At 35.9% G+C, this 72,089-nt stretch overlaps 3 long non-coding RNA genes across 11 annotated transcripts; all 3 read right to left on the bottom strand.

The window, feature by feature from the left end:
- Window positions 1-30,275: 30,275 nt before the first annotated feature.
- Window positions 30,276-33,940, bottom strand: LOC132636004 (uncharacterized). 5 transcript variants are annotated; one of them, XR_009580911.1, is made up of 4 exons: window positions 33,438-33,940; window positions 33,059-33,085; window positions 31,678-32,181; window positions 30,276-30,664 (listed from the first exon to the last, which is right to left on the bottom strand). It is a non-coding gene; the product is annotated as an uncharacterized LOC132636004 (long non-coding RNA). The 5 variants fall into 5 exon arrangements; XR_009580907.1 differs by having other exon boundaries at window positions 31,678-32,017; window positions 33,438-33,938; XR_009580905.1 differs by having other exon boundaries at window positions 31,922-32,181; window positions 33,438-33,937.
- A 4,072-nt stretch (window positions 33,941-38,012) lies between these two features.
- On the bottom strand, window positions 38,013-46,200 carry LOC132635986 (uncharacterized). Of its 5 annotated transcripts, none has more exons than XR_009580891.1 (6): window positions 46,141-46,200; window positions 45,338-45,392; window positions 44,991-45,050; window positions 43,536-43,603; window positions 41,684-41,785; window positions 38,013-38,564 (listed from the first exon to the last, which is right to left on the bottom strand). It is a non-coding gene; the product is annotated as an uncharacterized LOC132635986 (long non-coding RNA). The 5 variants fall into 5 exon arrangements; XR_009580894.1 differs by lacking the exon at window positions 46,141-46,200 and adding an exon at window positions 41,962-42,052 and having other exon boundaries at window positions 45,338-46,063; XR_009580893.1 differs by lacking the exon at window positions 46,141-46,200 and having other exon boundaries at window positions 43,536-44,798; window positions 45,338-46,063.
- LOC132636000 (uncharacterized) lies at window positions 38,717-41,416 on the bottom strand. Its single transcript, XR_009580899.1, has 3 exons — window positions 40,978-41,416; window positions 39,933-40,056; window positions 38,717-39,213 (listed from the first exon to the last, which is right to left on the bottom strand). It is a non-coding gene; the product is annotated as an uncharacterized LOC132636000 (long non-coding RNA).
- Window positions 46,201-72,089: the final 25,889 nt, after the last annotated feature.

The following is a 72,089-nucleotide window of genomic DNA, read 5'->3' as shown; positions in this document are numbered from 1 at the left end:
ATAACATAGTACTCTGACCCGGCAACACTCCAGGGAAAATGGAGCTTGCCAACTTCGCTGGAACATCTTCTATCATAGCTTCTACTCATCTGGGTGTACCTGCGCGGCATGAAACGCAGCCCCCGAAGAAAGGGGGTCAGTACGAGCAATGTACTGAGTATGTAAGGCATGAATAATGACATAGTAAGGGATGTAATTATGAATAACAACAGAATGGAAATATAGAGCATATCATGAGGTAAAAGAGTAACCTGTACATCTGAGTGCCTCTTAGGGCGGATGTCATGCATGCTTAGCTTTCTTTGAAAAACATTTCTTGTTCATATATATATAGAAAATAGAACATATCATGTTGCCGAGGCGTCGGCAGCCGATCCATTTAACCACATATGTCCCGCGTCCGGGATGATATCATGTCATATACGGATACATGTACCGTGTGCATATCCCAGCGTCTATAGCGCTCTGGCCCTTTTTCCCATCTTCCCCATATACATATACATATGGCATATACATATATCATATAAGCAGCATGCAGGAGAGCCCAATGAAAGTCATGTATCTATCAGAGTGACGTAAGGTCGGTAACCTCCGATTATATTATGGAATAATCATCATTGCTTTGTCTCACCTTGAAGGAACAATTATTATAAGATGAGACTAGCAACGAATAACAGCGTTAAGTGAACATAGAATAAGATCATAACCACGTTGCGAGTCAATCCGAGTTAGTATAAGAAAGTTATGGACATTGTCCCTTACAAAATACCTTTAAACATAAAATCATTTTCATCGTAGCCATCATAGAAATATTTTCATCCTTGACATCATCATTATCATTGTAAAACATATCCGTCGTTGTTGTCATAAGAGCTTACAAAATCATAAACCTCTCTTTTGGGAGAATACGGGCACTTTGGAAAAACATTTACGCGTTATCGAGAAGAGAATCAGGCCTTGGAATCCTAAACATCTAACTTTTAAAAACAAGGAAGATATGAAAACATTTATGAAGTCATAACATCGGAATCATGCCTTTGAAAGAAAGGGACGAGCCTTAACATACCTGCTCCACGTCCTATTAGCTACGCTTAATTGTCCAAGCTCGCTATCGCTAGTCTACATTCAAGAAGATTGACACAATCATTAGACTCATCATCATATACTTGTCTTAATCCTTCAAATAAATTCACTTATGATCTGCCGGAATTTCGGCAGCATCTCCCCTGTAAATATACCATCCCCGAGAATCTAACTCGGCCCAAATCATCAATCAACAATCCGAGAATTTAACTCGGCCAAACTATCAACAACAATACCAACAATCGTGCCAACAACATCAACCATCAATTTAAGACGCATTCTAACATTAACAACCTTTTTCCTTCTTTCAAATTCAATCACAACAACCCAACTTACAATCTTCCAACACATGTCTCATTTCCAAATTCATGAATTATATTTACAACCCATACATTATCAAATTTATTCTTACAACTATAAGAAACCACACTAACGTCACATTAACTTCTTCAATCATGCACAAAAAATTTCAAATTCATTTCAAGCCACCAAACCTTCATTTTACATCATGGAATCCACAACACAACAATCAAACTACTAAATAAAATTAATTCATCACTTCTACACAACAAAATACATACACGGCCAACACCAACACATACACGGCCATAACACAACTTTCATATTTTCATGAATTTCATCCATTTCTTCACTCTACAACATATAAAAGAGGATCAAACCTTACTTTTTCCACTTAGTTCTTCAACTTGGCTAGAGTTGTGCCTTGCAAGAATGAATGGTTTTCTTTTTCCAACAACCACTCCATGTTAATTAGGGCCTTCAACTTGCTTGGAATACTAGAAGAAAAATATTTTTCTTGATCAACTTCCATGCCTTCAAATTTGGCCATGGTGGCCGAATGCTTCTCCATTTTCTTTCTTCTTGAAGTTTCATGAACTTGTGAGGGGATATTGTGTCTTATTATTTTCTCCACCACTCATCTATATTTATAATTAAGTCCCTCAAATAAGAATATAGACACATGGCCTTTTCTCCATTTTTCTTGAAGTTTCTTTAAATTAAAATAAAGATGACTAATGTCTTGCCTTATAAGCTTTGGTCTATAATTATTGACCAAGCCTTGGGTGGGACCCACTCCCCCACCACACGGCCACAAGTGGTCCTTCAAGAATTTTCAAGACTTCTTATGAAATTCCCATTTTGCCCCTAGCCTTCCGCAATATTACCATGAGCCATTTTGTGAATTTTCCTCTTTACCTTAGACCTTTCTCAATATTTCCATACAACTAATGTTCATAAATAATATTCATAACCAACTTGTACATTAAAATAATTTTGGAAGATGGTCATTCCCTTAACTTACCACGACTACCTTGAAATATCCGAACGTACAAAATACGGGATATAACATGGAAATTCTTTCCTTATCTATGTCTTATTTTGATATCCCGAGACATATTCAGACATTGATGTATTATTGATATTTCCAGACTCGTAGATGTTAGTTAGTTGCTCTTGTATGACTAGACAGATTTTTAGGGTGGTTGTTGTAATTCCGCATATTCTATCTATTATTACGTTAGACTTACGTATTCTATTTTCTCCACATTTTTATTTATTATTTCTTGTTATTTGAGATTATTGGGATAAGGGTTCACCTACCGAGGTGGGAAAGGTAGGTGCCTGCGCGACTTAGCTAGATGGGGTCGTGACAAGTTGGTATCTAAGCCCTAGGTTACCCGATCTATAATACAAGAGTGTGTCTAGTAGAGTCTCGTGGATTGGTACGATGAGCTCCGTACTTATCTGCGAGAGGATATAGGACATTTAGGAAATTTCACTTTCTTTCATTCTTTGGTGCTACTTTATTCTAATTGGTATCCGGAACAATCGAATTAGTATCTGACTTTTATCTCTTCTCTCACAGTTGGTGAGGATTCGAGCTACTATAGCTCGAGATCAGGCGCCAGAGCCCGCAGCTGCGGCTGGCACCCGAGGGCGAGCGACACCCAGAAGGCACGGCAGAGCTAGAGGCCGCGGCGCTACCACAGCCAGAGGCAGGGCTCCTGCGGTAGAACAGTGGCGCGAGAGATCTCCGTTTCCAGAGCCTCAGGATCAGTAGGTTTGAGATCAGGCAGCCGAGGATGATGTGGCCCCAACACAGACACAGCCCGAGATTACTCCTAATCAGACTATGCGGGATACTATGGCCCGTACTCTACTCCATCTACATGTCCAGCAGGCTGCCGTTGGTGTTACTACTCCGGGCAGAGGTTCGCAGACCAGAGTTGGGGCGCAGAGACCTACTCAAGTAGCATATCCCGTTGTAGCTATGGCTTAATGTATTGATGTAGTGCCAGCCCCGGAGGATGACTTAGACCCGTGGCGGACCCTGTTATGACCTTGACTGATCAGGACCTAGTTAGGAGGTTTAGGAAGTTGGAGCCGCCGAGGTTCTCGGGTACTTTTAGAGAGGACGCTTATGAGTTCATCTTGGATATGCATGAGTTGCTACATAGGATGGGGATCGTAGATTCCCATGGAGTTTACTATGTATCCTACCAGTTTTGGGGCGACACGAAGACTTGGTGGAGGTATTTTGTTGCTTGCAGACCTGAGGGTTCTCCTGACTTGGACTCAGTTCTACCGGGCCTTCCTCGAGAAGTATGTGCCACGAGCTATGAAGGAGGCGCGTAAGGAGGAGTTTCTATAGCTACAACAGAGAGGATTTTCTGTGGAGGCCTATGTGACTCGTTATCTGTATCGGGCCCGTTATTCAGTTCCATTGATTTCTACCGAGCCTGACAGGATTAGGTGCTTTGTTTGTGGGCTCATCGCTTCTCTTCAGATTCCTTACCTTCAGATGGAGGCTATGGGGTCCTCCTTTCAGTCCATAGTTGAGCATGCTTCTTTGGTTGAGGCTGCTAAGGCCCATGCATTTGGAGGGAGTGGTGAGAAGAAGCAGCGTCATATTGGGATTTCTGGTGGTTCTAGTTCGAGGGGCGCTGGTCAATCTTCTAGGCCGTATCAGCCATATTCCGGCCGCCCTGTACATTCAACTTTGCAAGCTCCCTCCAGTGAGCCATCTAGGCAGAGATCTCCTGAGAGCTCATTTTCTTTACCAGTAGATAGGGTTGTTCCAGCCGAGTCCTCAGTTTCAGTTTATCAGTCTCCGGCCTCCAAGGGCTACTTTGTGTGTAGAGAGATTGGTCGCATTGCTAGGAGGTGTCCCCGATCTAAGCAGGATCATCAGCCCCAGAGGACTCCGAGATCGTCAGGTAGTCGAGGTGGTGCTTCTCAAAAGGGCGGTGCTCAGTCAGGCCGCAATGGTTCTCAGGTTTCTAAAAGTGGATCCCAGGTTGGTAGAGGTAGATCCCAGAGTTCGAGAGGTAGATCTCAGGCAGGACATGGTAGGGCCCAGTTTTACTCATTCCCTGATAGACCCGAGACAGAGGCCTCAATACTGTTATCTCAGGTATTGTTTCTGTCCGACATAGAGTAGCTTCCGTGTTATTTGATCCTGGATCCACTTATTCGTATGTGTCTACATATCATGCTATTGATTGGGATTTTTCTTGTGATAGCATAGCTATACTTGTACATGTGTCTACTCCAGTTGGAGATTCTATTGTTAATCGAGTTTATCGGTCATGTTTGGTTACTTTTATGGAGTATGACACTTGGGTAGATTTGATGACTCTTGATATGGTGGACTTTGATATTATCTTGGGTATGACTTGTCTCTCTCCTTATCATGCGATTTTGGACTATCGTACCAAGACAGTCACCGTAGCCATGCTGGGCATTCCTAGACTTGAGTGGAGGGGTACTCCTAGTCCCGCTCTAAAGAAGATCATTTCCTTTCTTCAGGTGAAGAAATTTGTCAACAAGGGGTGTTTAGCTTATCTGGCTCATTTGCGTGACAGTACTATTGCATCTCCACTCTTAGAGTCCATTCCTATTGTGAGCGAGTTTGCGGAGGTATTCCTGACCGATTTGCCGGGTATGCCACCCGATCGCAACATTGACTTCTGTATTGACTTGGATCCGAGCACTTGCCCTATTTCTATTCTGCCATATCGGATGGCACCGGTCGAGTTGAGAGAGATTAAGGAGCAGTTGCAGGATTTATTAAGCAAAGGGTTCATTAGAACGAGTGTCTCCTTTTAGGGCGCTCCTCTATCGTTTGTGAAGAAGAATGATGGATCTATGAGGATGTGTATTGATTATCGCCAGCTGAACAAGGTCACTATTCGGAACAAGTGTCCTATGCCTCATCTGATGATTTATTTGACCAGCTTCCGGGTGCTTCAGTGTTTTCGATGATTGACTTGCATTCAGGCTACCACCAGTTGAGGATTAGGGCTGAGGATATTTCGATGACAGCCTTTCGGACGAGATATGGACATTATGAGTTTCTAGTGATGTCATTTGGGCTTACAAATGTCCCGGCTGCATTTATGACTTTGATGAATGGCATCTTTAAGCCATTCCTTGATTCCTTTGTGATTGTGTTTATTGATGATATATTGGTGTATTCTAAGAGTAGAGAGGAGCATGAGAGCCATCTTCGCACTGTTCTTGGGTTGTTGAAGAAGAATAGCTTGTTTACTAAGTTTTTGAAGTGCGAGTTTTGGTTAGAGTGTGGCGTTCTTAGGCCACATTGTATCTAATTAAGACTGTGAGAGATTCGGCGAGGCCCACTACTGTGACCGAGATCCGTAGTTTTGTGGGTTTGGCCAGCTACTACCACCGATTTGTGAAGGGTTTTGCTTTTACTGCTTCATCTTTGACCAGATTAACTCAGAAGGATATTCCCTTCCAGTGGTCCGATGATTGTGAGGAGAGATTTCAAAAGCTCAAGACTCTTTTGACTTCAACCCTGATTCTAGCATTACCCGTAGATGGTAAGGATTTCGCAGTCTATTATGATGCATCCTGTATGGGTTTGAGTGCTGTGTTGATACAGGAGGGTAGAGTTATAGCCTATGCTTCCCGTCAGTTGAATATCCATGAGAAGAACTGCCCTACCCGTGATTTGGAGTTGTTAGCCGTGGTCTTTGCTTTGAAGATTTGGAGGCATTACTTGTATGGTGTCCATTGTGAGGTTTTCACTAATCACCATAGCCTTCAGTATGTGTTTACCCAGAGAAATCTTAATTCCAGGAAGCGCCGATGGATCGAGCTCCTGAAGGAATATGACATCTCTATTCTTTATCATCCAGGGAAAGCCAATGTTGTTGCTGATGCCTTGAGTCGCAAGGCAGTGAGTATGGGGAGTTTAGCTCGTTTGATTGTTTCTGAGCCTCCGTTGGCCATGGAGGTTCAAACTCTGGCCAATAGTTTTGTCCGTCTTGATATTTCATCCCCATAGAGAGTTTTGGCATGTGTTGAGGTGAGATCATCCTTATTAGATCAGATCAGGACTCATCAGTTTAAGGATGCTCAGTTGAGCAAAATTCGAGATATAGTTCTTAGGGGTGAGGCCAAGGAGGCCATGATTGATTCGGAGGGCACTGTGAGGATTAAGGAGCGCGTGTGCGTTCCTCGTGTTGGTGATTTGATTCAGTTAATATGGACTGAGGATCATAGCTCTCGATATTCCATTCATCCGGGGGCGACTAAGATATATCGTGATTTGAGGCGGCACTATTGGTGGCGTCGGATGAAGAGGGATATAGCCGATTTCGTGGCTAAGTGTGGTAATTGTCAGCAAGTTAAGTATGAGCACCAGCGACCCGGTGGTGTACTTCAGAGAATGCCCATTCCCAAGTGGAATTGGGAGAGGATTGCTATGGATTTTGTTGTGGGTCTCCTAAAGACCCTGGGTAAGTTTGACTCGATTTGGGTGATAGTTGATCAATTGACTAAGTCTGCTCATTTCATTCCGGTTCCGATTTCCTATATCGCGGAGAAGTTAGCCAAGCTGTACATTCGTGATGTTATGAGATTGCATAGGGATCCTATTTCTATCGTATCTGATCGGGGTACTATCTTCACTTCCCATTTCTGGAAGGCTTTTCATGAGGAGTTGGGTACCCGATTGGATCTCAGTATAGCTTTCCACCCCCAGACCGTTGGGCAGTCCGAGCGGACTATTTAGGTGCTCGAGGATGTTGAGAGCTTGCGTTATTGATGTTGGCGGTCATTGGGATCAGCACTTACCGTTGGTAGAGTTTGCGTACAACAACAGTTATCACTCGAGTATCGACATGGCTCTTTTTGAGGCTTTGTATGGTAGGATATGTAGATCTCTGGTTGGTTGGTTTGATTCTTTTAATGTTCGACCTTGAGGTACGGATCTATTGAGCCAAGCTTTTGGCAGCTCAAAGTCGACAGAAGATGTATGCGGACTGGAAGGTCTGAGATTTAGAGTTCGTTGTTGGTGACCATGTTCTATTGAAGATTTCACCCATGAAGGGTGTTATGAGGTTAGAAGATTTCACCCATGAAAGGTGTTATGAGGTTTGGGAAGAGAGGCACGTTGAGTCTGAGGTATATTGTGCCATTTGAGATTCTTGACCGTGTGAGCGATGTTGCTTAAAAGTTGGCCTTGCCGCCAGGCTTGGCTGGAGTTCATCCGGTTTTTCATGTGTCTATGCTGAAGAAGTACCATGCCGATGTTACTTATATTGTTCGTTAGGATTCGATATTCCTTGGTGAGAATTTGACTTATGAGGAAGAGCCTATTGCGATTTTGGATAGGCAGGTTCGAAAGTTGAGATCCAAGGAGATTTCTTCTCTGAAGTTGCAATGGAAGCATCATCTAATTGAGGAGGCTACCTGGGAGACTGAGTCCGATATGCGTAGCCGATATCCCCAGTTGTTCGCTGATTCAGGTACTTCTCCGTTCTTTTCCCTTCTTCGCTCGAGGATGAGCAATGGTTCAATTAGTATCTGATGTAACGACCCGCTTGGTCGTTATAGTCTTTTCGGCACTTTTGACTCGAGGGGACCGTTGACACCCTACCTGAGGTGTTCGGGATTGATTTTGGTCACTTTTTGGGAAAAAATAGCTTTAAGCGAAAAAGAGTGGACTCAAAGTTGACTTTTGGGTAAATGGACCTTTTTCAAAAATTTGTCGGTTCCAAGAGGTTCAGATGGTCATTTAGAACTTATGTGGATATCTGGTTCGGTTCCCAATGCACTCGGGTGCATTTTGGGACTTGGGTTGGGAAGTTGGAATTGAGGTATTGGGGTTTACTCGGTCAACGAGACCTTTGTTGGTAATTTCGAGGCCATGAGTGCATTCGTAGCTTATTTTTATGTATGTATGTGTATGTGGTTTGTGAGCCGATGGCCTCGGGAGTTAGTAGGAAATTCGGGTTGAGTTGTGAAAACTTGGAATCTTTTTTAGTGTCTGGTGCCCACTTTGGCGGCAATGGTATCGCTATACCGGTCACCCTGCCGCTAAAGCGGCCTGTGCCATTTGGGCATGACCGGTGTAGCGGTCATGGGACTACTGGAGCGTCTCCACTGGAGCGGTAATCTCATCGCAGAAGCGGGTGACGGGCAATTAGTTCATTAAATGAAGTGTTAAAAGCCCTTAATCCCACATTTACTACTATTCTGAAATCTAAGCTATTGGGAGCAAATCTAGAGTATTCTTGGATAAAAGTCCTTCTAATCCTTTTGCTATTTCATTATCCCTAATCATCTTAGAATCCCTTTATCTTGATAGTTTAATAAGTGATTGAAGATTGAAGTGGGTTTAATGAATATTCTTTCTAGGCGTCTAAATCATGATTTTTTGGTTGGGTTAGCTTCTTTAAGCATTGAATTGATGATTAGAATCCTTTATGTCATAACTTCTTCCTAATTAGAGGCTAATTTGTGGGATTGGGAGTTAAGGTTTATACGCAAATTTGGGGGTTTTGCCTAGAATCCGAAATTGAGTGAATTGTTGATTATTCTAGCTTGCTATTGATGGGAATTAATCACCTAGAGGTTTAATTTCATGTTGGGACCTTTAGATTCCTAATTTCACCCTTCTAGTTCATAAACCCTATTCTATAGTTTGGGGATTTGGGTCTTAAATAGAAGTAGGGTTTGTTTTGATGTTCTTCTTGATTCTAATTCCATGATTCAAATATGCTTGCACTTTCTTGATCTCGAGGCTCAAAGGAAAGGGAAGGCTAAGGTGTGATTGTTGGTGATATTGTTATTCGGCCTTCCAGTTAGGTTACGGTTTACCCTATGGTGAGACTTCATTTAGCGAAGCATATATTTAGACGATATTATCGGAGAAAGCATGTAAACCTTCGGGTATAAAGTTGGGTTAGATATTGTCTTAGGTTAGGCCTTGTTGTGTGATTGGGGTTAGCCACCCCGTTGTGTTGTGCCTTATCTTGTTCTATTGTTGTTGGCTTGATGCCACGTGGAGATAGTAGATATTGGAGACTATTGATAATTCTTTTTCATGATATTGTGGTATCTTACTTGTTGACATTTGATACGAGGATAGTATTCTATATGGCTTGTGTAGCCCTTTTCATGATATTGTAGTATCTTACTTGTTGACGTTTGATACGAGGATAGTGATCTATATGGCTTGTGTAGCCTTTTCATGATATTGTTGGCGTACCCATGCTTGGTACTTGTGATATTGATCTGATTATTGACATTGAACACATACGCACGCATTCTCATCCTTTATAATATACTGTTGACACACTGATGATACTTAAGGAAACACTGTGATGAGTTGGGCTCAGTTGGATGAGAGTGATCTGAGGACCGATATCCGATGGTTGTCCTGGAATCAAGGTTGTGCATAACGATTGCCGAGGTTTTTGTCTAAATCATGAGGTAACGGTTGCCGAGGTTTGTGCCGGAGCCGTGAGGTACATGGACTCCGCGGGTCCCCCATGGGTTGTGCTACCAAGACGTCGATATTTCCGTCCGGAGTACATGTGTTCACAGGATTGCATTGCATATACATTTCATACATTATTGCATTGCATTGCACTGCACTTGGCTTCTGTTGCGATGTACTTATGATATACGAATTCGGACTGAGTATTTGAGACTTAACACAATTGGGTTTAGATGCTATAACCTAGGTGATGATGTATACTCGACTTCTGGCTTGTGTTTGGCTTATACCTTGATTTATTACCTATTTATCTTGCTTTATTGACTTGATATGTGTTAGCTAAACTTAGTCAGCCTATGATACTTACCAGTACTTGTTGTTTATACTGACCTGCACTTGCTACATTCTTTTATGAATGCAGAGTCCCAGGTAGGGTCGACCTCTGTTTCTTGTGGCTGATTGTGCGAGGGTTGCTGCTAAGACTCTTACAGGGTGAGCACGAGGACGTCCGCTGCCTTGGAGATTCTTTCCTTATGCTATGTCTTATTTTGATATTCCGAGACATATTCAGACATTGATGTATTATTGATATTTCCAGACTCGTAGATGTTAGTTAGTTGCTCTTGTATGACTAGACAGATTTTTGGGGTGGTTGTTGTAATTCCGCATATTCTATCTATTATTATGTCAGACTTACGTATCCTATTTCTTCTGCATTTTTATTTATTATTTCTTGTTATTTGAGATTGTTAGAATAAAGGTTCACTTACCGAGGTGGGAAAGGTAGGTGCTCGTGCGACTTAGCTAGATAGGATGGTGACATCTACGATCTTATACACAAAGTATGAGTGAGAGGTGCTAGGAGTTAGTTAGGGCTAGACAATCCTATAAATATCTCACTTTCCACCATTATAAGACGCATATTGATATTAAAAAATCACTGTTTATCTAGTGCTCATTTCTACTATTTGCTATCAATCAGCCCGGATCAATCAATAAGAAATACTGCCTCTTTTTATTAATTTCTTGATTATTTACTTTATTATCATTCTTACGTTATTTCCATTATCTTTACATTATCAAAGGATCAACTGAGTTTGGTTTAATCCTATTGCTTATGGCCTTAATCTCGCAAATTTGATTGTTCGACCTAATAACCAAATTTTAGGTTAAACAGTCTTTATTAGAGTTTTGTAATTTTTTTTGTAACCAAACCTTATAGTTGGTTTTCATTTTTCATAGAGTGTGATAAGAGCATCTATCGAAGATCATCCTAAGATGATAATCTCAAATCGGATGATTTTATGTCTGAATGTTTCTTACTTGTTCCTATTAATCCAAAAACAATCCTTATCACTTTGACAAGATTCAAACATTTTTTTTTTATATAAAGCAACACTAAATGGCTTAGTGGCTTTTATTTATTACTATACTTTCTAAAAAGAGTTCATTACATTACATGTACAAAAACCCAAACAACGACAAAACCCAACAACCAAAAATCTAAAGAATACTCTAGATCTGCACATTCTCCATCATCATCTTCTTCTCCAAGTGCATCTCTAGCTGGTCTTGCTCTAGATGGAGCTCCAACTTCTTTGAATCTTCGATTTCAGGTTAGTGGGCATTTCAATTTCATATCTTTTTCGATCTTGTGAGCTATTGACGATTTATGATGATTTCCCCCAAAAATAAGCTCTTGTTTCTTGTTCCTTCTTAAATTATTGGTATTGACCTTCACTTGTGTTGTTGAGCTAAGCTCGATCCATTTCTGCTAGTGATAGTCTTCTCCTTTATTGATTGTTTGAAATTTCTAGAATCCTCCTGAACAGGTGTTTTAATCTGTGAAAAAATGAGCTTGCTGATCTTGTTTAAGTAGCATTTTCTTAGCCCGTGATTGACCCCATATTGTTGTCCCTCTAAGCTCTCGCCAGAGACATGGTTAACAATCACAAAGAGTATATCTCTAGGCTGTCAAATGAACTAAATAGACCAAGATTTTCACACTCTACTTTTCCAGATTAGGTAAGCCCCAACTAGAAACTCATACTAGTAATAATAATGAGCTGAAACCTTACTGTTATATCCCGTATTTTTGCGTGTTCGGGAAAATTCGAAATAATCTTGATTTGTAAGGAATAAGGTCATATGTTGATTTGAATTAATCTATGTGGGTGTTGTTCATGAAAAATATTGGTGTGGAAGTGTTGAGGAAGGCCAAGGGCAACAATTGGAATTTCGGGAATTACAAAATGAGAATTATAATCAATTGGGCTCAAAAACTAAAAGATGAAAATGAGGCCCAACAAGAGAAGGGGTGGCCGGCCATCACCATGGCCCAAGCCCACCAATTAATAAAATTTTTCCATGTGCTAATTAATTATAAAGGGATCACTTATCCCTTAGAAGTTTCATGAAACTAACAATGAGAAAAACAAGAACAATAAGAGCTCAAGAACAAAGGCCATTCGGCCATGAGCTCTCTATTTTCACCCCTCAAAATTTTGATCCAAAAATTATTGTCTTGTGGTTTTCCCACTAAATTGAGTGTCCTCTACAACTTGGTGCAATTGTTTGGGAGAATAGAGCACTTGTTCCATCAATCTCACACTTGGGCTAAGTGAAGAAGACTAAGGAAAAAGGTAAGAATTCATCCCTTTTATTTGTGTTATGAAGTCTTGTTTGTGTTGTAGTATGTGGGAATGAGTTGATTGTATGGAAAAATGGAAGATTTCAAAGTGGGTATGGAATATAGTGTATAGCCGTGAGTGTATATATGTGGTATACATATATGAGTTGAATTTTATGTTATATTCTAATTGTGTGTATGATGGAATTCATATTGAGAATGAAAGTGGAATAAATTTGGTTGAAGTTGGAAATGTATAGCTTGGCCGTGTGGTATTTGAAGTTGGAATGAGAATGAATTAATTTGGTTTAATATGTTAGTTGTGTTGTTGTGATGCTTGCAATGTAAATAGAGGTAAAATGATATAAGTTTGCATTGAAATGGAATGTAGAAGCTTATGTCGTTTAGGTATGATCTTACGACATTATGAGAATGAAGTTGTTAGGGTGCAAATTATGATAGTTATTGATGAACTTGGAAGATGGAATCATATTATGAATATGTATGTCAAAGGTTAGAAGTTTTGAATGAATTATGACTTTGGTGGAAAGTTGTATATTTTATATATCGTATGAATATTTTGTGGAAACGATATGAATTGCTTCTAAATTATATTGTGATGATCTAGATTAATGGTGAATGAGAAACCATTGAGATTAGTTTGGAAATTGAAGTTGAAATGAAGGTTATGACATTATGTCGGAAAGATAGCTAGTTAAGTTAGATTGTGTTTATAGTGATTGTTGTTGTTGTTGTTGATGTTGTTGTTGGGTTGTTGTTGATTGTTCTGGCCGAGTTGAATTCTCGGGGACGCTACATGTATAGGGGAGATGCTGCCCAAATTTCTGTAGAAAAGTGTTGACTTTAGATTTAAGCCTAAAGCCTTATGGTTAACATTTGGTAAATGTGACCATTTGCAGATTTTGGACGAAACGGGAAGTGAACTTGGAAAGGCGTAAAGTGCGTAAAAGGTATGTAAAGCTATCCCGATCCTTCTTTTGGCATGCCCTAGGTATACTAGAAGCGTATTCGGGCCTCGGAAGATATTCTGCCCGTCGGAATCCGCGTTTGAAATCATCACTTTTTCGTTCAATATGATTGAACCCTTTAAGTATACTTTACTGAAAAATTATGCAAACTCCTCCAAACTGCCTAGAAAGTTATGGAACATCCCTAAGACCTCTGTAGATGACCCCACAAGTTTAAAATACGTAAATTGAGCCCGCCGCCTTGTTTGTCCCGAGGCGGGCCCACTATTTCCGATTTTACCCTTATGACGATTTGTAACTTGATTTCAAGAGATTTTTAAGAAAACGTCTTAACTACTTTTCCAACTACTAATGATACTTATTCTGGATACTATATTGAGTCTCCGTAAAGGTACGATATTTTGTATTACGTTTAGCTCCACTATTCCCGCTTTGCTCTCTTATCGTACTATTGCCTTATTTTCGAACAATATAAAATAAAATGTTTTAACTATCCTTTCAACTACTAAGGAAAATCGTTTACTGACTCCCTCGAGTTTGGTAAGCCATTTTGGAATGTGAAAAATATTTCAGGAGGACTATTCTTCCGTAACTCATTATGATATATGACATACACTTGCTATGATTCCGTCCGACTTCATTGATTTGATTTGTCATTCGATATGCCTCATTGAGTCTCTGGAAATCTATGATATTTTTATTGCATTTAGTCTCTCACTACTCCATTCGTGGATGCCTCAATGTTTCCCACACTGAGCCCGGGCCAGGATATGTTGTCAAGCGTATTCCACTGCATTGTTCGCCGTGCCTCGATGTGAGGGGGCAGGTATATATGTACATGGGTTTTGGAGTATGCTGTGCCATGTACCCACATTCTGATATACTATGATCTGATATGGTCATCTGATATGATATGTTATGTTACAGGGTTATCCCCTACTCTGTTCCTTATGTATGGTGGCACCAGCGTCGGGGGGTGGCCACGTTCTGTTTCGCCGAGCCCTTGGCTGGGGCCGTACATAATATGGTATATGTTTCTGAACACACTCCTCATGTTTTGAAAATATGCATTTGATACTTCGGAGGTCACACTCACTTCTCTGTAAGTCCTGTTTCGGTTATGATCTTGTTCCGTATTGGGACCAGGTATGACATATGTTTTCAACAAATACTATTTATTCTTTATGATCAATATTTTGCTAATCTGGATATTCTGTCCATTTTCTGTACCTTCTGTTCTGATTATGACTTTGTTTACTACGTTCTGTGCTTTACATACTCAGTACATATTTCGTACTGACCCCCTTTCTTCGGGGGCTGCGTTTTCATGCCGCGCAGGTACAGAAGACAGATTTGCTGACCGCCTGCCTAGGACATCTATTCTGCTATGTTGGGAGCGCTCTTTTGTCCAGAGCCTATATGTTGGTACAGTCCGTCGCTATTATATATATGTATGCTATTCAGGGGTATGACGGGGCCCTGTCCCGTCTTATGATTTTGTTATGATCTGTAGAGGTCTGTAGACATACTTGTGTGGGTTCTGTATATGTTTGGGTATGATATGATCTGTGACAGCCTCATCGGCTTCCATGTACAGTATCGGTTCATTTATGGTTATTATTAACGCCAAGCGACTTCTATATTTGAAATATTCTGTCGTTTGCTAATTTGGGTTATTGGGTACGTTTGAGTGTCCAGCACGGACACTAGTCGCGGCCTACGGAGTTGGGTCGTGACAAAAGTGGTATCAGAGCGGTTCGTCCTCGGAATGTCTACAGGCCGTGTCTAGTAGAGTCTTGTTTATCGGTGTGTTGTGCACCACATCTATAAACAGGAGGCTACAGGACATTTAGGGTGTTACCTTTCTTTGATTCTTAGATCGTGCGATAGAGCCAGCTGTAGGAAATGAATTCCTTTCTTTACTAACCCTTAATTGCAGCTGGTGAACGGTATCGACGTAAGACAGCGCCTGCTGATATTGGAAGCTACACAGTACTCCGGTAAGCAATGATATGAGAGATGTATGCTGGGTAAGGTATCCTAAAGTACGATTAAAACATAAAGTTGAATATTAAAAAGAGAAACAAACATGGAAAGTGTAGCAGGTGCAGTTCGAGTTGGGCATGTGAGGTAAGCCTCGGCATTCTGATACTTTTATTTGAAATTGTTAGCCCCGTGTGGCTATGATGCGATATGATACGATATGTATATACGTATATGTGTTGGCCCTGTGAGGCATGGTTGGTATTTCCTGTGTACAGGTTTTGGGATAGTAAGAAATACAGAGGAACCTCTGCCCAAATTTTTCCAGAAATATAAACAGGAAAATAAGGTTTAAATTCTTAATATGTCTTGAAAGTCGATACGGATAGGGTAAATCTCTTATGTTGGGTTAAAAGTTTAAGAGATACCTTCATGTCATTCGTAAGAAGCGTTATCCTCATATGGAAAATTTTATCTCGAGAAAGCATATACGAGTAGCGAATTCAATTTATTTGGAGGGACCAGAAATATGTTCTAACCCCATTTTGTTTTAGCATAGCCCATGTGAAGGGCAAAATATGCGGAAGGGCAAAAATGTCCGACGAGCAAGTTTCCTCTAATTGGAAAAATACAAAGTGTATGACAAGCAGTCAGGAATTGAGCGGTTCGCTTACGACTCAAATATATATATATATATATATATATATATATATATATATATGTGTGGAGGTAATTAGGTGAATTAAGTACTAAAAGATTCCGCGAAGTTCGTCGGACTCTAGCTTCTTTTGCTGGTGGTCGGAAGATACCCTACAGTAATATTTTATCAGTTTTCCTCGACTGGTTGGAGATGGAATTTGTGGAATAAAAACCTAAACTCGTGGGCTGTCTCGAAACATATATATGCATGAAGGTAAATATTGAGGGTTTACAGGGGGCGACACGGTAACCATATAGTCAGAAAGGTAAAAGAATTCTCGCTACGTCGGGGTGGGACCCGATACGAGAACATTTTGAAAAGTTGTTAAGACCCCGATTTGTCTTAAATTACGTGACAAAGGCTGTGCGGGGCAATCGATGTAATTATACCGGTCTTAACGTGCCTAAATGCATTAAAGTTGTAAGGTTAAGCGTGCCAGGGCCAGAGCAATTCTGGGATGGGTGACCCCCTGGGAAATGTGCAAAATTTTTTTGCAAACATAAGTATAAGAGACGAATAGGAAATTCGGGGTAACCTAAAGGGAATTAGGATATGTGGAATAGTTAGAAACTTTATAGGGGTCACACGAGCTGAGACGGGTTAGATTGTTAAAAAGAAAGAAAAAGCAGCGCAGCCCTGAAATTAGAGTAAATTCGAACAAGTGATTGAAGATGTGTTGTAAAAGAAATGGTAGTGATATATATATATGTATGCGTAGGGCCCCCATTTATGACTGTGTCGATTGATTGGTGAACCCTAATAGCCAGTGTTGTAACATACGGGAAACATTACCTGGATAGAATTTACGAGAAAAAAAGAAAGGTGTGGTATCAATGTACGAAATCGATTGATACTCGGTTTGCTACCGGTTGGGATTGAAAGATCCTAATACAATGATGTTTGGAAAGAAAGGAGAATAATCGAGTGGAAGGTAAGGAGATCCAAATGTTAGAAGAAGTGAACCGTGAGAAACGTAATTAAGTGGAGCCTCTGAAAGAGTCGACGGGCAAAGTACGAAGTCAATTGCGAAAGCAAACAAAAATGGAATAGTACAGGGCAAAGGAAAACTTATGGCATGAAATGATGAATTATGTGAATATCGAATGATTCGATTGTCGAGCAAATAGAATGACAGGTAAGGAATGGGTATGAAGGAAGAATGTGATTATTATGAGATAAACAACTACATTAATTATATTACTTGAGTACCAGCTATCGGATAAGATTGCGTACTATATACTTGTGATTCCGTTAATGTCTCGAAGAGAAAATTAAGTTGCAGGTCAGAAAGAAAAGACATGAATATGGTAGGAGTATAACCCTAAAAAGGGGGGAGCCGAATTCACGGCAGAGAAGATGGTTCAAATTATTGAAAGATTGTGATGTTAATATTTTGTGCCACCCTAGAAAAGTTAAAGCTGTGACAGATGCACTTAGTCGTGAGTCTACGGACGGCTTGACCGGCGTACATTCAGAAATAAAGAATTGGTCTGTAAAAACTCTTTAGTCGGCTAGCCTTGGAGTCCGTTTGGTCGGTTCTGAAGATATTGGAATTTCGTCCGAAGAAGTTATCGAATTATCGATCATGGGAAAGGTAAAGCAGCGTCAGTTTGAGGATCCTATTCTGGTGTCGTACAGAGATACGACCTTTGACAAGGAAAAGATCCAACTCGAAGTTTTACCGGATAAGTATTGTTATACCGAGGCAGATTATGTGTGCCCGACATCGTAAGGCCTGTTGACCAGTGCCCAAATTGTCAGCAAGTTAAAATTAAGTATCAGAAACCGGGTGGACTGTTTCAGGAAATGGAAATTCCGACTTGGAAGCGGGAGATAATTAATATGGATTTCATTACAGGTTTGCCTCGCACCCCACGGAAGTATGATTTCCATACGGGGTATGGTTGATAGGCTAACAAAATCAGCCCATTTTCTCCCCGTCAGAACCACTTATTCAGTTGAGGATTATGCCAGGCTATATGTATTAAAGGAATAGTGAGACCCCACAGAGTTCCTATATCTATTGTCACTGACGGAGATACTCAGTTTATGACTAATTTCTGAAGATTTGTTTTCAGGAAGGATTAGGGGCTCAGATAAGTCTGAGCACAGTATTTAAACCTCAGAGCAACAGACAGTCCGAGCACACTATACATACGCTAGAAGATATGTTGAGGGCATGTGTTATTGATTTCAGAGGTAGTCGGGATGACCACCTGCCATTGATCGAGTTGCTTATGATAACAGCTACTATTCTAGCATTCAGATGGCCCTATGAGGCTTAGTATGACAGAAAATTCAGGTCACTGATCAGCTAGTTCGATACTGGCGAAACAGAATTTATCGGTCCAGATATGATCCAGCAGGCCGTTGATAAAGTGAAACTTACCCGACGGAGACAATTAGCAACTTAGAGTTGTTAGAAGTCATATGCAGATAAACGGCGTCGACCCTTGGAATTCCAGGTCGGCGATAGGGTATTTTTGAAGTATCACCTATGAAAAGCGTAACGCGAAAGAGTAAGCTCAGTCCGCAATATATCGGGCTTTATCAGATTATTTAAAGGATGGAGAATGTCACTTACGAGCGAGATCTACCATTTGATCTGGAAAAGGTACGTCCGGCATTTCATGTATCCATGTTCCGTAAATGTGTTGGTGATCCCTCCAGAACATTTCCAGTGAATGATATTCAAGTGACGGAGGAATTGTTTAATGAAGAACAATCTATAATTATTCTGAATCGCCAGACGCAGAAATGACGCCCTAAAGATATACCCCCTGTTAAGGTCTTATGGTAAAAAGCAATGACCTTGAAAGTAGAGGACGGAATGAAAAAGAAGTGCCCTCACTTATTTCTTATGCCCACAGGTAATCTAAATTCCTTACTTGATTATATTCAAGGCGAATGTGTATCACTTGTGCGGGCCGTAAAAGAAACTCCCCCGAAGTACTTACAGACCCTATAGGACCAGTCTAACATTCGAGGACGAATGTTCCAAAGGGGGGGAGGAGGTTATATCCCGTATTTTTGCGTGTTCGGGAAAATTCGAAATAATCTTGATTTGTAAGGAATAAGGTCATATGTTGATTTGAATTAATCTATGTGGGTGTTGTTCATGAAAAATATTGGTGTGGAAGTGTTGAGGAAGGCCAAGGGCAACAATTGGAATTTCGCGAATTAGTTTCGGGAATTACAAAATGAGAATTATAATCAATTGGGCTCAAAAAATAAAAGATGAAAATGAGGCCCAACAAGAGAAGGGGTGGTCGGCCATCACCATGGCCCAAGCCCACCAATTAATAAAATTTTTCCATGTGCTAATTAATTATAAAGGGAACACTTATCCCTTAGAAGTTTCATGAAACTAACAAGGAGAAAAACAAGAACAATAAGAGCTCAAGAACAAAGGCCATTCGGCCATGAGCTCTCCATTTTCACCCCTCAAAATTTTGATCCAAAAATTATTGTCTTGTGGTTTTCCCACTAAATTGAGTGTCCTCTACAACTTGGTGCAATTGTTTGGGAGAATAGAGCACTTGTTCCATCAATCTCACACTTGGGCTAAGTGAAGAAGACTAAGGAAAAAGGTAAGAATTCATCCCTTTTATTTGTGTTATGAAGTCTTGTTTGTGTTGTAGTATGTGGGAATGAGTTGATTGTATGGAAAAATGGAAGATTTCAAAGTGGGTATGGAATATAGTGTATAGCCGTGAGTGTATATATGTGGTATACATATATGAGTTGAATTTTATGTTATATTCTAATTGTGTGTCTGATGGAATTCATATTGAGAATGAAAGTGGAATAAATTTGGTTGAAGTTGGAAATGTATAGGTTGGCCGTGTGGTATTTGAAGTTGGAATGAGAATGAATTAATTTGGTTTAATATGTTAGTTGTGTTGTTGTGATGCTTGCAATGTAAATAGAGGTAAAATGATATAAGTTTGCATTGAAATGGAATGTAGAAGCTTATGTCGTTTAGGTATGATCTTACGACATTATGAGAATGAAGTTGTTAGGGTGCAAATTATGATGGTTATTGATGAACTTGGAAGATGGAATCATATTATGAATATGTATGTCAAAGGTTAGAAGTTTTGAATGAATTATGACTTTGGTGGAAAGTTGTATATTTTATATATCGTATGAATATTTTGTGGAAACGATATGAAATGCTTCTAAATTATATTGTGATGATCTAGATTAATGGTGAATGAGAAACCATTGAGATTAGTTTGGAAATTGAAGTTGAAATGAAGGTTATGACATTATGTCGGAAAGATAGCTAGTTAAGTTAGATTGTGTTTATAGTGATTGTTGTTGTTGTTGTTGATGTTGTTGTTGGGTTGTTGTTGATTGTTCTGGCCGAGTTGAATTCTCGGGGACGCTACATGTATAGGGGAGATGCTGCCCAAATTTCTGTAGAAAAGTGTTGACTTTAGATTTAAGCCTAAAGCCTTATGGTTAACATTTGGTAAATGTGACCATTTGCAGATTTTGGACGAAACGGGAAGTGAACTTGGAAAGGCGTAAAGTGCGTAAAAGGTATGTAAAGCTATCCCGATCCTTCTTTTGGCATGCCCTAGGTATACTAGAAGCGGATTCGGGCCTCGGAATATATTCTGCCCGTCGGAATCCGCGTTTGAAATCATCACTTTTTCGTTCAATATGATTGAACCCTTTAAGTATACTTTACTGAAAAATTATGCAAACTCCTCCAAACTGCATAGAAAGTTATGGAACATCCCTAAGACCTCTGTAGATGACCCCACAAGTTTAAAATACGTAAATTGAGCCCGCTGCCTTGTTTGTCCCGAGGCGGGCCCACTATTTCCGATTTTACCCTTATGACGATTTGTAACTTGATTTCAAGCGATTTTTAAGAAAACGTCTTAACTACTTTTCCAACTACTAATGATACTTATTCTGGATACTATATTGAGTCTCCGTAAAGGTACGATATTTTGTATTACGTTTAGCTCCACTATTCCCGCTTTGCTCTCTTATCGTACTATTGCCTTATTTTCGAACAATATAAAATAAAATGTTTTAACTATCCTTTCAACTACTAAGGAAAATCGTTTACTGACTCCCTCTAGTTTGGTAAGCCATTTTGGAATATGAAAAAGATTTCAGGAGGACTATTCTTCCGTAACTCATTATGATATATGACATACACTTGCTATGATTCCGTCTGACTTCATTGATTTGATTTGTCATTCGATATGCCTCATTGAGTCTCTGGAAATCTATGATATTTTTATTTCATTTAGTCTCTCACTACTCCATTCGTGGATGCCTCAATGTTTCCCACACTGAGCCCGGGCCAGGATATGTTGTCAAGCGTATTCCACTGCATTGTTCGCCGTGCCTCGATGTGAGGGGGCAGGTATATATGTACATGGGTTTTGGAGTATGCTGTGCCATGTACACACATTCTGATATGCTATGATCTGATATGGCCATCTGATATGATATGTTATGTTACGGGGTTATCCCCTACTCTGTTCCTTATGTATGGTGGCACCAGCGTCGGGGGGTGGCCACGTTCTGTTTCGCCGAGCCCTTGGCAGGGGCCGGACATGATATGGTATATGTTTCTGAACACACTCCTCATGTTTTGAAAATATGCATTTGATACTTCGGAGGTCACACTCACTTCTCTGTAAGTCCTGTTTCGGTTATGATCTTGTTTCGTATTGGGACCAGGTACGACATATGTTTTCAACAAATACTATTTATTCTTTATGATCAATATTTTGCTAATCTGGATATTCTGTCCATTTTCTGTACCTTCTGTTCTGATTATGACTTTGTTTACTACGTTCTGTGCTTTACATACTCAGTACATATTTCGTACTAACCCCCTTTCTTCGGGGGCTGCGTTTTCATGCCGCGCAGGTACAGAAGACAGATTTGCTGACCGCCTGCCTAGGACATCTATTCTGCTATGTTGGGAGCGCTCTTTTGTCCAGAGCCTATATGTTGGTACAGTCCGTCGCTATTATATATATGTATGCTATTCAGGGGTATGACGGGGCCCTGTCCCGTCTTATGATTTTGTTATGATCTGTAGAGGTCTGTAGACATACTTGTGTGGGTTCTGTATATGTTTGGGTATGATATGATCTGTGACAGCCTCATCGGCTTCCATGTACGGTGTCGGTTCATTTATGGTTATTATTAACGCCAAGCGACTTCTATATTTGAAATATTCTGTCGTTTGCTAATTTGGGTTATTGGGTACGTTTGAGTGTCCAGCACGGACACTAGTCACGGCCTACGGAGTTGGGTCGAGACACTTACAGACTACAGTGAATGCTATCCCTCAAGTATTACAAACTCTTCAACAGAATGAGCCATGGCTAATACCACACCTTGAACGGTTTTCAATACCTGAGTTTGAGTTTCACACCTGTAGTCCATTGGGTCTGCTTCTCTTTGCATTTCTGATCCTCAGATTAGGAATTTGCATTTGAAGATTCAAACATTATTTAACACCAAATGGCACATTTTTCCATCATGTAAACAGATAAATACATAACATGCACACGTGAAGGCAATCAAACATGTACTCCATCACATACATAGGTTGGGGTACTAAAAGAATTGATAAATTAAAAGCTTATAAAATTACCATACAAGACAAAAATGAAATTAATTGCTTACTCTTTAAGGAGTCTAGTATAGCAACAAGTTTTGTGATTCCGGTGGCAGAGGCAACAACATCGCCGATAACACAAACTCTCGATGAAATGATGATGGCTAATTTTAAGACTGTATTTTGTCTACTTTCTGAGGATAGTTACTGTATAATTGTTACTAAAAAGGTAAGGAAAAAGAGGATAGCTCTTGGAACTCACTAATTAGATGTTTGCTTCTCCTCCTTTTCAAGCTCCACTTCCCCACACAGTATATACACATACAAAGTCTTGAGTCAAACGATCTACGGGTTCATGAATTTAAGTGTCAGTTTGGTCATGGATGGTTTTTAGTTTACTTTAGAAAAAATGTTTTGATATTTTCATATTTGTGTGGCTGTAAAAAGGTAAGTTTTAAGTTAAATTATTTCTAAATATAAAAATATATCATTAAATTATTTTTAAATATAAAAATATATCATTCTTTTTTTATAGACTAAAAATGAAAGTATATCACATAAATTAGGACAGAAGGAGTAATAACTTTAATTATAAAAATGTTTATCAAAACAACATTTGATCTCTCTGTTAAATGTTTCACTTAAATAACATTTTACTAATTAGATCTGTAAATAAATCTAAAAGAAAAAAAAGAGTATTTGTAGTTATGAGATAATAAAAAAAATACAAGGTAACAAGAAATGTAGCCAAAGAATCTGAAGGGAGAGAGATATTTTATTTCTTTTGAATTTGACGTACAAAATGAATTGATTCTGCTTAAGATGTTAGCAAGCAGTCTGCTTGATTGCCAATTTCAAAAAATAACTATAAGACTTTTCAAGAAGCTACTTATAAGTTATGCATGAACTATTTGCAAACTACTTGCTTGATTACAAATTTCCTACGTATTTGTAACACTTGCTTCAGTTTATAAAAAAAATTAAATGCGAACCCCATTTTAAAGATTTAATAACCAAAATACTAATCTTGTGAAATATGTTATCTAATGTCTCATTCACAATTTTAAATACATTCTTTTAAATTGTTTTTATGTTTTTACCCAAACATGATTTTCATCTCACTTAACCCCTAGTCCCCCTCTGCGTGTCAGCGCCCCGCCCCCAATGTGCGCTCCTGCCCACCTTTTTCTGATTTTGTTTCACTTTCTTTCCTTTTTCATTTATTTTGCTCATTCTAGTATGATCTTTTTATCTTTTTCACTTTTATTTTTTTTCCTTTTTCTAATATTATTTTTACTTTATTTCATTCTAAGCTTCCTCATTGTTTTTAAAAAAAATTAGCTATCTTTATTTTGTTCTTTCTAGTAAGAATTTTCATTTTTTTTCACCTTTTTTCACTTTATTTTTTAGTTTGTTCTTTTTAGTAAAATTCCTCCGTCCACAACACTTGTCATTCTTTTTCACTTTTTTTTTTGTATTAAAATCTTTCACTCTTTTACACTTTCTTTCTTTCTTTTTATTTTCTTTTTTGTTTTTTTTCTCACTTTTTTTTCCTTCTAGTAAAATTTCTCATTCTTTGTGCTAATTTTAAAATATTTTTATTTTTTATATTTTATTTTTCTAGTAAAATCTCTCTGCCATCCCCACACTTCATTTGTGGGATTACACTGGTATATTGTTGTTGTTGTCGTAAAATTCCTCCATCAAAATTGTCACTCTCTTTTACTTTTTATTTTACTTTTTTTCATGATTAGTGAAAAGTCGCCTGTATCACACTTTTTAAATGTGATTTTGGAAATTTTATTTTATTTTAGGTAATGGTATTTTCAAAACTTTCAAATAAAAATAATTTAGTTTAAAAAATCATCTTGGGTCTTTTTCGTGTTATTTTGTTATATAAAATTTAGTATATTGATGGTATATCGTGAATACTATTAAATATAATTATATACCATTTAATATGCATGTGATATATTGTGTAGAGTATTAAATATACAAATATACTTGAGATATTGTGAATATTACTAATATATCAGTAATCACAATATACCATAATTCAACAAAAATCATGATATACTACATAATATATTACAAAATTATTTAATATAATCATAGAATACCATGATCAAATCATGGATATTACACAATATACAATTCACATATAGTGAATATCATTTCTAAAACAAATCATAGTTACACACGATTCAACTGTATTCATAGTATAATACCCAATATACCAATGTATCATTATCATATTTTGGATATCATTTAATATATCAATAATCATAGTATTCATGGTATACTACATAGTAGTAAATTTGTAAAGTTTATAAGAGATAATGGTAATAACACACCTGGTGTATCACTTTTTTGTAGGTTTCATTTTTGAACTATCAAGTGTTTGCGTACCTAAACTATCACCAAGTATATATCAAAACACACTTTGACTAGTATCTGATGGTGTGTGGCATATAATCTTTTTTGTTTTAAAATGGCGCCAAATGGCACTCCACGCGGATAATTAAAGGAATTAATCTTTTGAAAAAAAAAAGATAATGGTAAAAAATACACTTGAAGTATCACGTTTTTGCGAGTTTACTACCTGAACTATTAGGTGTTTCCATTTCCTACCTAAACTATCATCAACTATTTATCAAAATACACCTCAAAATGAATGAATCAGTTGTCATGTGGATGAAATTTTATGCGCAAATTAAGTTGTCACACGCTTTTGGCGATTTATTCTTAAACTTGGTCTAGTCAGCTTCTAGGTGAGTTTTGATAAATAGTTGGTGATAGTTTAGGTAGAAAACGTAACCATAGTTGATCAGGTAGGAAACTAAAAAAAAAAAAAAACGATATTCAGATGCGCATTATTGCAATTTACAAACTTAAAACATGACTTAATAAGGGTCCCAAAATCGGCTATCAATGCACTTGCGCCCCCTTTTTTCTTGAAATTCTTTATTTGAATCACATAATTGTAAACACTGTTATTCACGTGCATCAGAAAATACAACTTTAACCTATGTCAAAATATGTCGCAACCTTCATTCTTATACTACCCTAAGCACCAAAAAAGATTAAAGTTATCAAGAAATCTATTAGCATCAAAAGATTACCTTACACACACAACATTAGACTCTAGTGCACATTAATATTATGCATAGACTCTTTGTGCATCTTATGCCTAGAGTTGTCTCTCCGCACGACTCAAGAACATCTCGTGTATGTTTTACTTCTTTGAAATTATAGTCCATCTTATAAGTCTCAAAACGTTTCATTTTTATATGATTTTATAATTATTTAAGGGAAAAAGGGTAAAAAATGCCCCTTTACTTTGAAAAAAGGGCTAAAAATATCCTCCGAACTAATTTTGAATAAAAAATACCCCTCTCGTCATTAAAGTTTTCAAATATACCCCTGTCTTAACGGAAATCCGCAACATAACCCGATTTCATTTTTAAACCCACTCGATTTAAAACCGACCCAACTACATAAAAATCCATATGCGACCAACTCGTTCCCGAGTCCTACATCCAAAGCCACTAGGCACAGGAGCGGGCAACCCACATGCGTTTTTTATTTAGTTGGGTCGGTTTTAAATGGAGCGGATTTAAAAATGAAATCGGGTTATGTTGCGGATTTTCTTTAAGTATATTTGAAAACTCTAATGACGGGAGGGGTATTTTTTTATCCAAAATTAGTTCTGAAGATATTTTTAGCCCTTTTCCCAAAGTAGAGGGGCATTTTTGACCCTTTTCCCATTATTTAACTACAAATAAAATTGGGAAAATTTTCATAAACATTCCTGCAAGTTTGACTTCGTAACACTAATCATCCTTATGAATTATAATATTTAGTTTACCTCTATTCTTTTGATTTTCATTGTGACATCTTTTCTAAACTTATTTATGATTAATGTAAAAGAAATATGTATTATATTGGCCTATTTGCTCTTTCTAATATACTAGAGCATTTTGTTTAACCAAGTTTGTAAACATCTCTTTTTAAAAAGAATTCCTTCAAAATAAATATGTATTACCTGTCAAATCTCATATAAGATGAATCTGTAATCATTGTTGTCATCTATCATCATCTAACTTTATCCCCGGCAATCGTGGATCAGTTCGATTTTACAAAGCATCAAAACAATTCATTTGCATCAGGAAATGAAAGCTATGAATCTTTTCTAATTCTTTTAAGGCTAAGGATTAAATTTGCCTCTGAACTATGCAAAATGGAACATATTTGCCCTCCATTAATAGTTACGGCCAAATATATCATCGCCGTTACTAGATGGGGTCAAATTCGCCCCTCAACCATGTAAAATTGAACAAACTTGCTATTTTTAAACAGTGAAAGGTGCTAGCTTAGCACCTGCTGATGTCACGTGTCACACAATTATGGAATAATTTTTAAACAAAAAGTAAATTTGAACCTTCCATACAGTTTAGGGGCAAAAAGCTATTTGCTCCAAATTTCATATATTAATTTAAAGTGACAATTATTGGGATGAAAGGGAGAAGGCACTTACTTCTCCAGAAGGGGACACAGTTACAAAGACATAACTTGGGGTATCTTTGCTTAGAGAGTCCTAGAAGAATTATCATTTGAACGAATCACTGCAAGTCTGCAACTCTCATTATTGGGAAATTGTTTCTTCAATGTTTTCGCGGTAAAACTAGCATCTGTATAAAATTAAATACTATGAAACAAGTATATTAGAATGACAAATTAATCAGATGAGAATTTGTTTACATCAATAATAAATAGATAATAAGTAGGTTAAAAATTGTTACTACAAAGAATCAAAAGGAGTTAAATGTAATATCGTAACCGGAAAACTAAGTGAACATTTGGACATATAAATTGTGAAATTTGGAGAAAAAAAAATATTTTTGTTTTCATGTTGAAAATGATATATAAAAATTGGTGTTGTGTTTGGATATGGATACAAATTGAAGTTGTTTTTGAGATTTTGTGAGTGATTTGGAGTAAAAATTGCGAAAACAACTATTTGGAGTTTTTCGGGGGAGGGGGGGGGGGGGGGGGGGGGGGCTTAAAAGTCATTTTGGTTTGACCAACAACTTTACCCTTTTATCCATGATATTTTCTGTTAATTCCAATACTACCCTTACTTCTAAAAACCCTTTAAGAACTTTTACCCAAACACGTAACTGCTTATTTATTAAATAACTTTCAGCACTTAAAAAGTACTTTAAGCACTTATGCTTAAAAGCCACTTTTTTTCAGCTAATCCAAACGGGCTCCTAATTTGGAGTAATTTAGTCAAATTACTTATTTTTGCCTAGAATTAGTAATTTCTTAAGAGGCGTGCAAATGACTAAGTTCCCGTTTGGCCATAGATTTTGGGAGCATATTTTGAAGATTTGTTTTCAAAATCTTTGTTTGGCCATAACATTTGGACAAATTTTGAAAACAAATCTTCAAATCCCAAATCCTCGCTCAAACTTATTTTTTGGCCAAGATCTATATTTTATTATTTTCAAAACTTCTAAAAACTACCTCAAACTTTTATATTCTATAAAAAAAAAAAAGCTCCATCTATTTATGACCAAGTAATTCTATCTACCATATTCGAAAGCCGTATCTACTATGTTTCCACAATTAAAGCAGTTTCTTCTATAAAGTGAACGAGCTAAGCTGTGTCCAAACAGTAGAAGAAGAAACCCCAAGGAAAACTACTATGTCAACTGTAGAAATCTGTTGCGAAGATAAAAATGGATCTTTGTATTATAATTTGAATTGTAGTAGCTAATAAGTGTGTTATTAACAATTGTTATTAGAATATCATGCTTTGCATAATTTGGGATTAGCAAGTATGTATGTTTTGTATGGTTGGGTATTCTTGATAGTTTTTAGAACTTATGGGTATAAGTAATGTTTCATGTTTTACAAAATAAAAAGTGAAATATGTTTTAAAAAACTATGGTCAAACACATTTTCAAAACTTGAAAAACTTCACCCAAATAAAGTTTTTAATTTTTTTTTTTTTTTTAAATTTATTGCCAAGCGCTAGCTAAGTGAACACTCTTTTTGAATCGGAAGAATATTGAGTAAACTAGACGGGCCCAACACTTTAGATTATAGTGCATCTATGTGTATGTAGTTGTCTTTGAATAGTGATTATATATATATATATATATATATATATATATATATATATATATATATATATATATATTATGTTCAAAACACGATTAATATAACATTGTAGTTTGTGCTCCGTATCTAAAATTTTATTATATTAATGTTTGTTACGAATACAAAATCGGCAAAGTTATTAATATTTTTTAAAAGAGAAGACTTGTTTAAAAGGAAACTATTTTCCTCTCTTTGACATAAAACAATAGCAATATTTAAGCATTAGTTACTACTTTCAATAAAAGGTTCAAACCATGTTCTAAGCAGAAATAAAAATAAAAAATTTCAGTACCGTGCCAAAAACAAAGACCATTAACTTGATCATGATATGCTTTGGGAAAAATCCTGCCCCCTTAGACATATATATTTCATGTATAATTGAACACGTATATTTCTGATGATGAAACTACTTTCAATGTTTGATTTTCTAATACTTAGGGCCCATTTGGCGATAAGAATTTTTCACTTTTTTCCGGAAAACGTTTTCACTTTATTTGAAAATCAACGTTTGGCCATAAAAACTCCAAATACAACTTGAAGCTGTATTTAAAATTTGAAAAACACCAAAAATTCTGTTTTCACTTTTTTCACTTTCAGTACGTTCAAACAACCAAATATTCTTTACAAAAATTATAACCAAACACAACTTCATCTTCAACTCAAACTTCAGAATTTCAAATAAAGTGAAAAATATTGGTTTTCATGACCAAACGCCTACTTAGACGTATTTCCCTCATGAAAATAATTCTTTACCTATAAACAAAATCAATATTAATATGTTAATTTTATTACAACTTTATCCTTATTACATTGTATCAGTAATTTTACTAATATGTGAATGTTATATTTTTCCACATATGTAAGAATTTTCAGGAAAAATATATTTCTTTGTAATAACATCCGAAACTGCATATAGTTCACTTTCATACTTTGTTTAATAATGAAGGTTTTAAAAGGTGATTTACTTAAGAATTTGTAAATGTGAAGAAGTTCATATTTTAAAAAAGAAAAACATTTCAAGAGTACATGTGCCCCAAAAAGGTGAAGATGACACATAAGAATTATTGAGAGACTATAGCACGGGCCCAACAACGTATGTGGCTACATAGCACGGGCGTATTAGTGCTCACTTTCCTAACGACAGCTTGAAATTTAAAAACATACGTACACAATATGGTAAGAGACTACAGGCAATAATCATTATGATATCTGATACCTACATTTAGATGGCCTGTGCTGAGGACGGGCCCAACATTTGACCTTAGCAACGATATAGATGTAACATGTAGACTTACCGCCTACTTTCTGTCCTTTTAATCATATAGCTATTGTTTGAAACTTCATTCTCTTGGTTGAACTCTTCCCACTTTTATTCCATCAGATAGTCATCTAAGTTTAAAGCTAGTAGAAGACTGAGTTCTAAGATACTAAAACCAAAGCTGCAAGAGTTTTAAACTATGAAAATGAAAGCTAATATTGGCCTATGTACAGTGAATAGGCTTTGAGTAGCATAATAACTTCGCTGAGCTATAACCTGGACAGTTAGTACAATCACCTATGTAACTGCAGAGATTAAAAATCTAGAAACTAAATATGTCTTCCAAAGTCAACAGGGTGACGTTTTCATTCATCTGATTTAAGTCTTCCTTCCAATTTGAAATCTCGTCCAGGTGATGAAAATCGTTAGCAATCCTAAGAGTTGAACTTCCTTTATTGTAAGAGATCGAGTGACCTGCAAATATAATTTACCAGGTATCTTAGTCGCTTCAAACACCAAAGGCTGTAAGTGTTTTAGGCATTTAGATTTTTTTTTTTCCAATTTCAATGAAAGCAGTGCCAAATATAACATAGTCAATAGATTACAGTAATCAAAAGTGTTTATGATACAACATGGTATGGATTTAATATGGTTCTTCTCTACAATATGTGTGTGCCAAAGGGGACAAAATAATGGTGTGAGCTTGTCTGCTTATCTACATTTTGTTGAACTCTATAGTTGCTCAATAGCGCTTGTTATTCAATGGTCTAATCATGTAGGTTGGTATTGCATATTCTGCTAAAGTGAGTGACGTCTGGACCCCTCCTTTCGTTGAAGGAAAACCTAGCCGTGCTACTGCTACATAGAAAATGAACTATACTAAATGGATAGAGGGCAAAAGCGGCACATCTCATCAGCAATTCCAGAGGAAAACTGAAAGTAGCAGAGCAAAACGATAAAGTCTCTATGGGTGATAGTAAGGTTGCTAAGTACAATGACCTAAGAAATCTTTTTCTAGTTAATAGCTTAAATCGACAGTCACAAGGGTACAATATATTTCAAAGACAACAGACTGTCAACTCCGAGCAAGCAGGGATACCAAGAAGAGTAAGTGGGAATGAAAATTACTTGTCAATACTAATTCCACCTCCTTTACAAAAGAAAACTGAACCACAGACTTCATAAATTTCAATGTCCAAAGTAAACAAAGCAGCAACTACTGCCAAGAAACATAAGCTAACTTACAATTTCATTGGATTGTTTTGTTCTCCTTGCAAGACCTTTTTTTGGAACAACAAAAAGGTAATGACCTGTTGCTAGAATAAGGAATTTTAAGTATTTTTCCAAAGATCCTTCTAAGAAATGGACTCTACATCATGGTCATAGATCAACATTTTAACAGTCTTTCAATCTTTCAGTATTATTGAGGCCAACAGCAGTGAGGGGAAATAATTGGAGATAAAGCAGGTGTACCTAGAAACACTCACCTCCTAAATTCTCAGCAACTATTTTTCCTCCATTTGACATAATGCTGCCAAAGCATTATAGTTTCCTTCAAGCACACAATTTAGTCTCATACAGGGACCATGTTGACTTGAATATTAACTCTTAACTCAGGAAAGTTGACTCAAAATTGTTGGAGAAAGTAATATGTAAAATGGTTCATTTTCATTTGTTCTAGAAATACCATGATAAACAGGGATCTATGAGGCGCTACCTCTTTAATTTTACCTCATTCATAAACACCAATTTACCCTGGGCCAACTATTTGGGACTGTTATTGGGAACTTTTATCACCTTTGAATGTGACTCGTCACTGTTTAGCTCCTGAAATGATCACAAAGCTATAATTTTTTAGTTCAGGCTCGTTGAAATAGTGGATAAACTCGTAACACACACATTGATTTACAAACAGTATTTCGGTTTTTGCAAATAATGTATGTCCAGACGCCTTTACTAAACCGATTTGCAGGTTCTGTAAATGGAGCGAACTGCAAAACCATAAGAGTTAGCCATACCATTGCCACAACATAATTATTGGCTAGAAAAACTAAACTCATCTTGTCATCATTTTTTATCAGTTCATATACTGATGTAATTAATACAAACAGTAGGCTTCATGTATCTTATATTCTGCGAAATTGTCAAAACTATGAAGAGAAACGTAAATTAGAGTCAAATAAGGTAATAGCATAACAGTCAGCCTTGCCACTGGCACAACTTAATCTGTGAAAAGCAGCAACTACATGGACTGAATTCTACGCACCAAGCGTAATAAAGACTTCAACTTTAGCACAAATTCAACAACAACAGCAACTATAGTACTAAAAATCAGCAAGCTTTTTGACTCCCAAAAGGGTCGATACACAGTAGCAAATTAGGCGAAAGTAGCTCACCAACTGTCCAAAATTTTGTAAAGGTCCACATTAATATCAAAGCAACATAAACCCAAGAACCAAACAGCAATCAAGAATGGCCCAAACAATATCGCTAATGGAATATTGATAAAATTTGCTATTTACAAAAGCTCAATTCCTACTCTCTTCACTTGTTACTAAGCTTTGATGTGCAGCAGAATAATAATAGGCAGAGTCGAAGCCTTAATAGCCCAAAATATACTAATGGACTTCTAGTAAATCCCAAACAGCTTAAACTTTCATCAAATCAAATTTACATTAACTATTGAAATAATTCTCAACAACCTTCGAATGATAGTACACTTTTATTGACTTCCCGTTTAATTCGATTTAATACACAAAACTATCCAAATCCAAAGAATAAGTGTCACATCATTTGATTTACGTTCACTTATTATGCTTTAGGAATCAGGATTCCTACTAAAGTAGTAAAGCAAAGTAAATAATGTACCTTATAGATGAGAATCTTGAAGAACACCTGTGAAAAAAGAAAAAAGAGATACAATAAACGATTATTGAGTTGTCTCAGGCATATCATGAATTACCAATAAATTTCTCATTACTTTTCATACCCTTCCATGTCTATAGAATTTTCTCTAAGATTTTACTGGTATTGCATCCCCGTTACCATTGCGCCATCAATGAAAAATATACAGCCCAACATAAAATATAACCCCGCGTAGCCATATTTTTAGTATACACTACTATACATAATGTATCAAACTTGTATAGAAGTGTATAAAAGGATTTTTGTTCCAGTAGACATAGAGTGTAATTTTCCCTTTTTAAGAAAAATCAAGCATTGAGGCTCAGATCTGTAATATACTTACGGTCCTGCAAAGAGAGACTAAAATCACCAACATGGCTGCAAACACCGGTTTTCGGGTCGGCCCGCCACGATACGGGTCGGGGCATCCCAATACCCTAATCAACTTTGCTCAGACAAACTAAGAACAAAAAATCATCATCATAGCCTCAAAATTTTCGCTAAAATTATTACTATTACTATATGATTCTCACTTTGCTCTGGTACTGTTTAGAAAGAAAAAGAAGGAAAATAAGTTACTGTAACTCACTGATACAACACCACCGAAGACTAACTCGAACCAAAGCAGAGAAATTTAAGAGAATGGTCTGTATTGAGGAGCAGTACCGATGTCAGAAGCGGAGAAGGTGAAGCGAGGGTGAATAGATCTGATGTTCTGGTAGCTCCTACAATTCGTAAGGAAGAGAGGAGTTGAAGGAGTAGATATCAGTAGTGGTGGCTTTAATAATTAATAAAATAAGTACTGGGGGCGAAATTACAATTCTACCCCTGTTCGTCCACAACGGACGACGAGAAAGTAAGCCGAACTGGCTCTTCTATATAGTGTACTAGATGGCTTATGCCCGTGCTGCGCACGAGCCCAACACTTCAGATTATAGTGTATTTATATATATATATATATATTATGTTTGAAATATGATTAATATAACATTGTAATTTATGCTCCGTATCTAAAATTTTATTATATTAGTGTTTGCTACGAATTCGCATGTGACAATGAATCCATCATTATTGACTTAATGAGATACTTTGGAAATTACATGAATATTGTTTGATTTTTTAATAGGGGTGAACTTTTTTTTTTGTACATTATTAATTTGCACTATTTTTTATGCATATATATATATATATATATATATATATATATAATTATGGGGCCCACAAATTTTTTTTGCACCTTTTTTCTTTTACATTGTTTATTTTTTTAATATGAGATTCACTTTTTTTTTTTAATATATTACTTGAACATAGTATCCCATATTGACAAAATCAAGTAATATATTAAAAACAAAAATCCCATATTAAAAAAACAAACAATGTCAAAAAAAAGGTGCAAAAAAAATCTGTGGGCCCCATAATTATATATATATATATTTAATATGGGGTGTACTTTTTTTTTTGATATTATTAATTTACACTATTTTATGTATATATATATATTAGATTATGGGGCCCACAATTTTTTTTGCACTTTTTTTTGACATTTGTTTTTTTAATATGGGATTCACTTTTTTTTTTTTTAAATATATTGCTTGATTTTGTCAATATGAGATACTATGTTCAAAACACGATTAATATAACATTGTAGTTTGTGCTCCGTATTTAAAACTTTATTATATTAGTGTTTGCTACGAATATGAACATGGCAATGAATCCATCATTATTGACTTAATGAGATACTTTGGAAATTACATGAATATTGTTTGATTTTTTAATAGGGGTGCAATTTTTTTTTTTTTTGACATTATTAATTTGCACTATATTTTTAATATTAGTTGTTTTTTAATATATATGGGGCCCACAATTTTTTTTTAAATATTAGTTGTTGTTTCTAATATTAAGAAGAGGGGCCCACAATTTATGGGGTGCACTTTTTTTTTTACATTATTAATTTGCACTATCTTTATGCATATATATATATATATATATATATATATATATATATATATATATATATATTAGAATTATGGGCCCACAATTTTTTTTTTGCACTTTTTTTTAACATTGTTTATTTTTTAATATGGGATGGTGCACTTTTTTTTTGGACATTATTAATTTACACTATCTTTATGCGTATATATATATATATATATATATTAGAATTATGGGGCCCACAATTTTTTTTTTGCACTTTTTTTTTTGACATTGTTTGTTTTTTAATATGGGATTCACTTTTTTTTTATATATATATATTGCTTGATTTTGTCAATATGGGATACTATGTTCAAAACACGATTAATATAACATTGTAGAGTGTGCTCCGTATTTAAAACTTTATTATATTAGCGTTTGCTATGAATACGCACGTGGCAATGAATCCATCATTATTGACTTAATGAGATACTTTGGAAATTACATGAATATTGTTTGATTTTTTAATAGGAGGTGCACTTTTTTTTTTACATTATTAATTTGCACTATTTTTTTTAATATTAGTTCTTATTTAATATATATGGAGCCCACAATTTTTTTTAAATATATATGAGACTCATAATTTTTTTTTAATATTAATTATTATTTTTTTACTATTAAGAAGAGGGGCCCACAATTTATTTTGTTGTTGTTTCTACTATTAAGAAGAGGGGCCCACCGGACGACGAAAGTGAGCCTCAACTGCCTCTTCTTAATGGTAAAAGAAAAATAATTCCGTATTATTTTTGCTGAAAAAAAAAATTCGGGTCGTTTTGAGTTAGTTTAGTGGATAAAAAATTATTTGAGGATACAATAATTTTGAAGGGCTGAGATGATGCCACGTGGCAGCCGTTAGACATAAGGGTATAATTGACCCCATAGTATAACTGTAAGGGTATAATTGGCCCTAAAGTATAACGAAGGGTATGGATGAACTATTTTTCAAAGTTCAGGGGTAATTTTGGCGCTTTTCCGTATGATCAATAGCAAACGCAAAAAGAACAACATAATCTGCTCCAATTCTTTATTTATCTGGACTGGTGAGATCTATTCTTGGAATTGGCGAAAGCATGTGTAATCTGCTCCAATTCTATGATTATCTGGCTTATTATAATTCATGTTTCATCCATTAACTGCAACTGCAATTGATTTTCACATGCAAAATCTCATTTCTATCTGTTTTATGGAACAATAGTTTAAAACTGCTAGCAAAAAAACCATCTATTGGATATCTATTCCTAAACCCTGAACCATACCGGGACAACAACAGAAAAAAATCATTTATTTCACTACAAACACACAACAACAACAACAACAACAACAACAAGATGGATTTTATCCAAGCTTTTCCTAAACACTTAACCAAACCAAAACAACAAGCATCTACTTCCAAGACAACAGCCAAATCGTCTACTACAGACACACAATCATACAAGTTAAACAAAATACACCAAATGTATGTGCAATAATTGTTTATCCTTTCTTTTCGTAAACCATACCATAACAGGACAACACCAACACCAACACCAACACCAACACTAACACCAACACCAACACCAACAACAATATTTCACTACAAATACACTAAATAGAGGTTTTTAAAGCAAGCAACCTCAGCAACTGTCTGCAACTGTCAAACAAGTGCTGAAGTTGTAGCAACTTACTCATCTGTTCGAAAAAGTCAACAATATTGCAAGCCATTTTTTCGAAATCTTAAGGAGAACAAGAACAAAAACATCACAAAAAACCATAATTTGAGAACAATGTACGCTATTTACAAACGCAAAAACCCCAACAAGTCAAACAAATACCCTAAATAAGGGTTTCTCGAACAAGGAACAACAAAATAAACAACATTGAAGACAAACCCATGTTCTTCTTCTTCTTTTTCTACAACCAAAATCATCAATTTCTACCAAATAACTTTTGGAACAAGTGAAACAAAAACTTGGTGGCAAATTCAGTCCCAAATTGATTAGAGACAACCAGCATTCAAACCGCGGAATTTTTTACGAGCACATTGGGATTTGATCCGTTTTTATTCAATCCGTTTTCAAGCTGAACCCTTAACCTGAGGCGAGTTCAACTGAATCCAATTGTCCATGAATTCACTGACTCTAAATCTTGATTTTCCTCGCGCTTTCAACCAATCTTGACTCAACACCAAGAAGAGGAAGTATGAAGATACATCAAATCTTGCTGTGTCTATGCCAAAAAATAAGCATGATGATACATCTTCGAATAATATAGAATCTTGAACGTTGCTCTTTGATCATAGTATAACAAGAAGAAACCTTATGTTTCTTATTATTCCCACAACCTTATTTTTTATCCAACTTTTGCCTCTGATCTTTTTGTCTCCATGAAACTGCCCTTTTGTTTTCTTCACATGCAAAAGTTGAAACACATTGACCCGTGATGATCTATAGATGTCCCAAAAACACCAGAAAGGCAAAAAATTAAACCCTTTTTATGAATGAAATCTCTCAAACTTTCTTTGTATGTGTACTTATTATACACCTTTAAATTAATCGAATTAAAATTGAAAATATCAACTGATGCTTAAATATTGATATTGTTTTATCTCAAAGAGAGGAGAATAGTTTCTTTTTAAACAAGTCTTCTCTTTTAAAAAATATTAATAAATTTGCCGATTTTGTATTCGTAGCAAACATTAATATAATAAAGTTTTAGATACGGAGCATAAACTACAATATTATATATACATATATATATATTATCACTATTCAAAGACAACTACATACACATAAATGCACTATAATCTAAAGTGTTAGGTCCGTGCTGCCGTCTAGATAATTGCTGCTCGTGCTGCGCACGGCCCAACATGAGGAACGACTTCAGAGTTGATATGCTACTGTGTCACTCCCTCTAAAGTCTAGAAATGCCCATATATTTCATCCTACTCAAACAAATTGAATACAAATAGTTGTTGTGCGTAAATAGGATATGTACATACGGAGTGTACATAGTTGCTGACTATTTATGCTACATAGAAATTTCTTGAAAGAACAAAACTTTTTTTTAATAGTACAACTTCAAAGCCAAAAGATTAAATGCCATAAAAAGACATGACATGAGACAACACACGAAATTCATCATTTGATTTTGCCTGCTAATGTTTTTCATCGTCATCCTTACATGAGAAATTCCTGATAGCCTCCATGCTCCACATTAAATATTGACATAATAGTAGAAATCTCCTAATGAAATCAAAAGAGTAATACTGTCCTGCAATAGTCCTGCATAGATTTGAGTTTGAGGCACATAAAGTCATATACACAAGGCCATTGTGTGCAACAATGTAAGGCTCGAACCTGCCACTGTTTTCTTCTCTATAAAAGGCATGAAGAAGGATATATCATCGCCCCTGTGATGACTGGCTGCCGAGCTCATAACCTTGTATTATAAATATGTATAAGGTTTGTTGAGTGTGATCCAATGCTTCACCATGTCACGTCTCTGCATATGTTGCGAAGTCCTGCTTACAATATGTAGCACCCCCTTTGGGAGGACACTATTACGAACAAAAGCGAATTTTACACTTACACCGTTTAGAAGGAACTTATGCCAAAAGATATTCACAAATATATTTAATAGCGGAAAAAGGCCCATGCGAAAAAATTTGGAAGTTCGACATTTTTTTTATTTTTTTTTTGTGCGCTCCAAAAATTTTCTTAGATGAAATAAAATAGCAGAGTATCATTTTAAAATGGTAATTCCCTTCTCAAATAGTCAACACATTTAAGAAACTTTGTTTTGAAATTTTATTTCCAAATCAACACCATTACGGGTCCATAAGATGCACAAAACTCAAACTAGTGATTTTCACAAAACTATTATCATCCTTTGTACATAATTACAAGACAAAATACAAATTCAGTATATGGCATGACTTGGGTTAAAAACACACCCTAAAATAGCAAAACCAGTCATCAAGTTTAAGTTACAAGCACATGGTCTTGTTTTCCACAAGCCTTCAAAATTTCATACGTAAGTGCCACATATGTATCATGTACAAGTCCCCAAAAATTTACAAAATCTAGATGCATATGCAGATGTGATCTTCACAAGGGCTCCCATAAAGTCTACTCCAAATGGCCATCTTCATACCTCATCTCGCGCATTACCTACGATAGAAAACAACTATCGCTAAGCATGAAGCTTAGTGGTGTATAAACTTTGGGCTTGGAGCCATTAAATTCTCCAATTCCCTTGTTCGCCGTAGGTGGCTCAATAAGGTAACAATAAGCCCAAGTGAACAAGTATATCAAAGTATCGAATACAAACCTTGAAGAGTTTCAAAATATCAATACTAATATTCTAAGGCTCAAGTATTAAGAAAGCTTATAATTCAATTCAAGAGAATTTGTCAAATAACCACTTTCGCCCAATATGTACGTCATGCCATCACACTACGCACAATCAATATCAAGACGGGCCGAAGCCCCGAAATCAAGAAGGACCGAAGCCCATATCAGAAAGGGGTCGTCACCCAATATCAAGAGAATCAAGAACCATGTTGAAAGTGGCTTTCCACTCGTACTCGAAAATGGACGAAAATCCATCGTCAAGACGAAATGTAAATCCAAAGTCAAGATGGGCAAGATCCGAATCGAGGGGCATGCCAATATCGATGACTAGTCACCATAACAAGAAGGACAAAGTCCCAACAAGAATGCAAAATGATCAAGCAATTCGTACAAGTGGGCGATTTAGCAAAAGTCTTGCAATACTTGAGACAATAACCATATAATAATATAAGATGAAGAGTAAAGAAATAAATCATCAAGATACTTCAAAATTCCAGAAAAATAAAGATATTTTAAGTTCAAGTTTATACACAAACCTTGGCGTTTTACCACACAACAAGTTCTACCACAACTCGAGGAGTTCAAATCATCTACGCCATAGACCAATCAAAGTCCACTTCGTCAAATAATTCCTCTTAGCTTGTACAAGAGCATATATACCTTAAATACACAAATAAATATCTACTTAAGTTCAAAAGTCCCAGCACATCACAACTAAACACGAAATCAACGAAAATCAGCCCAAACTATCAAAACAGAAATTCTGGACAGCGCTACCGTCTTGTATTGTTGCTCAGTTTCGAAGGGGTAAATGGAAAAACTGGACTTTGTGTCCTCAATGAAAGTTGTAGATATATGTCTTAGGGTCTCATATAAATTCGAATCACCCCTACAACAATTTTGTACAAAAAGATATGCTCAAAATACTAACAGCAGTCCATGTAGAATGTTCAAAACAGAAATCTGGACAGCACCTCCCCCTGCACTTCATCACCCCTTTTCGGGTAGCTAAAGGCAAAACTGGGTTTTACAGCCTTGATGAAAGTTTTAGGTCTATGAAATAGCTTTCCAGAACATCTTGAAGCACTCAAAACGGAGCTGTATACAAGGAGTTATGCTAAAAATTCTAACAGCAGTCCCAATCCAAAAACGGGTTTGCAAAACAAAATTCTGGGCAGCAACTCCCTTGATATTCCAGCCCACAAAACAATTCAAAACAACCACCAACCAGTCCCAAAATATTATCATAAAATAGCCACACAAAAATCATATCAAACAGCCCCAAAATATTATCACAAAACAGCCATAAAAATCATACAAAACAACCTAGCATACGCTTTGTATACGATATTTTCATACACTTTATTCTCCCAATTTCGAAAACAGCAACTTATCAACAACATCAACAATCATTGTACATCATAACTCAACCAATTCCACCCATTTAAATCCAACAAAACAGCCCCCAATCCATAAATTGCAATAAGGCAACAAACGAGTTTATAATGTCATTTTCTCCGTTCTAATCCGTTAAAACTCCAAATAAACACTTTAATAACATAAAATAAATCTTATACATACCTTAGCAGTAGCTCAACCACGAAAATATCCTTCCCCAAGGTCAATATTTAGCTTAAAATGACGATGACAACTCGTACTACACTTTTCTCTTCACGAGCTTTGGGATTCGGAGCTCCGATTTTGATCAAATCTTGGTTTTTTTCTCTCTACTCTCTTCTCTCTCTTTCTCTAGGAGGTTCTGGAAAATCTTGGTCTGTAAATGAAGAAGGGAGCTGAAAATATCCCTTAATGGGCTAAGGGGTTGGGCCTGACCCGACTTGGAATCGGGTTGGGCCGAATTTTGCTGTCCAGCTTGACCTTTCTGCATTAAAACGTCCATAACTCTTTATCCAGATGTCACCTATAAGCCCATAATATATGGTTGGAAAGGTATTTCAATTATCTACAACTTTCATTTTATGAGTTTTCCCAAATTCTCAAATTCGGATGGGGTTACGACCTCCCGAAGTCAGGTCACCCGAAACATAACTAAAAAAAATATTTTTTTTTTCTTCTAAAAATTTGAGGTGTTACTTTCAAAAAAGAAAATTTTGGGGTGTTACACAATAAGGTAGATGAGTTCATATTAAAGTTACAACAATTTCAAGCAAGATTTCCCTCGCCTCTCCATTTATATAAAACATGAACAGATCCTGATCACCTCATTGGTAGGTGATGAACACCAGATTGAGAAATCAAATTACTAAGTTATAGAATAAGAATATACCTGTCTGCAATTGTCTTTCCTAGAAACCATCTTCAAAATTCGAGGTTCTCAACTCTTAGTGCAGTTTCAACAACATAATTCTTTAGTCATTGTTGTATTTCCCTGCAATTGAATAATTCATTATAGCCTGTAGAACTCCCTGTTAAATAATTCATAAAGGGTTGTACAATGACTATAAAATTTCACAACCCACAATGACTAACTTGTCAACTCTAAGAAGCTGATAACACAAGAATTGATTATGAAAATATTACAAAGCAAAGAAGGAAAAGACCAACCTTTCTCTTCTCACTGGCCTAAGGATTTTATGATGCATTTTTCATCATTACTAAAGTGTATTCTCTGAAATAGGCCGTTGTATTCTCCTCTCTTAATTTTCAATCAACAGAGAGAAAATATTAAATTCATCTGTACAGCCTCAAAAGTATTCATGTGTAAACTAAACAAATCAGTAAATCAACAGCTTACGCCCATCGAACAGTAAGGGATCATAATCCCAATACTTTTTTGGTTGAATCGAATAGATGTATGTGTAGAATCCTTTAAGAAAGTTAACAAAAGAGATGGAATATGTGTCCACTGTAAAAATCTCAGTCCATATCAAAACAGAGCTTAGACTGGAAAAGAAATCAATACAATGTAACATTGTTAAGTCACGTGTTGCTGTAAAAATAAAGTACATTATGATGTTTCTTTACGTAGAATGCGTGCAAAACAAATGCTAGCAAAATGTACAAACGGAAAACATTGCGAGTTACCAAATATATGGACGCACTTCTGCATGTATGTCTTTTTTGAAGGGAAAAACTCTCCTATTGTAGGGTTTTAACATTCAAAAATCTTCGTAAGAAGGAATTAGGGAAAGAAATGAAAAGTACATTTTCTTAAACACCTGTAAATTGACTTACAAAGAAGTCATTTTATCTTAGCGCATAAGTCTTGTAAAACATGTAAAAGAATGTACTCAGTTCATATTGTCTTCGTCCAGGACAGCATTTTCAGTATCATTTTAATCAGTTGGGAATTCCTCAATCTAGTCCAATTATTGAATTCTCAAGTTAAGTTACACATTCAAACAAAATAAAAAAGAACGAAGGAAATTAGATCAAGAAAGGTCAGCTAATTGTAAGATGGGAAAAAATAGCCCTTGTCTCACTATTAGCAGACAACCTTATTAATTATCAAGTTCCCACATCCGTAACTGGTAAGTAGTTAACACTAAGTAAGTCATCAGTATCTCTGACTGTCTCAAACCAGAAAATCGGCAATAAAACTAACTTCAAGTTGCTGTTGGTTTCATTAAAACATTAAGCTCCATTACCTTACATAAATAAAGTAATGAAATTTACAACTCCTATTCCTCACTGTAACTTCAATCTATTCACACAAATTCATCAGATAAGAAATCAAATAGTTAAAGAGGCACAATGAAATATTAGCCCGGACGATAACTGGATCAAGTTGTCTGGTAATGTTCCTAAAAGTACCACATAACTAAGCATTGTTATATACTTCAACCACATTAGTTCCAACTGGAGGATCCTGAAGGCAACATAAAAAAGTAATATTTTTGGAGTACAATTACAATACTATTGATGATACATATAGAAATATTTTTGTTAACAGAAGACCAAGCAGCAGTTGAGATGACTGTTTTTAATTAAGATGATGGAAAGTAAGCAGAAGATCCAAATGAGCCATTTATAATATTTACCAAAAAATGTAGTATTATCACCTTGAGAACCTTTAACTACACTGCACATAACTTCCTTTTCTTCTTTGTAGCTAAGATGATTCAAAGGATATCATCAACAGTTGGAAAGCTAAAGAAAATATACTATCGGGCACTTACTCAGTTCTGCTACTTGCATTTATCCCTCAATCTGACTGCTCCTCAAACTGCACCGTTACTTTTGTTTCCTAATTAATGATTCCAAGTCAGAGAAAGCTATCATCAGTAAATAAGTAAGAAATTGCATATCATTGGTATTATATAAGCATATGGATTTAGCACATATATAACTGACACAACAATTCAGTAACTAAAATAAGTTACGACACCCTTACCCATTACTATTTACTATACAGTGTGAACCATAATAGCAACATGCACTTTCATTTACTTGGCATATTGATTGAGAAAATTAGCTTCACAGGAAACCGCTGGGGCAAGAATCATAACATTAAAATATCGCATATTTCTTCTGAGCGAGAAGGACTTATTCCTGATGCTGCAGTCAAGTTAAACGATACAAAAACTTTTTAATTTCTTTTAGCAACATAGGTTGCTATCCAATTAAACCCACAATCCAATGATCAAACTCACAATAAGCTTCAAGGGGCAGAATACTGCTCATACCAAAATCAACAAACTAAATCAAGTCAACTATGCTGCCAAAATTCAGGGAGAAAAACACAAAAATACATCTTGGCCAAAAGGAGAGGAGGAATAGGTTCATGTAGTTAGTGATGATAACTTTAATGCTTCAAAGAGCTCAAAATTGCATCTCAGACCAACAATGACCCTGTTTTTACTGTATTAAAGAATAAAAAGAAAATAGATCCAGCAAACACCTAGGTGCATAGTCCACTTCGTGCATACTTTCAGGTATTTTTCTTTGATTTTCCATAAGACCGTTCAATTTTTCACTAATTAATTGATGACAAAGACAAAGCGCATCAAAGAGACATGATGCATGTGAAAATCTTATAAAATTACTCACATGTGACTAAAAAATCTAGCAAGAAATTATATGCAAGAAATTATATCCAAAAGAATTAAACACCAACTCATATACACTAAATTTTGGTTCATTTACTTGTCCTTCTTAATTAGGCCTATTTCATGTGTTTTATGTAACGCCTACCAATATTGTAATTCTAGGAGGCGTGAAGTGAGCTCCTTCTTCTCTTTTTTCTTGTCCTTCTTCTTAAATACTTTCAAGAAAAAAAAAATTGCCGTCTTATTGAGTGTCGAAATCAGAAATTTAAGTAAGGAAATTTAAAAATATCACACCTAGGTATAAATTTTTACAAAGGAGATTCAATAGCTAGTGCAGGAGGTAAGGCAATCCTTCATACTTCTTGGCGAATCTCATTTAATTTAAAACTAAATCTGCTCCAAGGGAAAATAAAAAAGCAAAATATTGTTCACTTTGGCATTGCAGAATCTTACATCTCCTACTAATACATGAAAGTGACTTTACATTCAGATATTCAAGACATTTTTAGAGAGCAGAGGACACTTGTGGTTAACTATTATAAATCCATCTTTCGGAAACATAAAAGTAAGCAAATAAGAACTTACCTTTAGCATTCCAGTTCTATTGTCACATACTATATCTCTGTGTTATCCATCCCTATTTAACTGTCAATACAAACAAAACAAACATAAGCAATCCGACTTGTAGAAATGCTAACATGTAAGCATAATAGTTGTAGAAAAAGCAAATCTAAGAGCTGTCCAAACTAAAAGGAATGAAGTTAATGCACTTTTTCACACTTGCAATGGATAAGAACTGGATAATTCTCATTATAAAAGAAAAAAAAGGATAATTTTTGACATCTATAGACATTAAGAAAAGAAAGTATGCATCCATTCACCAGGATTATTGACCTAGAAGCATGACAGAGAGAATGTTAGAGACTGCTTACCTGTTAGACATTTCAAAGCCACTGGTATAGCACAAATGGACATAGTTGATGTCTCCTGAAAAGGAAACTTTTTTTTTCAATCAATAATATTAAATCCAGAGAATAGACAACAAAGGTATACTCCAAACAAATTGTTCTTCAGACTCTTCCACTTATTTTTTTTTCCCATTATATTTTCCATTAAAGTTGTTTCCGCCCTCACCCCCCACCCTCCCCATATTCAAATCCACCTAGTTCAGTTGCTACTTTTGTGTCTCCTTTGACTGAACAAAAGTGTTCATTTTTTTGTTGTCTTCTCCAATGTCATTCAAGGTTAGTGTCAGGAGGGAACCAGACTACTTTTCGTTTTCAGCACATGACTGAATATACACCTTTCCAGATGTTGGTTGATAATTGCGTGCAAATGATTCTTTCACTTGGATTCTGAACATTTGAACATCTTGCATTGATAGGAACTCTTTTCAGGATAAGAAATTCACTTGTTTTGCGAGTTCAGTCATGTAAAAATAAAAAAATATAAGTTGTTTAACTTTACCAACAACACAACTATTTGATGTGGTTACATGAAACTTATTTAAAGCTGTAATTTGTATCTTAACTACAGTTAAATTTGTGAATCTCCTCTGCAATAAGGAATCATCATATTCTTTTTTAAAAATTTCTCTATCACATTGCCTCTTGTCACTCCCTACAACAATATCTCAGAAAATAAACCTGAAGATTTTTAGTTTTAGAGAATCAGGAAGCACATATAGTATATTGATACTCCTATTAACAAATTGAAAAGCCAAAGAATTACATACCTTCCTCCTCACCATTCTTGAAGAATTTTCCTTCAAACATTCAGTTTCTTCTATTTTACCCAAATATTATCCCCAAAAAAACTAAGCAAAATACAGAATAAATAGTGTGCTAACCTTCTCAAATTAGCATACTATGTAGAGTATATGATTTATATTGAGAAAATTAGAGTAAAACAATCCCACATCTCCGCCTAAAGAACTCATGACAACAATAATCAAGAGAAGAGTACAAAAAATTTGAAGAATAGTCTAAAATGAATATTAACTTTAAAATTGAGCTCAAAGTTTTGCCCTAAACTCTTTCTCCTTCAAGCCTAACTCTCCAACTCAAAAATACTCAAACAGTGTTCTCGAGAAAAGAATGAAATTTGAGCAAAAATTGTAGAGGACGTAGCAATGGATCTTTTTTAGATCTGACTTGTATGTGGCGTCTCTTTGCTGCGCACGGGCCCAACACTTTACATTATAATGCATTTATGTGTATGTAGTTGTCTTTGAATATATATATATATATATAATTGTAGTTTGTGCTCCGTATCTAAAATTTTATTATATTAATGTTTGTTACGAATACAAAATCGGCAAATTTATTAATATTTTTTAAAAGAGAAGACTTGTTTAAAAGGAAACTATTTTCCTCTCTTTGAGATAAAACAATAGCAATATTTAAGCATCAGTTGATACTTTCAATTTTAATTCGATTAATTTAAAGGTGTAAAATACTTATTATTTTTTATCTCATTTTACTTGTCATGTTGTCTTTTGCATGATTTTTTAAGAAAACGCCGATTAGAATTATAATTTGAGTAATTTACCTTAGTCATTATTTGATCTCCATTTGATATATTTTTTTTACGACATTAATCTCTTTTCACATTTATTAGAGTAGGAATAAAAATAAAAAAGTAATTAAATTCTATGTTATTTTAAAGTATAAATATTTTAAGCATATTTATTTTACCGAACATAACAAATAAATGACATAGCGGAATAACAAATATAACAGTTTAATATCTAGATTAGATCTCAGGCTAATATATAAAAAAAAAAACTGTATGGTTTGACTACTTAACTTTTTGAAGAAAAATAATTTTATTTGCTCCCACTAATGGATTGATACGCACGTGGCAATGAATCTGCCATTATTGACTTAATGAGATACTTTGGAAATTACATGACTATTGTTTGATTTTTTAATATGGAGTGCGCTTTTTTTTTTTACATTATTAATTTGCACTATTTTTATGCATATATATATATATATATACACACACACACTATGTTCAAAACACGATTAATATAACATTGTAGTTTGTACTCCGTATCTAAAACTTTAGTATATTAGTGTTAACTACAAATACAAAGTCTGCACTTTTTTTTCACATTATTTTTTTTAATATGGTGTTCACTTTTTTTTTTTGATATTGTTTGCTTTTATTAATATGACGTTCACCTTTTTTTTTTACAGTGAGTTTGGAGATGGTGGGTCCCAATTTTTTTTTTTATATTGCTTGATGTTGTTTAGTATAAGTTCCAACCTTTATGGGATGCACCTTTTTTTTGGGACATTATTAGTTTGTACTATTTTATGCATATAATATATATACATATACTATATTCAAAATACGATTAATATAATATTGTAGTTTGTGCTCCGTATCTAAAACTTTATCATATTAGTGTTTGCTATGAATACAAAGCCAACACTTTTTTTTAACATTATATTTTTTTAATATGGGGTTCACTTTTTTTTTTTTTTTTTTTTTTTTTGATATTGCTTGATTTTGATAATATAGGGTTCACTTTTTTTTTCCCATGAGTTTGGAGATGATGAGTTCCACTTTTTTTTTCCTTTTTTTTATTGCTCGGTGTTATTTAGTATGGAACCCACTCCTTTTTTTTAAGGGACAACGGACGACGAAGCATGGGTCTAAACCCATGCTTTATATAGTTTTTTTTTAATTTTATTTTTTATAGGGTCTTTGACATATATATACATCTTAAGGAGAAATATTTACGAAACGTGACGATAGTTTTATATTTACAAAACATAACATTACAAATCCTATACAAAACATGCTTTATTTTTTTAAAATTTTTTATTTTTAAAATTTTTTTTTTTTAATTTTTTTTTTTATTTTTTTTTAAATTATTTTTTTTAAAAACAAATTAATATTTTTTTTTTCGCTCACAAACTTATGTATGAAAGTTTTATGAAATGTGTATATCTCGCTCAAGACTTAAAAAGTTTGCTAAAAATTTAGTGTATGAAAACGGTATGAAAAATGTATGAAATGTGTATATCTCGTTCAAGGCTTAAAAATTCGCTCAAAATTGTGTGTATAAAAACAATATGAAATTTGTATCTTGCTCATGTCTTAAAATTTCGCTCACATTACCGTATATAAAATTCATGTTAGATTTATGTAAAATTAATACAACTACAATTACATTGTATACAACTTTGATACAATATTCAAGACTTAAAATAATCGCTCAAACTTTTATGTATGAAATGTGTATATCTTGCTCAAGGCTTAAAAAGTTCGCTCAAATTTTATGTATTAAGAACGTATGAAATGTGTATATCTTGATCAAGGCTTGAACATTACGCTCAAAATTTTATGCATGAGAATAGTATGAAATGTGTATATCTCCCTCAAGACTTAGAATTTCATTCACATTTTTTGTATATAAAGTTCATATTAGGTTTCTGGAAAATTAATATAACTACAATAACATTGTAACAATTTTCATACAATATTCAAGGCTTAAAGTTTTCGCTCAAAATTTTGTATATGAAAATTATATTAAAAATTTCGCCCACACATACATATTTCATACATTTTTCATACAACTTTCATACACAGAAATTTGAGGTAATTTTGTAAGCCTTTGAGAAAAAAAAAATTTAAAAAAATATATATTTTTTTAAAAAATATTTTTTTTATAAAAAATATATATTTTTTCTGGAAAAAAAATAAAAAACAAAAAATATATGAAAATTCGTCATGTTGCGTAATATATCATTATGTTTTGTAAATAAGGAAAACTATCGTTACGTTTCGTAAATATTTCTCCTTAACATGTATATATACGCAGTTTTCTCTTTTTTATATTGCTTGGTGTTGTTTAGTATGGAGCCTACCCTTTTGAACATTATTAGTTTGCATTATTTTTATGCATATAATATATATATATATATATATATATATATACACACATGGAATACTATGTTCAAAACACGATTAATATAACATTGTAGTTTGTGTTCCGTATTTAAAATTTTATTATATTAGTGTTTGCTACGAAAACGCACGTGACAATGAATCTATCATTATTGACTTAATGAGATACTTTGAAAATTACATAAATATTGTTTGATTTTTTAATTTGGGGGCATTTTTTTTTAACATTATTAATTTGTACTATTTTTTTAATATTAATTATTGTTTAATACATGTGGGGCTCATAACGTTTTTTGAAAAAAATTTGGAACGGATATATATACACCTTAAAATTATGTGGCCCACATTTTTTTTATATTAGTTGTTTTGTTTAATAATAGTTATTTTGTTTAATATATATGAGTGGGGAATTAAACATGAGTGGGGCCTACAATTTAATATAAAAAAACGGACGACAAAAGTGCCATAAACTGGCTCTTCTAAAGAGTACAAATAAAAATATATATATTTAGCGACTGTTAAAGCATTATTTAGTAGGTAATAAATTGTGCAAGTTAAGCGCCGTACTATATTTGAGGATTTCACGGCACCCATGAGAAGTCAAACATCCCAAATCTGTCTTTCAGTACACTGGTTGCCAACTTGCAATCAACATGCCTTTCCTCGTATTACACAAGTACTCCCTCCGTCCCAATAAGTGTCACATAGCTAAAAAAAAAAAAAAATACATATTAAGAAATTAATAATACTAAATAAAATTTATTAAATTATTCCTATATAATAAAATTAAATAATTTTTTCTTTTTTATTAGAGCATGCACAAATAGTGATCGTTTTGACATTGAGAATCTAACAATAACAAATTACTATGTGATTTTTTCAATCATCATTTAAATATTGCTTTAACTTGTCATTTTTTGTCTAAGGGTAAAATTGAAAAAAACTAGCCAATTTATGTCTTGATTTCCTAAGATAACACTTATTATGAGATAATATTTTGGACTAAAGTGACACTTAATATTGAACAGAGGGAGTAATAATAAGTTTAAATATAAAATTGTTTTTCAAGACCCCAACAACTCATTTTCTGTTAGACCTATGAAAGAGAGATTCCCATTACTAGCAAGCTCACGTCAGATTCTCTATGTCACCTTCTACACGTCAATATAGAAAAATTTTAATATGTGCCTCACACAACTGATATTAGTTGTGTGAGGCTTCATTTTATGATACAAAAAAGTCAGCCAAAAATTTGTGGACCCATAAATGTAACATGTGGGTTCATTTTTTGTCTCACAAAATGGAGCCTCACACAACAAATGTCAGTTGTGTGAGGCACATAGTAAAACTTTTCGTCAATGTGAACTAGCTACAACATTTATACAACACTTAATAGATTCGAGTGCCGATATGGGGTATCATATTTAGTCGATGGAAAATTTCAAATCTTTCATTGTCAGATCAATTCAGACTGAGAATATTTTGAGTAAAAACATAAATCTTGAAAATGGAAAATATGAGAAAGAATCGTCAAGTAAGCGCAAGTTTTATATTAATAAGATTAGGGCTGCTTATCGGGCGGATTGGGCGGATAACTACGCTTAACGGTTCGGCTTAACGGTTATCGGCTTTTAAAATTACTAATCCGCTAGCCAACCGATAAGATATCGGTTGGTTCGGTATCGGGTTAGCAATTATCGGACGGTTATCGGGCGGTGTATCGGTTAAATTACGTAATTGCTATTTTTTTTTTTTTGCCTTGAAAGACAAACATTTTATTCATAATTTAACAACTAGGAAGTCAATTAAGCCCCATAGCCACAGGGCAGGACTTAACAGTTAAGAATTCACAAGTTTAATCTCAACCCTTCCGATGGTGATCACTTCACCACCTTTCTCTGGAACCACAATTATTGCAATAGTAACTTCCAACACAAAATAATAATAATAATAATAATAATAATAATAATAATAATTTATGGTTAATGGATAATAATAATAATAATAATTTATGGTTAATGGAAGAGTTTACCGAAGATAATTACTGATGGTTCAGACTTTTCACTTTAGTTCTTTAGCTTTAGATTTTAGTGTTTTAGGTTTACAATACATATTTTATATGTTTAGGGGTAAAAATATAAATATGATAAATTCTTAACGGGTTAACGGTTTGCCCAATAAGAAAATTATGTAATCCGCCCCCGCACCGATAAGCCGTTAACTACAAAATTTTAATCCATTCCCCAACCGCTAATCCGATAGCCCACTACTAATAAGCCAATAAGTCAATTTTACGGTTGGGTTATCGGTGGCGGTTCGGTTTTGAACAACCCTAAATAAGATGATGTGAGTTTCACAAATAATAACCGATTCCAAGTTCGGATAAAAGAGAAAAAATTGCAGTAGGTTGAATGACGACATAAGGAGCCAGTGTCTTGTTTTAATGAATCTTTTTGACGGTGATACAAGGAATCATATAGCCGTATTAGTAGGCGTTTGGACATGCGATTTCATCTCATGAGATGAAATCTCAAATCATCCAAAAAGTTATGATTTGGGATTTCAAATCATGATTTCAAATTTTCCGAATGTAAAAGTTGACCCATAAGTTTACATTCTGTAAAAAAAGATCCATAAGTTGGTAGATATATTTACCAATCATGTTTACCAGCCATTTATATAAAAAATTAAAAGATCTACAAGTTGGTAATATATTTATAACAAAGTTACTCTTACCAATCGTGTTGGAGGATTATATTAAAAAGTAGTTACATTACAACTCATGTTCAATTTTCCATTTTATTGAACTAAAATTTGATCAATTAATGTTGTATTTTTTAGAAATGCCTTCTAGTAGCGTATTAATTTTGTTATGAAATATGACTTGCTTGGTAAGATTGTATAAGAATTGAAAAAGTTTTGATGGTTTTCACAATTTGTGGGGTTTTTATGTCTATAAGAAAAATACAACTTAAGAAATCCAAATTACATGTCTAAATATGATTTCATCTCGTGATTTCAAACCATGTCCAAACGACTCCTTAGAATTTAATCGGCTGTTTTCTTATTTTTGTACTCGTTGCAATAAATTCAAATGGAAAGGCAGATTGGGGATGGTTGGGACAAGACACTATAGTATCATTAATTTTATTCATAGTAGCAAAAGAATTTAATGGTACAAAGGAAGCCGCGAAAAGCCATTGCATGTACATCTATGACAAGAGTACTAATTAATCAATACTAAGTAATTAAGCCATACCACGTACATCGATTAGAGGTTAAATGAAAACACCCACCAATCCACCATTCAGTACTTGCAATCAGAGTTGAAAATTCAAATGGAAAGGGCAGATTGGGGATCCAAGTACCACAATACCAAGTACTACAAGATTGCAAAAATAATGTTCAAAAGTGGTGTAAACAAAATCACCATTTTTATTACTATTGTTTTCAAGGAAAATAGAGAAGAGCTGGCGCTGTGAAGAATAGGGCAGGCAAAAGCATACAGGCGTACTCCATCAGGTAAATCATTTTTCAAAATGGCTCACTTCTTCCAAAAAATTTCTTGAAAAAATTAATGAAGAATCTCATTTTGAACATCCAAAGGTTCTGGACTGTTTCATTTTTCTTAGATACAGGCAGGACTCAGGACTCTATTTTAACTTGATAATGCATAATGTTAAATAGCCATCTTATTTTTTTCACTCAAAGGTGTTCATTAAGGATTCAATAGAGGTGTGGGAATATTTCCCTGTATTTTTAAGATTACAGGAACACGGCATCAGCTTTAAAAGGAAAGCTTTGCCTCCTTATTAAATTTCTTAATCTCTTCATTCACATCCCATTAACATATAACGACTGTTATTAATCATATAAAACAATCTTCTCCAATAAAAGACCGACTTCCCAGCGTATTAACTTTTATCAGAAAGAATGCAGCTGCATGGTGACATCCCAAATAAATCTGTCATGGAACCTACTGAAGAGATCCTTTTTACAGAAAGCAGCAAACCATTTGTTGGATAAATAAAGCTTCATAAAATTTGTGGCATTTACAAAAAGATGCCATTTGCTGGTTGATGGAGTAATAGGAGAGATAGCCCTTTTATATGTAGCCCTATCTCCACAACATCATCATGAGATTCCTACTAAGAAAGCTTGATGTTAGAAAATCATAACGGGGCAAGAATAACGAATTGTGTACCTTTCAATTGCAGCGGAAGTTGTTGATCTTACCACCAAAGAAATTGCCCAAGGTCGACTTGGTCTCACTAGGAAACCAAATTCTATTCACAAACTAAATGCCTTTCTTTGTTGTGTTCTTATGAAAAAGAGGGAAAATTGAGAACAACCGTGCCTTTTTATCCAGAAGAGAGAAATTACAGGAGTTACAAAAACTCCTCCCATAAACCCACGTTGATAGGGTAGAAGTTACCTTTTAGTGTGGTAACTCCTTTTTTTTTTTTTTTTTTTTTTTTTAAATTCTCATAAATTCTTGCATGTTTAATTCTCCTAACCGGGTCGGGTCTGTCCACATGGGCGACCCACGACCTAAGCCCAATATCCAACATCTCCCACTTCGCACATGGTGGACTAGACTCATACTAGTACCATGCTAATAGCACACAACACACATAATTCATACAGACAAATAGTTCGTGCGACCTGCGAGCATCAAGAGCTAATACCTATTAAGGTATTACAAGAATTCCATGTAGGAATTCAATTACATGCGAAAAGAATCCACTATCGATTATAAGGATCATATTACTCGCAACACCCCAGACATCAACTGCTACTGTAGTAGCTAGTTGTCCGATCCCTCATCCTCGAAAGAGGTGAACTCGAGTTCATGTTTAACTTTATATCCACAATTACACTTGACACCGTATGGCAAGTGCAATGGCCGGCCTATGAATAGAAGTTAAATTAATAATTTTAATTGTCTTCCCTTTCTACTCGAATCTATTTGTTTCAAATCAACTGCTTTCCTAGACATGCATTGCATTGCCGAATCACTCATGGCTATTAGTAACATGCTAAAGTAGCAACACTGATTGAAACTTCAAGAAACAGTCAAAGGTCAAAGGGTATTCCATTGAAAAGTTAATGTAACTTTTCGGGTCTCACACAATGAAGAAGCAGGAATCCATTCTCCATTAACCCATTGGTCGCTTAGCACACGTGGTATGAAACACGTGCTACGGTGTTCTCACCTTATATTGGCGCGTGTGTCTCTTTCTTTTACTCATTCAACACCGTACAAATCTTGATCTAGACATCTCCAAAATGTCTAACCCGAGTTTCTCTCTTCAATGATCCTCAAATCCATCTTCTTAGAGAAACTCATATCTGGCTTACAAAACAAGTCATAACATGGTGGTGGAACTTATCTCTTCACGTTACTCAACGTAAGAGGCGATTGCTCGTGTGAGAGAGCCAATCTCACGACTTGTTCGACACACTTCATCAATAAAATTACATCATCACATGCATATACGATATGAACACAAATTTAAGAGTCAAATGTTGATGAAAATATTTTAACAACCAAGTCATTTTACAATACAAAAATATAATCATATCCTACGCAAACCTAGAGCCATAATATGTTTCTCAAATAGGTCTCTAGATATCGCCTTTGTAAAAGGATCAGCTATCATTTCTCGCGTAGGTATGTATTGTAAAGTTACTTCTCCACTTGCTACCGTGTCTCTTACAAAGTTATACTTGATGTCAATGTGTTTGGTTTTGCTGTGCTACTGAGGATCCTTTGTGTATGCAATAGCCGCTTGACTATCACAATGTAAAATCATTGATCCTTGAGAATTCTTTGCTACGTCCAAATGCTCAAAGAATCTTTTTAACCAAACAACTTCTTGTACTGCAGATGCACAAGCCACAAACTCAGCTTCCATAGTTGAAAGAGTCGTGCAAGTTTGTTTCTTACTTTTCCATGAAATAGCACCACCATTAAGTAACAAAGCATAACCGGATGTCGATTTTCTATCGTTCCGGTCACCACCCCAATCAACATCTGTGTATCCTCTCAAGTGTAAATCATTTCCACTATAACATAGTGAATAATCAACAGTTCCTTTCAAGTATCGGAAGATCCTCTTCACAACTTTCCAATGATCTCTTCCAGGATTGGACTGATACCTGCTAACCAGACCTACGGCATAACAAATGTCCGGACGAGTACACATCATAACGTACATCAAGCTTCCGACAGCACTAGAATATGGAACTCGAGACAAGTCTTCCTTTTCTTTTTCAGTCTCTGGACACATTTCAAGGCTTAAAGTTTCACCTCTTTCTATTGGAGTATCCATGGGTTTACAACTATTCATTCGGAAGCGTTCCAAAATTTTCCTTACATAAGTTTCTTGAGATAGACTCAAAACCTTCTTGGAACGATCTCTTTGGATCTTAACACCCAATATATAGTCTGCTTCACCCATGTCTTTCATATCGAATGACTTTGAAAGCCATGACTTGATAGTTTTCACATACTCCAAATTATTTCCGGCTAATAAAATATCATCCACGTAAAGGGAAAGAATTACAAACATTCCATTGGACTTCTTCACATAGATGCAATGGTCTTCATCGATCATGGGGAAATCATATGAAATCACCTCTTTGTGAAATCTCAAATACCACTGCCTTGAAGATTGCTTCAGGCCATAAATAGATCTTTTTAATTTGCAAACTTTCTTTTCTTGGCCTTTAACGATGAAACCTATAGGTTGTTCCATGTAGATTTCCTCGTTTAATTCTTCCTTGAGAAAAGCTGTCTTCACGTCCATTTGGTGTAACTCTAGATCCAAACGTGCAACAATAGCCAAAAGTTACCGAATTGAGGTAAACTTCACAACTGGTGAAAAGGTTTCCTCATAATCTATTCCAGCTTGTTGGGTAAAACCTTTTGCGACCAATCGTGCCTTGTATCTTTCTATTGACCCATCCGCTTTACGTTTAACCTTGAGAACCCATTTGTTCCCAATGGTTCTACGCCCAGAAGGAAGGTCAACCAGATCCCAAACTTTGTTGGTTCTCATGGACTCTAATTCTTCTTTCATTGCTTTCATCCATTCGTCTTTTCCAGGACTTGCCAAAGCTTCAGTCACAGAATTAGGCTCATCCAATTCTGTGGGAGACACCAGGAAAACGTAATCTTCAATCTCATAAGATCGTTTAGGTATACTTTTTCTGGTACTCTTACGTTGTTGAAATTCAGATTCCTCTAAAGGATTTTGGGATTCAAAACTCCTACTTGGACCAGGAACCGATCCTTGATCTATTTGACTATTAAATATGTCCGAAGACATTGTTTGATCATCTGAATTTAACATTTCGTAAAGAGGCTCTCCTTCTTTTATTTCGCCCTTTTTGGGAAAATCATTTTCTAAAAAAGTGATATCTCGTGATTCAATTTCAGTTATACTTCCATCTTCTAATTCACCAATGAACACATACCCTTTGGAGTGTTCTGAGTATCTTATGAAGATACATTTCTTCCCTTTTGGACTCAGTTTTCCAAACTTACCAAAACGATCCTTTACATATGCAGTACAACCCCAAGGTCGTAGATCATTCAAGTTCGGTTTATGACCAGTCCATAGCTCATAGGGAGTGGAAGTAACTGATTTAGAAGGGACTTTATTTAGCATGTAGGCTGCAGTCAATAATGCATCTCCCCAGAAGGAGATAGGTAAATTTTCCTGCGCCATCATAGATCTTGTCATGTCCAATAATGTTCTATTCCTCCTTTCTGCTACACCATTATGTTGAGGTGTGTAAGGAGTAGTTAATTGTCTCGTAATGCCTTTTTCATTACATAATTCTTCAAACTGTTTTGATAAATATTCACGGCCTCTATCGGTTCTTAAAGTCTTTATACTTTTATCTAATTGATTCTCAACTTCATTCATATTCTAAAGCATTCAAGTGCTTCAGATTTATGAGAAATCAAATAGACATAACCTAAGCGCGTGAAATTATCAATAAATGTAATGAAATACAAAGCACCAGACCTTGCCCTCACATTCATTGGACCACAGATATCAGATTGGATTAATTGCAACGGGGAATCTGCTCTCTTAGCCTTCCCAAATGGTTTACGCATAATCTTTCCGGCAAGACAATTTTCACAAGTTGGCATTTCAATTTTGGAGAAAGGACCTAAATGCCCTTCCATTGCCAATCTATTCATCCGGTCTTGCCTTATGTGACCTAATCTTGCATGCCATGTAATAGCATCAACATCACTATTACTAGAATAACATGTCATTACACAACGGTCAACATAATAGTCATAAGTTGAAGGATTACAATCTAAAACAATAAAACCATCATAACGAAGTCCAAAACCATAAAAAACATTGTCTTGAGTAATTCTAACACCATTGCGACTAAAAATCGAAACCTAGATCTAGAAGAACAGACACAAATACTAAGTTACGTCGGATCTCTGGAGCATATAGGACGTCATGCAACATCAAAGTTCGGCCACCACGCAAGTCCATTTTGCAAGTGCCTATCTCTTTGACTTCAAGCTTTGCATTATTTCCTACATATATCCACCTTGATCCAGGTGAGACTCGACGAAACTCCACAAACGCTTCTCGATCACGACTCACATGGTCAGTGGCCCCTGAGTCTACAATCCACACAAGATAAGATCAGTTAGTAAAACAGTGCTAGAAACATATGTAGCTCTTAGAGATGCATTTTGAAATGCTACCTTTTTCGGCTCAGGACACTCATGAGCAAAATGCCCTTGAACATGGCAGTTGTAGAATTTCATCTTACTCTTGCCTTTCTTCTTGAAAAACCGTTTTCCTTTCTTGGGATTTGGCTTGTTCCTTTTCTTGGAAGGTCCTTCTCCGGTCTCCTTAGCCTTTCCGTCATTTTTCCAATTCTTCTTGCGCTTGAAGCCAGAAGACTTTGTGCCACTTGATTCTGCCACATAGGCATTAGATACAGTTTTGGCAGCACCAAGACGCTCGTCTTCAAGCTCGACATGACGGGCAACATCAGAAAAAGTTTTGATGCTATCATTATGGGTTAAGTTAACCTTCAAGTGTTCCCAACTATTGGGAAGAGACCGGATCACTGCCTGAACCTGCTGCTCATCAGAGAGAACATGACCATCACTTTTGAGTTGAGCAATCATGTTAGACATCACCCTAAGGTGTTGCTTGACATTGTGATCATGACGCTTCTTGTAAGTGTCAAATTTGATAGTCAGCTGTCTAAGGCGGGTCACAGTGGTACCCCTATAAGTCTCTCGTAAGTGTGCCCACATAGAATGAGCAGTAGGGTATTCTTCACATTCGTGAATGAGATCATCAACGACAGAACTTATAATAATTCCACGTGCAGTAGAATCTTTCTTTTTCCACGCATTGTAAGTTTCCAGATCTCTTCTGTGCTGAGCAGTGTTACCCTCTTCTGGGTGAACCAAAACATGGTTAATACCTTCCAGAGCATCTTGCTCTTCTAGTACATACCACATTTTACGACTCCAGATGTCGTAATTCTCGCCATTCAGTTTTTCACCTTTGTTTAAGTCAGCAATGGTACTCTTAGATGCCATATCTGTTGATTGAGACAATTAAGCAAGTTCTTATTCATCAATACTTACTTTAATAAATTTATGCATGTGATATTCACACTCAAGCAATTAATTTCCATAAATGAATTCACATTTAGTATAAAATCGAAAGGTCACAAAGTTTCCAATCATTGTCTACAGTCTAAATGTTTAATCAAAAATGGAAAAAATAAATCTTAGCGTAAATTTTATTTAATAACTTTCAATTATGTTCAACCCATTTAAAATAAATAAATAAACGGGATATAAAAGAAAGTTAAACAACATAACCATATATTGAAAAAGAAATTCACAATGCAAATTACAAGTTCATAATCTCCCACTCCAATTCAAGTTCTTGAACATACACCTCAAAAGGTTGACTTGGAAAGAAATCGTGATAAATATTAACTAAAATACCACTCCAAGGCTCTCAGAGGGAATCTACTAAAATTGCTAAAGCTTCCCAATCCGAGATTTCAATAAAATTAGCCAGTTCTTCTCGTTGCAACCGAAAAAGTTCAATATGTTCAGGTGCTGAAGTATTAGGAGACATCTTAAAAGCTTTAAACTCTTTGAATTTCTTCTCTCCTTCCCTTCGTATAGCCTTTTGATCCCTTAGTAGATTTTGTCGCCCTCGGAACATTATTCCTTATGACTTCACGTCCACGGAAATGTGTCCCACGACGACGTACTCTTCTACATTGTCTCCTTGCTCGATTTCGAGAACTCCCACTTGGAGTACTTCGAGCTTGTACCTGTCCAGCCATGTCTGAAATGGGAACAATGAAACAATAAGAATGGACATACCATTCAATATGACAACACATGCCACATTACTCGTAGAAGACAAAAAATACGTCAAGGATCATATACCAATATAATGGCATGGCTATTAGGAGGTTAAAAAAAATACCTTTTATTTTATTTTACTTAACATAATTTCAACACTTCATTACTCTCTCGTTTTAAATCCGTTTTTAATGGTTAATATATCAACGGAAAGCTTGTAATGAGTAGATTATGAAAAAATATATCACACATTGTAATTCATAATATGTAATTTCCAGAAATTAAATTTTAGAAGCAGTTTTTCATAAAAAACTGTCATAATTTTCAGCATTAACTTCAAAAAATCATAGCTTACTCGTTTCAAATCCGTTTTTAATGAGTAATATATCAACGAAAAGCCTATAACGAGTAGATTCTGAAAACATATACCATAAATTGTAATTCATAATAAGAAATTTCCAGAAATTAAATTTCAGAAGCAGTTTTTTTTTATTTTTTATTTATTTTAAAACTGTCACAATGTATGATGCACAGAAGTTAATTTTCAGAACGTTGGCTAAGTTCATACTCATTGTTCATAGTAAAAGAAATTGGCAAGAATTTCATTTAATAAATAATCATCTAATAAGAGAATCTTCTGTTTCATTCACATGGCAACATAAAAAAAAAAAAAAAACACCACGTAAAAACAACATTAGAAGAACACTTACCAAAACAAATAGATTGTAAGCCAACGTGGCTTCATGGCTTCATAAAGTTTGCTTCTCTGGCAATCTTTCTTTTTTTTTAAAAATATATGAAACCATCTTTCTTTTCCCATAATAATTCCAATGTACCATCAGAAGTAAGACAAATATATCCGTTTTCTTAAATCTGTAGTAATTATAATTCTATTCATTGTCAAAGGCCTATCACAAAATATGCTCTAAATTCTCAGATAACAAGAGTTCATATTAGACACGCTTCACCTAAGAGTTTGCTTTAGAGCAATACAAAAAAAATCATAAGTAATTCTGTTCCACGCAGTCATGGTATCAACTATAAACACACAGTTCTTTTATTAATCAATTCTTTTTGAAATTGAAGGGACCGAAAAAAAAATACCAATCTTTGCGAACAAGAAGAAAATATAATGCAGCGTGTTTCATTCTTCTTCACATATTCCATCTAGTATTTTCTTAGACACAGACTAGGGACCAAAAAATCGTGGCTCTGATGCCATTGTTAGAAAATCATAACGGGGCAAGAATAATGAATTGTGTACCTTTCAATTGCAGCGGAAGTTGTTGATCTTACCACCAAAGAAATTGCCCAAGGTCGACTTGGTCTCACTAGGAAACCAAATTCTATTTACAAACTAAATGCCTTTCTTTGTTGTGTTCTTATGAAAAAGAGGGAAAATTGAGAATCTGTATTTTCTTATTTCTTTGAGAAGAAAAGAAACCGTGCCTTTTTATCCAGAAGAGAGAAGTTACAGGAGTTACAAAAACTCCTCCCATAAACTCACGTTGATAGGGTAGAAGTTACCTTTTAGTGTGGTAACTCTCCTTTTTTTTTTTTTTTTTTTTTTTTTTTAACTTCTGATAAATTCTTGCATGTTTAATTCTCCTAACCAGGTCGGGTCTGTCCACATGGGCGACCCACGACCTAAGCCAATATCCAACACTTGATATTCTACAAACCCAGGTAAAATATGAAGCATTACTTCCAATTTGAAATCCTAATTTTATTTGCGCATTTTGATCTCTTGAAAAGGGATCATGTCACGATCCAATTTAGGGACATGATCAGCGTTCGAGAGTAAAAGCGACCAAGCAAGTCCTACCGGGATTCTACTAAAATCGGACAGAGTTTCCCCTATTTCTAGGGCTATCCAAATTTTCCTGTTTCAGCTAGAAGAATACAACACAACAAGCACCCCTCAAAACAAGTCACCGCCATTACTAACCTCCCGTTGTAATACAATAATACTAGGTCTACCACCAAAATATGGTAGGAAACTTTGACGCACACTTATAAGTCTTTTAAAGAAATAATGCACACTTTTACATCTTATGATAACTAAACAGTAATCGTGAAACTAACAAAGCAATTCTAAGAGTTTAAAAGGAAGGATGACAATAGATATTAGAGCCTCTTGTCCTGCACGAACCAATACGGGGCTCACCAGTACTATCAACTTTGAGAGGTCTAGCTATGATCAGTGGCGGAGCTAGTAAGAGCCAAGGGGGTTCGGTACACTGTTAGTTACAAGGCTCATTAAACTTCCCTCTCAAACTACTTTCTTTTTAGATACTAAATATCCATATCAAACATTTTCTAAACCACTCAGGTCATTTGGATTAATACAATATCATGCTATATAAAAAAACTTAGTAAAAATGCTTGTCATGATAAATATATTTCAAGTTATGGTAAATTCAATTCAATGACTATAGTTACATCTTAATAAATTTGTAAAACATCTCAGTTAACAGTACACACATTCACAGTAAGGGCAATGCTTCTTAAGAAACGTTTTAGTATAGAACATCAACATTATTAAAAACTGTTTCAATATCATATAATGTAAAAGAAACTATCCCACATGCAATAGTTCAAACCATATGATAAATTATCGTATGTATAATCATAGTTGACGCAATATGAGTACAAATCATGTAAGTTGTGAAAATAAAAATTGTGGCATGTGATGCGTCTATGTCCTATGCAATTTTTAATGCAGTTCCCATGCTTGAAGGATTGAATTTATCCATTTTGTTATGAAGATGAGGACCAAAACAATTGGGAAAGAGAGAAAAACGAACAAATTTTGGAGGTCAAATTCCGTGCAATGCCAATTTCCGCTGCTGCAACAGTGGCCAAAATGCACCCCCAATGGCAGCAAATGGCATTGCTACGCCAGTTTTCACCTCTGCAGTGGCGAACCACAAGTTTCATACGGGACACGTATCTTTTCCATATCCCAGTAACATACACAGGTTTAATCATATCAAACAATCTTCTCCAGTAAAAGACAAACTTCACATGCCCTACTTGGGAAGTACCTTTTTACAGAACCAACCAAAATAGTAGTTGGAAAGCAACAAGTCATTAGTTGGATGAATAAAGATTTATGGAATATAGCCCTTGTATACATAGCTGATGAAGGAGTACACCACTATACCCTACATCCACAACATCTTCATGTTGTTCATACAATCAAAGCTTGATATTCTACAAACTCGGGTAAAATATGAAGCAATACCCTGGCTTCCATATTTGCAGCATTACTTACAATTTGGAAATCCCAATTTCATTTGTGCATTTTAATCGTGCGAAGGGGGAAAATGTCACGACCCAATTTAAAGACATCCAACAACTGGGAGAAGAACCTCTACCAAGACTTACCGGAATTTTATAAAAAATCGGACAGAGATTCCCATATTTCTAGGGCTACCCAAATTTTCCTATCTCAGCTAAAATCATACAAACAACAAGCACCCCACAAAACAAGTCACCGCCATTACTGACCTCCAGTTTGTCACACAATTATACAAGTCCATCACTAGAATACCATAAAAAATTTTAACGCATGCGTATACTCATGAAACTAACTAATGGAGCAATTCGGCGAATTTCAAAGAAAGGACGACAATAAATGATAAAGATTCTTCGTCTACGCGACTGGTTCTACCTTTCCAGTAGAACCTTTTAATCCCGAAATCATATAATCTTAATCCCGAAATCGTATAGTCTTTTAATCTTGTCAAGATTCTCAAATCTCCCAAACACATGAAAAAGCTAAAAAGTGAGATTTTGCAACCAAGAGGTAGTTTCTCTACTTGGACTTTATATATGTGATATATAACCTGTTTGGCCCAGGTTCTGGGACGTAAAAAGTGTTTTTTTTGTTTAAAAAAAGTGCTTACAAAAACAAGAACAACAACATACCTAGTATAATCATAAAAGAGGGGTTTGGGGAGGGTGTGGTGTATGCAGTCCTTACCCCTACCTTTGTCGGGTACAGAGGTTGTTTCCGATAGACCCTTGGCTCAAGAAAATTGTTTGTCAGAATATGGTTTGAAAGAAAGTAAAAACTATGATGAAAATATTTAAGAAAGAAAAGTACTGACAGTAAAATATTGGAGATAACTAAAGCAGAAGAAACAACAGTAGTAATAAAATAGAAGCATAAGATAATACTAGCATAGTAACAATAATATTAGTAAGAGAACAAATAGGTACTCCACACTAAAACCCTGCTCGTTCACTTAGAAGCGAGAAAACGCTCAACTACCTACAAATTATCTACCTTAATCATCGACCTCCATACTCTCCTTTCTAGGGTCATGTCCTCTGTAAGCTGAAGATGTGTCATGTCCTATCTAATCACTTCTCCCCAATTCTTCCTTGGTCTACCTTTACCTCTTCTAAACCTATCATTGCCAACCTCTCGCAGCTCCTCATCTTCATATGTTCGTACCATCCTAGCCTCGCTTCCCGCATTTGTGGCCTTAAAAGAGTGTTTATTTTAGAGAATTGAGGTGTTTTTCCAAGCATTTAGAAAAAAATAAGTGCTTTTGTGTAGTAGCCGAAGCTAAAAAAAAAACTATATTTTCCTTAAGAACGCTTTTGGAACCTTGGTCAAGCACAATTTAATGCTCTAATATTGGCAAAAATGTTTCTCAGATTGATTGGCCAAACACGAACTGCTAATCTCCAATAATACTTTGTATATATATAAAGGAGAAATAAAGGGGAAAAGAGAGGACCATCGGATTAAATACCTGGACGGCCCAGATTGAAAGAAGGGCTTGATCCGCGTCACTCCCACGTGGCACGCGTGGATTGGGCGAACAAATCCAAAGGAATTTTGAAAAAATACTAAGTGTTGAGCACTTTGCAAATATGGCCAACGTTGTTTAAGAGCTAGCCAAAATGATTTAAATTGTAACCAAAATATTTTAATTGAAGCCATAAATGACAGAACTGAACAAAATTAAACATAAATCAGAAATTAACTAGTTTTGAACAAAATTGAGGCAAATTATTATCCAATTAATTAACTAAACTTCTAGAAATTAACAAAGTTAAATAAATACTTACAAACGTGGACTAGTTACCAAAATTGAATAGCGAACGACTCAAAATTGGCGATTCAAAATATGTACCAAGTAAAAATGAATATATTTTTAAGATGAAATTTGGTTTTCCCATTTAATAACATACTTTAAAATTATGAAAACAATATAGAAATATATATATATATATATATATATATATATATATATATATATATGTATGTATATATTGCCACATGAAATGTCAAATAACACTGAAATTAGTTAAAAGAATATTTTTTCCTTCTGCGAACGGTTATTTTACTTTATTTAAATATCAAGAAGTTTGACTAATTAATTAGACATGTGGAGGGCCGAAATCGGGTGTCAACAACTGCCCCTTTCTTTGGCCAGGGACGATGAAAGAAGGCCCGGGTAAAGAAAATTGACAAACCCGATTTTGTTCGACCACCAATTCATCTCTTTGAATAAAAATGGCACGAATTTTGAAAGATTATGGCCGGACTCTTGTATTGAGTTTCCTACATATCTCAGGTTGCACGAGAATTTAGGCCATATGTAGTTAAAGATACACTCGATTTACGCATGACTGAAAGTGTCCAAGGCTTGTCCCAATGTCGAATTATTGAGACGTTGGGTAGCCTGGGAATGCGATGTGCGAAAGACTTTGGAATATGGCCGAGCTCAGGTCTCAAGTTCGCCTACATATCCCCGATATCGGGAATCAGGCCGTATGTAGTTCGACTCAGTCGGTTAAAAAGGTATCCCTTATGTGGAAACAACCTTTGGCTTAGGATAGGTGACGAATGATCTGAGCTATGGAAAAGAGGCTAGTAGTCTGATAGTCATGAATGTGGTGCATTTCAAACCCATAAATAAGAACTCACATGGACATAATTCTCACGGGTCTCAAGTATGTCGTCACCATGATTTGAAAAGACGATAGTGCTCTAGTAGGGATTTAGAATTTGTACTTTGAGCGAAACTAACCGACAGCCGATTTTGTCCCCTCAATAAAATGACTTTGACACAGGAGAGTACCTACATGCCTTCTTACAGCGGTGTAGTTTGAAAGTAGTGAAAGTCGATTCTTAACTCTCTTTTGAAAAGTTTGGGTCCCTCTTCGGTAAACCCATTTCGTTGCTGAGATGACGTTCCACGTTGCTATGCATGTATCTCGAAACTCATCTGAAATAAATAATCTTTTGATGGTTGGGCCTGATGGTAGCTGTCTAAAAAGAAAAGCCCGACGACAACTAATGTAAAATAAAGCCCGACGACAACTGAGGAAATATAAAGCCCGCCGGCAACTGAGGAAATGTAAAGCCCGTCGGCAACTGCTGGAAGGTAAGGCCCGACGGTAACTGCTGAGAAGTAAAGCCCGATGGCAACCGATGAGAATATAAAATCCACTGGTAACTGATTGAGAAGTAAAGCCCGATGGCAACTGATTGAGACATAAAGCCCGACGATGACTGACTGAGTAGTAGAGCCCAACGACAACTGACTGAGAAGTAAAGCCCGACGACAACTGATTGAGAAGTAAAGCCCGACGACAATTGATTGAGAATTAAAGCCCAACGGCCACTCGATGTCCCTGACTATATACAACTTGTTTTTGTGTGAGTCTGGTTTTCTTGAATTTAGACCCGTTGATATGATTTTGATAAACATCCTCTTGTCGGTAGACCTCAAATAAAGAGGTCGACCTACGAATGTTTTGTCTGTCTAAAATTTTGAAAACCCTGCATCGAAAGGAAATTTGTCAGTTTGTAAGACTGATCTGTGTCGGCTTGGCCTAGTTGATGTGCTCCGCAATCTTGGTAGCTCTATCGGTAGTCCGTTTGGCCTTTTGAGTCACGATAGATATGGATAAAATTAGTTTGAAAAAGTAAAGACAAAATTGTAAAACGTTAGTCAATCTAAACAAATGATTTCGAAAAGCTCTGCCCGTTAAGGTCATGACACATGTGATTTAAGCGAACGTCCTCATATGGACTTGCTCTTTGATATGCCGCTTCGGTGGAATTTTGAGTACCTCCTCAAAATTCTGCCCCAGTTAAGATATTGATAGAACCTCTAAACCTTCTTGTAGATTTTGACGCCGCTTGTAGAAGAATTTTTGAGATCATCTATAAATTTTGCCCTAGTTACATGTCTTGACATTTCATTATATCGATTCTGTTAAGGCAAAAAAATCGTTTGCAGACTTTTTGAGACCCACTCAAAAATTCTGCCCAGTTGATGCTATGATCAAACACTTGTTACTCTTCCACGAAGGAAAATGCTGTTTGTGGAAATTTTGAGATCTTCTAAAAAAATCTTCCCAGTCCTTGTCTTAAGAGGGTACAATGGAGGTTTTGAATGACATGACTGAGCCCATAAGGCGCCTACATATCCCATTTAAACAGGAATCAGGTCGAACGTAGTTCCGGATACAAAGAAAGAAATTTTTGAATAAAGCGACTGCGTCCGACATGGACTGCCTACGTATCTTGCCCCGCATGAAATCAGGTCATCACGTAGTTCATGGTACAAGGAGTATCGCTAATAAATCTATTACAAAAGGAGACCAAACCCATATGGATTTTCTACGTATCCCACCATAAGGGATAGGTCAATTGTAGTCAAACTTACAATCAAAGGATGCGATTACAAGGAAAATGGAAACAAACTTCAAGCGTAGTATCTCTTGATATCATCTGAGTTAATTGCTTTTGGCCACTCCTGGCAATCCATTTCTGCTAAGACCAGCGCCCCTCCAGACAGCACTTTACGAACAACATAAGGCCCTTGCCAATTCGGTGCAAACTTCCCTTTGTACTCATCTTGATGCGAAAATATACGCTTTAAAACCAGTTGCCCTATTTCAAAATGTTGAGCCTTTACTTTCTTGTTAAAACCTCGCATCATTCTTTTTTGATACAGTTGATCATGACAAACTGCATTCATTCTCTTCTCATCGATAAAGGCTAACTGCTCATATCGATTACGAACCCATTCGGCACTGCTCAAACTTCTTGAATGACTCTTAGTGAGGGTATCTCTACTTCGACCGGTATTACTGCTTCAGTGCCATATACTAACAAATAGGGGGTTGCCCCAGTCGAAGTTTGAACTGTCGTTCAGTAGCCCAACAAAGCACAAGGTAACACCTCGTGCCAACCCTTATGGTTATCGATCATCTTCCTCGGTATCTTCTTGATGTTCTTGTTGGTAGCTTCAACAACTCCATTCTATGGACGATATATGGTTGAGTTGTGATGAGTGATCTTGAACTGCTCAAATATTTCTTTCATGAAGTGGCTGTTCAAATTTTCCCCATTATCGGTTATGATGGACTCTGGAACTCCAAACCGACATATAAGATTGTTTCGGACAAAGTCTGCTACAACCTCCTTCGTTACAGATTTTTGTGATGTTGCTTCTACCCACTTAGTGAAGTAATCAATAGCGACCAAAATGAATCTGTGCCCGTTTGAGGCTGCTGGTTCAATGGGAACAATGACATCCATACCCCATGCTGCAAATGGCCAAGGAGAACTCATTGCATTGAGCTTACTCGGCGGAGCTCTGATCAAATCTCCATGAATCTGACACTGGTGACACCTTCGCACAAATCGACTGCAGTCACTTTCCGTGGTTATCCAAAAATATCCTACCCGTAGGATATTTCTTGCTAGAGTTAATCCGTTCATGTGTGGTCCTCATACCCCAATATGTACTTCTTCGAGCAATCTTGTGGCCTCTTCAGCGTCCACACATCTCAATAATCCTAGGTCAGGGTTTCTCCTATAAAGGATTTCCCCGCTTAAGAAGAAATTATTGGTCATTCTTTGGATTGTCTTCTTCTGACTGTTCGTTGCATTTTCTGGGTATTCTCTCTTTCCCAAATATTTCTTCACATAGGTGTACCATGGCTCCCCGTCTGGTTCTGCCTCCACATGTGAACAATAAGTGTGTTGCTCCTTCAAAATTATTTCAAGCGGATCAATATAGATCCTTTCTGGGTGTTTTATCATGGAAAATATGGTGGCGAGGGCATCAGCAAGCTCATTCTGTACCCTCGGGGTGTGCTTAAACTCGATCTTTCTGAACCCTTTGCATAATTTTTGCACAAGATGTAGATATGGTAGAATCTTGGCATTCTTTGTGGCCCATTCCCCTTGAACCTGATGAATCAGCAAATCTGAATCACCAACCACCAAAAGTTCTTGAATGTTCATATCGAGGGCTAACCTCAAACCCAGGATGCACGCTTCATACTCTTCCATATTGTTGGTGCACTTGAATCTGAGCTTTGCTGCAACCGGATAGTGTTGTCCAGATTCAGATACCAATACAACTCTAATTTCAGATCCTTTAAAGTTTACCACTCCATCAAAGAACATCCTCCAACCAGCGTATGATTCTGCAATGTCTTCGCCTTAGAACAATTCTTCTTCATCAGGGAAATATGTCCTAAGAGGCTCATACTCTTCATCGACCGGGTTTTCTGCAAGATGATTGGCCAAGGCTTGTCCCTTGACTGCTTTCTGGGTCATGTACACAATATCAAACTCACTTAACAACATCTACCATTTAGCCAGCTTCCCTGTCAGCATTGGTTTTTGAAATATGTATTTCAAAGGGTCCATTCTTGAAATCAGGTGAGTGGTGTAAGCTGATAGGTAATGTCTCAACTTTTGGGGAACCCATGTCAAAGCACAACATCTCCTTTCTAAAAGGGTATAACGAGCCTCATAGGATGTAAACTTCTTGCTCAAATAATATATTACTCGCTCTTTCTTACCAATCTCGTCATGTTGCCCAAACACACACTCGAATGCATTGTCTAATACAGACAAGTATAGCAATAAAGGACTGCCAGGTCGTTGTGGTACTAGCACTGATGGATTAGAGAAGTAATCTTTGATCTTATCAAAGGCCTTTTGGCACTGTTCTGTCCATTTTGTTAGAGCATATTTCCGTAGTAACTTGAGTATGGGCTCACAGATTACAACTGATTGCGCTATGAATCGGCTGATGTAGTTTAGTCTTCCCAGAAAACTCATCATTTCTTGCTTTGACTTTGGAGGAGGTAGGTCTTAGATTGCCTTAATTTTGGAAAGATCTAATTCTATGCCTCTCCTGCTAACTATGAAGCCCAATATCTTCCATGCTGGAACCCCGAATGCGCACTTGGCTGGGCTCAATTTTAGGTTATACCTCCGGAGCCTGTCGAAGAATTTCTGCAAGTGTGTCAGATGATCAGAACTCTCGCCGGATTTTATGATGACATCATCTACATAAACCTCAATCTCCTTATGAATCATGTCGTGGAAGATAGTGGTCATGGCTCTCATGTATGTGGCACCTGCATTTTTCAGACCAAAAGGCATTATGCGGTAGTGATAGACTCTCCAAGGCGTGATGAAAGCTGTCTTCTCCGCATCCTCTTTATCCATTAGGATCTGATGTATCCTGCAAAACAATCCACAAGTGATTGCAACTCATGCTTAGTGCAATTATCGATAAGTATGTGGACGTTGGGCAGAGTGAAATTATCTTTAGGAGTCGCTTTGTTGAGATCCCGATAATCTACACATATCCTGATCTTGCCATTTTTCTTCGTTACTGGAACGATGTTAGCCAACCAAGTAGGATATTTGGTTACCTTGACGACATTAAATTTGTTTTGAGACTTCGTCTTTGATTCTCAAACTCAAATCTGGCTTGAATTTTTGGTTTTTCTGTTTCACTGGGCTAAATGCTGGATGGATCAGCAATTTGTGGGAGACAATTTTGGTAATCAACCCGGCATGTCGTCATAATACCATGCGAACACATCGATATACTGCTTGAGTATGCTGACCAATTCTTCTTTTTGTGAAGCTATCAAGTGTACACTGATTCTGGTTTCCTTGATTAAGTCATCATCCCCCAAATTTACTGTCTCGATTTTGTCCATGTTTGGCTTCTTGATATCCTCAAACTGTTCCAACTCTTATGCTAGGTATTCGGGTTGCATAGTATCTTCTTCATATTCCTCGTACTCATTCTCATCAATTTTGGTATGTTCGTTTGTATCACATCATGTCATGACATTGGCAAGTTTATTTTCATTTTTACTGAAAAACAAAACAAGTTAGAAATCAAGCAATAAGAGTTTAAAGATAAACATAAATGGTTCTTCGAAATAACTGAGGCTTTCATTGAAAATTAAAGGCGTACAAATTGGGTCATGAATCAGATCAACACGAGTCAGGTCCTCTTTTGAAACATCACAACAAAAGTAAAGGCATAAAATGGTTGGTTCGAGCCTCATTCGAACCACACTGATTTTTCAAAAGTGGATTTTGCCATTTATCTACCGAGACATTCAGTGGACCAAAAGCGGAGTAGAAGTCCAATTCTGCAACTGCTCCCTGGGCCCGGCATCCCGAATGGTCAGTATTTCAGTACATTCTTCTAGGATCACAACACAATCTTCCTCCCAGAATAGCCCTTCTATCAGACCATTTTCTTCGAACTCTTGAACGCGGACAGGAAATGACTGGTACAATCTTGGAATAGGATGAGACAAGTTGGAGATGGCTTTATTGATTGAACTAGCTTCGAAGATCTCTTCCCCAGTCGGCACATAACCTAAGCCAAATCGAAAGTTCTTATGAGGGACCGGGACAGGCTCGGTTATTCCATCCAAATTCTTTCCCAATCCACGACCAGGTTCGAAACTGCTCCTTAGCATAGTGGTAGCTAGCATTTTGTATGTTGGAGGCATCGGTACTTGTGGTGTGAAGTCTTCATATGCAGCATTAACTAGCTCCACAGTATGATAATTAGTCTCCTCGGGAATTTTCTCAATAAATGGGACAGAGTATTCGGGATAGCTAAAACTGCTTCCCTCACCGCGAATGACGACTTTGTAATCATCCCAGAGAAACTTCAGCAACTGATGCAGAGTGGATGGTACTGCCCCGACCATGTGGATCCATGGTCTTCCCAATAGCAAGTTATAACTAGCAGATACATCCATTACTTGAAACTCCGTGGTGAAGTCTGCGGGCCCCATTTGGATACACAAATCCACTTCTCCAAGGGTACTTTTTTGTGTGCCATCGAATGCTCTCACGTTCACCTGACTCCGGCGGATCTTTTCAACATCGCAGCCTAGTTGAGTAAGAGTCGATTTTAGGCAAATATTGAGCCTAGACCCATCATCGACCAATACCCTCGCCACAAATTTGTCCCTACACTTGACATTGATATACAAGGCCTTGTTATGTGCTGCTCCTTCAACAGGGAACTCGTCGTTACAGAAAG

The sequence above is a fragment of the Lycium barbarum genome, chromosome 1 (assembly GCF_019175385.1).
Source record: "Lycium barbarum isolate Lr01 chromosome 1, ASM1917538v2, whole genome shotgun sequence".
Taxonomy (NCBI): domain Eukaryota; kingdom Viridiplantae; phylum Streptophyta; class Magnoliopsida; order Solanales; family Solanaceae; genus Lycium; species Lycium barbarum.
This window is presented reverse-complemented; position numbering and strand designations above follow the sequence as displayed.